We start from the raw sequence: 60948 nt of genomic DNA on the forward strand, positions 1-60948 counted from the left end.
TCCTCACCTGGCACTGTGTGCCCCCCTACCAGGACCCTGCCCCTCTGTTCCCTCTGTCCTCTTCCTCCCTCCATGTTTTCTACAAACCTGGACCAGAGCATCAGACAACCCTACAGTATTAAGAAGGAACAAAGCATGGAAGTTAAAAGGTTGTCCATTTTGCTGACACGTTTTGATGGAGGAACAGAGAGAGGGAACTGTTTTTACTCTTGTGTCTTGACATATCACTGGTTGCTTTGCCTGGGTTGCTGGGATTTTGCATGCATACTCAACAGTGAGAAATTTCCCAGCTACTCAAGGCCTACAGTCACCTCTCACTTTAGGCTGTGCCCCCCAGAGTTAGCACTTACATAGGAAATCAACTTGCCCTATAAGGTTCTCTTGTTGTTGCATAGGACACGTTATAACTAGCTCCCCCACGCCCCACACAGCCGTCATTAAACCAAGAGGTTAATTTGTTTTGTTTTTTTCGATTTTATTTATTTGAGAGAGAGAGAGACCACGCACACGTGTGAGCATAAGCAGAGCAGTGGGAGGCAGAGGGAGAAGCAGACTCCCTGCTGAGCAGGGAGCCAGACTCCTAGCTGCATCCCAGGACCCTGAGACCATGACCTGAGCCCACGGCTGACGCCTAACCTAACAGACTGAGCCACCTGAGTGCCCTTCAAGGGGTTAGCTTTATACATCATTTGTGTTTCTCAACACCCTCAGTTGCTGATGGTTCTTGTCTGCTAAGTGATTGGCTGACCCTGTCCTAGGAAGGTACCACTCGATTTACACCTGAAAGGTAGCACCACACCTACTCCTAGACCTCACTGGACCGGGACTAGAGAAAGAAGCAGTTCTTCACCACGTTTGCTTTCAAGCCACAGTTCAATCCCTGGAGGAAGCCACTCCTGTAAGTACCTTCCTCTCCCACCTGAAGGAATCCTGGGGCTCCTGGCAGACTCCTCCCCCTCCACCTCTCCCAGGAACTCTGGAGCTAAAGTCGTTATCTCAGGCACTCTCACAGGTTCTTTATGGGTCTTATCTTACTTAACTCTCCCAGCATACCTAGGTGGTGTTATTCCCGTTTCAGAGCTAAGGGCACTCAGGACCGGAAAGGGTAAGTAACTTGTTCCAAGGTATAGACAGTGAAGAGCAGAAATGAGTTTAGAACCCAGGTGTGCTGGGTCGCGAAGCATCCGAGCATCTGAGACTCATTTCTGTGCTTCAGCTCAACCAAGATTCAAGGTTCCTCAAGGTGGAGACCAGGTTTGGGTTCCCCACAGGCCTTAGCATAGGGCAGAGGCAGAGTGAGTGTTTGCTCAGTAAATTGTCAGAGGAAGTTCACCCTGATTACCTAGCGTGTGAGAACCAGTACTGGGGGAAGAGGAAGTGTTTGTGTAGTGATAAGGCCTGTGTGCTTGATAGTGGCCGCAGTGGGCCCAGGGCAAGAAGTGGGAGGATGGGCAGCAGAGTGGGGGCCCTAACAGGGGCTGATGGGAGAGTTAGGGGCAGCCAAGAGACCTAGAATTTGGGGAAGGATGGGAGGGACACTGTGAGGGTTGACTGGTTGTTGGTTTCCCTGACATCCAGGCCTACTGGATTCCCCCACTTGAAGGAGTGACAGAAGCAAGAAAGGAAGAGGGAGGCAGTCTCTCTGTGGATACAAGGGCCACCTGGAGGTTGTGGGAGAAACCAGTCAGAGCGGCTGTGTGAGAGGCAGCAGTTGGCATCTGGGTTTGGGAGACCCTGGGAGCGGATGTGGGATTTGAAGGGACTTCCGGGAAGATGGAGGAGAAACATGACTTGATTCAGTACCTCAGAGAAGAGGACATTTTCTTGAAGGACCCCCATACAAAGAAGGCAAAGCACGTTAGCATTGGCTCGGAGGGATCAGAGAAGATGCGATTTGGTGTGAGGAAGCTGTGGGAGAGGTTTAGGAAGCTGGTTCAGAGAGATCTCGGGGCCTGACAAGGATAATGCCTTGCTGGAGGGCGGGGTGGTAGGAGGATCGCAGGGACGCACTGGGAGAGGGGACTCAAGCTGATACTTCACATCTGCACCTCACCATTCACTGACTGTGGGACTTTGGGGAAATTTCTTAACCCTTCTGACCCTCAGTTTCCTTAGCCATAAAATGAGAGATAGTAGTAATACCAGCTACAGTCGGTACACCATGGCTACGCAGGTAAAATGAGATAAAGCACGAACTGAGCTCAGCACAATGCCTGGAAAAGAGAAAGGCTCCATAAATATTAGCAGTAACTGATGATGGTGCGACGATCAGGGTTTGTTCCCGGGAAGGAGGGATCTAGGAATATAGTGGAAAAAAGAAGCCACTAGCAACCTCTTCTGTTTCATGACAACTTAGGTTCACTGAGGGCATTGTAGGTGCCAGACCCCGTTCTGTGTTGCAGATGTTTTGTTTCAGTTAATCCTCCCCATAACCTTCTGAGTAGGCACCATACTGAACCTCATTTACATGAGGAAGCAAAAGCACAGAGGGTTTAGGTAAACAGTCTGAAGTCACACAGGTAGTAGACAGCATAACTCCGGCATTCCAATGCCAGGTCCGCACACCAACGTCCTGCCTCTCATCAGCTTAAATAAATGTAAGACATCAGACATATAGCCAAGAATGGGTCATAGAGTTCACAGCGTAGCATGGGGCTTTTCAGACCTCTGGGATGTCAGACTCTCCCAGGAGATGATCTAAAATGCACATTCCAGGACCCTCTGCCCAGAAAGGCTGCTTCTGGCCGCAGGGACAGTAATAGGGGCTGGAGCAGGAAGGTCAGAAATGTGTACTTTTTAACCAGCCCCAGAGGGGCTGGTGGTCTGGAGGTAGGAGGAGAACACATGGACAGTGCAGAAATAACTAGACGGTCCAATGGAAATAATATCTGAGTGGCATGAAGTGACAAGGTCTCCCAGATAAGGTGGTATTTGACCAAGGCTTTTTAAAAAATTGAGATATAATTGATATATAGCATTATATTAATTTCAGATGTACAACATAATGATTCAATATTTGTATACATTGCAAAATGATGACCTGGGATTTAAGGATGGATAGTCTCCCTTTGGAGGATGTATTGGCTTAAACTGTGTCCCTCAAAAGATATGTTGAAGTCCTGATCCCAGGAACCTGTGAACGTGACCTTATCTGGAAAAAGGGTCTTTGCAGATGTAATTAGGTTAAGGATCTTGACAGGAGACTGTCCTGGATGATCTGGGTGGATCCTAAATCCAAAGACAAGTGTCCTTGTAAGAGACAGAGGAGAGATGCTGAGAGAAGTCTATGTGAAGACAGAGGCAGAGATGGGAGTTATGCAGCCACAAGCAAAGGAATGCTTGGAGCCACCAGAAACCAGAAAAGGAGAGGAAGAATTCTCTAGAGTCTTCAGATGGAGTACCTCCCTGCTGACACCTTGATTTCAGACCTCTGGCCTCCAGACTGTGACACAATACATTTGTGTTGTTTTCACGATCCAGTTTATGGTGATTTGTTATGGCAGCTCTTGGAAACTAATACACACTTGTATCCTACCCACAGCATTCACCCCAGGGAGGTCTTTGTGATTAGACACTGAGCTGTGGAGGCCACATCCTGCGGACAGCTCAGCTGTGCTTGCTGGAACCCCAGCCAGGGCATAAGACCCTAAAGGAAATTGATGGAGCACACCCATTAGGGACTTGGTGGCATCACCTTTGCCAGCTTGTGACTTCTCCATTTCTCCTTGGATGAAGACTCGTGAAAGTCAAAGAAAGGTTTAGTCTTCTGGCTTCTCATTTTACAAAGGGGGAAGTCACATTTAGAAAGCATAGTTTCCAGCCCAAGGTCCCCCAGTAAGTGGTGACAGGGCAGGGCCAGGACCCCTGTCTAGAATGTACATCTCTTATGGGATGTTCGGTCCATGGCTGTCCATGTGGGCTTGCCACGAAGCCATGGTTATTATAATGCTGTAATGTTGTTACTTGAATTTCACTCCAAAAGACTTGATTATCTGCAACGAATTTGCTCGGTGGTCGGTCTTCTTGCCCTTCACCAACATGTGGGTGGTGGTGCCTGACCTCTGGCTTAGATATTCTGATGGTTCCCTTCCCCATAACTGGGTCTTCTGCTTTAGGGATGCGAGTTGAGCTATCTTTGGAAGCTGCTATCTGAAATGCAGAAGTTGGCCATCTGTAGGACTGAGAGCACTGGCTGTGGTCTGTGAAACACCAAATCTTGGAGAAGTACGTCTTTAGAAAGGTTATAAATACTTCCTTGTCCACGTGCCACAATGACTTTCTGCAAGGGAGAAGAAAAAGACTCCCTCGTGTGCCTGCGGAGAGCTTCTTCCTCATCTGAAGCCCTTGCTTCTCATTCTTCTCTCTCGGTAACAGTTGAGCTGGTAGAACGTGGCCACCCAAGGAATGAACCTTGTCCCCAAGCTGGTGTTCCAGGTACTCTACTTACCAGAGGGCTAATTTCGGCTGTGTTCTAGGAGAAAGGACAGCAGGGCCTCAGCAGGAGAAATCAAGCCAAGAAATATTTATTGAGAGCACACTACTTAAAAGGCATTGAAAGGTTAGGTGTTGAAAATAGGAATAGGGTAGTAAGGGTTAAGGTGGAGCATTAGGGTGGAACTAATGCTCCACCTTAACCCAAGGAAGTTTTTAAAAAATCCTGATGCCCAGGGGACACCCCATACCATTGACATCGGAATGTCTGAGGGTGGGGGTCTGGCATCAACACTTTTCAAATATCCCCAGATGATTCCAGTGGGCAGGAACGTCAGGGAACCACTGAAATATGCTATTCCTAGGAATTATACCCAGATACTCTTGTTTTCAGTGGTGTGGATGGGTTCTAGGTGGGTCCTAGGCATTGGCAGTTCTTAAAGAGCTGCTCAGGTGACTTCGGGGTGCAAAGGCAATTCAAGTGAAGTAGTAATGAGAAGTCATATAGGCATTATCAAGGTTCCTGCAGCCAGTGCTCTTGTCCCATCCATATGGTCTGTGTCCCTCACAATATGGAGGTTTGGTTGAAGAAGAATGAGTTTTGGTAGATTTCAGAGACAACTAGTGGTGGTGGACATCAGATGTTGCCTGCTTAGTAGCCTCTCAAAGAAAATACATTAACCCGAAATGTTCTCAGAATCAAGAGAGAAGGCTGGAAACAGTGTAGTCCTATGTTCCAGGTTACCCAGATTTAAGGTCTTAGAGTACTTCTGAAGTAATCCCAAGCCCTCTGAGGATCTGCATATGTACAAGCTTCAGGCATGGCTGTGTCCAGATGCAGAGTGTAGCTAATGTTTTGGGGTAGATGCATTTGGTTCTCTGTTAATCCTCCTTTGGAGGGTCTCAATTCTGGGGCTACTTGACAAAGCACTGAGTAATTTTCCCATTTCTTCTTTCTTTCCCAATACTTTTTTTCTTCTTTGTAGCATATGTGGCCATAGACATAAGGTAAGTAAGGGCCCCTGCTGTTCTCATCTCACCTCCCTGACTCTACTTCCTTCTCTCTTAGAGTCCCACCTTCACAGCTCTTCTTTTTTGTCCCTTGGTTCTTCCACTACAACTAGTCCAGTGGATTTCTCTTCATCTCATACCTGCCTTGGGATTTCCAGGACGTCCCCTCTCTGCACTGGGCTCTAGGGCTGGTGTTCTCCATAAACAAACAGTGCTTATGGGGCAGAGGAGATGCCTCCCATCTTCAACTCCCAAAGTTGGTCTTTTCAACTTCTGTTTGCTCTCAAGGCATATGGGTAGTGTTGATGGTTCATGTGATGGCTCTTAAGCTTTCTGAAACTTGTTCTTTTGGGATACATTTTATAACCTTTACTTGCATCATCCCTAAAATTCTTCCTAATAATTTTTTTTGTTGTTAAATCCAGACTTTTGGGTGCTCTCAGCTCATATATATTACTAGAATGTTGATCCTGGTAATCAGGATTTACAGGCTGTAACATATAGAGCAAGGTCCCGATAGTTTATCTTGACATGTTGTATGGACAACAGTGATGAAAGACATTAATTTTCATGGAGAGCTGGTGAGCAGTTCTTGTTTCCCACCTAGGAAGATGAAACTTTAGCACCTGGGAATCTGGAAAAGAAGATAAATCTTTTTTTTTTTTTTTCCCAAGTAAGTGAATCGAGGGGAGATGCTAATGGATGCTACCGGGTTCACACCAACTATTGACAACATCACGGATATTCTGGAAGACTTAAATTCACTTAAGCATAAAAGTTATATTATGACTATAAATGAGGATAGAAAAAAGGAATCTTCTCAATAGTGTGGGAATGCAATAAAAAGTGCCATGTTTTATCAAATGTAGTCACAACGATGTCTGAAAATTGGGGTGCAGTTAGGAGCTTTCATTTCTATTCTCGACTCGAACACTGACTCACTGTATGGCTTGAAGCCAGTCACTTAACAGTTTTAAACCTCAGCTTCTCCATATGAAAAATGGCAATTAAAATACTAGATAGAGGAACTAGCATTTATTGAGCAACTGTTCTATGTTGATGTGCTAAATGCTTTATTTTATGTTGTATTCTGATTCATTCCCCAAATATTTATGGAGCACCCAATAGTTACAGGGTATTGTACCTGGCCTAGGGATATATCAGGCACAAAACAAAGACCTTGCTTTCTCAGCGCTAAAATGCTAGTAGGGCTGGGTGAGAATAAATAAGAAAAGAAATATCAAGGGTGCCTGGGTAGCTCAGTCATTGAATGGCTGCCTTCAGCTCAGGTCATGGTCTCAGGGTCCTGGGATCGAGTCCCGTGTTGTGTTCCCTGCTCAGTGGGGGGCCTGTTTCTCCCTCTCACTTTGCCTTCTGCTCTGTGTGTCAAATAAATAAATAAAATATTTTTTAAAAAAGAAAAAAATATCAAGTTACTTTTAAATATCAGCGAGTCCTATAAAGATAATAAAACTAGATCATGGGACAGAAAATAACGTAGGGAAAGTGTTACTCATGCAGGGTGGGCTCTCTAGGAAGAGGCATTGGAGTTGGAACCTGAATGATGAAGAGCAGCCTGCAGAGTCTGGAGTCCATGGGACAATATCTGGGAGAGAGCACTCCAGTTAGACAGTAAGTGCAAAGGCCCTGGTGCCCTGTGACTATAGATAGGAGAGTGAATGGTTGGGTGGTGAGAGGGAGTGATCACTGGTTAAAACGAGATGAGAAAGGTAGGAAGGAGCCAGACCACAGTGGCCTTTGGGGCTGTGATAAGGTATATAGATAGGCTGTATTCTGATTAATCTGATGTACATTTTTTAAAAATCATTAAAAGTGTATTAAGGAGCATAGTGCAAGCAAGAACAGAGGCAGAGACAACAGTAGGGAGGCTGTTTTCTTGCCTAGGTGAGAGAAGCAAACTTTCAGTAAAGGATCACATAGTAAACATTCTATGTTTTGTGAGCCACATAATTTCTTGGGTGATAGAAGAACAGGAGTTTGCATGCTGGATTTGGCCTGTCTAGCTGGGCAGTAGCTTGCCAAATCTTGGCTTAGAGAGAAGTAGAAACTGATTGGCATATATTTAGGACACAGGACGGGTAGGACATGCTGATGAATTGCCTGTATGTATGGAGACGGTAAGAGAAAGAGGAAACAAGGACGGCCTCAGTGAAGAAGTAGAAGGTGGTGCCATTTACTGCGATGGGGAAGAAACAGATTTGGGGGGGGAGGAGGAAATTAAGAGTTAAGTATGAGTTGCCTATTAGTCATCCAGTTTGGAGATGTCAAGTAGGGAGCCTGATACAGACTCTGGAGTTTAGAGGAGAGATCAGGGCTGGAGATCCACATTTGGGAGTTATCAGCTGGCTTATGGATGCCTTTAAACTCATGAGGCTGGATGAGCTCACTCCCAAGTGTAGCACAAAGGTTCCAGGAACAGGTCCAGGGGGACTGCAGAAATTAGAGGACCCATAGTACTCCTTGAAATCACTCTCTGGGTCAAAGAGTGTGACACATGACAAATATTGCCAAATTGCTCTCCAAAAGGGTCTTTTGTATCTGCACAGAACTCATCTTGTTTTAGCTGTTTAAATACACACTGTGAGCAGGGCTGTACACACGAGTGGGCAGGGACACAGAGTTAGGAATTCTTGACTGCTTCTGCTTTGGAGTGGGGTGGGGGGGGCTCAAGCCACACTAGAGGATGAGGCCAGTTAAAGGAGGCGGTTAAAGGAAAAGGCAGAAGGCAGAAGTGCTTCCAAGGGCTTCTGACCACAGAATGGCCCAGCAACTTTATTACAAAGGCAATTTTTAAAAAGGAGCTGCTCCCTCTCATATCAATGAAAGGTTGAGAAACCTGTAGGGAAGGGATAGTCTAGGTAAAGAGTGTGTCCTGGTGACATCTGTTCACCTCCAGGATCTTGGGAATCTTGAGAACCTGGGTCTGGCTAGCTACACATCAGGATGATGGGATGGCAGAGACTGTGAGGCTAAGAAGCAGCATTTTTTCTGGTTGTGAGACACTTTCCATTTGCTCTTTTTCCCCCCACAAAAGGTATAAAATAGTGCCTTCCTCAATGCAGAAGATTCAAAGTTTAAAGTTTGGGCTCCCCAGGAGTATCTACTCAGCCTTCTAGGTGCACAGTATAGAGGGGAGAATGGTTTTGGGTTTTTTCCCTGTGTTCTTATACGAAAACAGTAACACATTTTTCAATTAAAAAAATACCCATTTTGTTGGCAAAACTGAAATCATACCTACACTTTAGATACGTTGTGGATTAAACAAATTTGTATGAAAACAACTAAGGAATAATGGAAGGAGTTTGCTGTTACGCCTTTTGCTAGGAGCTAAGGAATTAATCTTGCATTTACTGAGCCAATATTTACTGTAGAATAGGCACTATTTTAGATTCAGAAGATAAAGCAGTGGACAAAATAGACAAAAAGCTCTGCCTCTCACAAAACATAACCTAGCTAAGGACACAGATTAATAAACACAACAAATAAATAAAATGGATACTGTATAAAACAGTGATGAGTGTTATGGACAAAAATATAAAGGAGGGAAGGGGAACAGGAAATAGGTGGAGGCAGGATACGTGAGAATAAGGACAAGAGAGTACACGTGGGCTGCTACTTAGAATCAATTTCTCTAAGTCTCAATTTCTTCATCTGAATAATAATAATAGTGCCTTCCGAAAAGAAGGCTCGGGACCTCAGACTGACTTTGCCACTTTTAAACAATGGGATTTTGGTGTCTGAGGACCTCAGTTTAGTTTCCCTTCTGTAAAATGAATAGACTTGTCTAGCCTATGGTGTTTGAAAATGTCAAGTGAGATAATTAGGTGAAGATATTTAAAAACATATAAGCTATTATATAAATGTAAGATAGAAATTAAAACACACACAGACACACACACACACACACATGCACCCCCAGGATTTTATGGGATGCAAATCTTTGGCTGATGGTCATCAGAGCTTAAGGACTGAGAGTAAACAATGAAGTAGATAACTCCTTGGTACTGATCCCCTGGCCAGGCAGGGAAAAGGCCAATGCAAATTATCAGAATGTACTGCGTAGAGTAGCAATCTTATCTTAGATCAGGGATAAAATAATCAAACTAAAAGTTCGTAACTGGACACCTCATAAAATAATTATTATATGGCATTTGTCAAATTTTAAAATGCTTTACAGCTCCTTTTGTTCTTGTTTTGCTTGTGGGACTTCAGTTCCAGAAGAACTGGAAGGACTGAAAGGAGTTCTTAAATACTGAAAGCAGACAGTCCATCTTTTGGGTATTTCTGTAGATGCTCAATGAACACTAATCAAAGCCGATGATTCTAAACATAGGCTGTTGTGTAGTCCTTTTTCATCTTCCTATTTTCTTCAGCCCTGAATATTTGATAGCAATAGTGATTTGTTAATACATGTTAGTATTTATGCATAATATTGTGTCCAGCACATAGTAGGTACTCAATAAATATTTATTAAAGAAGCACATGAGTGACTATCATGTAAATTTACTTACTACAGACCGGCCTATTTGATCCCTTAGGTGTTTATGCATTTAAAACACACAAACACTTGACAGGGCTTCTCTGGTAAACCGCACCAGCTCCATCTCTTAGGCTGAACTAAAACACTGTTTTATTCAATTTAAATACAAAATACAGGGGAGCCTGGCTAGCTCAATGGGTGGAGCATGCAACCTTTGATCTGAGAGTTGTGGATTCGAGCCCCACCTTGGACCTAGAGATTATTTAAAAGTAAAATCTTAAAAAAAAAAAAATACAAAATCCAACTTTAGTTTGAATGTTACCTAACATAGTAGGCACCTAAGGTTTACTAAATCAGAAAGCCGTTAATCCAATCCAAATACTCTGTTCAAGTGCATTCAGGATGCCACCCAGCTCACATCCAACACGTAACCCGTACACCTAATCTGAGATACTGGCCGCTGGCCTAATAGCCAAATTGGTGTCTTTCCGCTCAGCCTCTTAAACTTTTCTTCTTAAGTGCTCCACGTCCTAAGCGTCACCGAGGCTGCAAGGTGCTTGGACTGCACATCCGCCTCCGCCCGGAGCCTCTAGGCGGCCGGTGGGTGGGCCCTACGAAGGCCTTGTGGCTGTTTCCTATTGGGGCATGGTTGCTATGGTATCGCCGACTTTAAAACTCGCGGCTACTACTTCCGGAAGCTGAAGGAGAATTACTTCCAGGGCTGCCCATACTCGTTACGGCTGACTGAGGAGTCGCTAAGCTTAACAAAAATAAAACTTGTGCAATCGACAGCAGGAAAATCTTACTTAACCACTTTAACTTGTGGATGCTACGTGGTGTCGTATCCTTTCTTCCCTTTCAAAAGACTTATCCTGTGGTCCTCGTCTATTTGCCAGTCTCCAAAATGGCGCCCACGGCATTAGGTCAGAGGTGAATCACGTGGGCCCTCCCGGTTCCGGCGTGGTAGAGGCCCGAGGGGGTGAGCAGTCTCCGGCACCATGTCGGGTTTGTCCGGCCCGCCAGCTCAGCGTGGGCCTTGCCCGTTAGCACTGCTGCTTTTACTCCTGCTCGGCCCCAGCTCGGTATTCGCCATTTCCTTCCATCTGCCCGTTAACTCCCGCAAGTGCCTCCGCGAGGAGATCCACAAGGACCTGCTGGTGACGGGCGCGTACGAGATCACCGACCAGTCTGGGGGCGCTGGCGGCCTGCGTACCCACCTCAAGGTGCGGCAATGGGCTGCGCGGGGAGGGAAGACCGTAGGCGTCGACGAGGGGAGGCTGAGGATGGGGACGGGAGCCGGCGGGCGGAGGCCTCAAGCGCGGCCTGGCCTCTCCGAAGCACGAAGGGTGCTCTGTCGACACCGCCCCCTCACCCCGCTGGTTGGCCTTGGCGGGGCGGGGCCGGGCGCCAATGCCAGGGAACCCTTGGAAGGACCGCGAGGCCTTGGCGGATGTGGTGACAGCTGTGCTGGGGCGGCCTCGACTTTGGGTCGTGGTCGGGGTCTTGTACGAGTTTCGGTCTTAAGTATCTTGAACTGTGACTTGTTTCTTCAAAGAAGTCTCTGGGTGTTGAGTATTTGTGGGTATCTTAAGACAGACCAATACTTGCAGGAAAATCGTGGAGACACTGAAGCTTACTGTGAATAAAAAAACCTGATTTTATTGAGTGGTGGCTGTGTGTCAGGTCCTGTGCCCCTTTATACGCGATACCATTTAGTTCGTACTCTACCCTGTGAAGTGGGTACCCTTGGCCTCATATTACACGTGAGCAAACAGGCTCAGAGAGATGATGTCAGAGCTGGAATTCTTAGTTTGGGAGTTAAGGAAGGGGAAAGAAAAGTACTGCAATCTTGCACTCTCCTTTTTATTTGTGATTCCTGTGTTTGATTAGAGTCGATCGCAAAATGGTCTCGGTCTAATACTTTTTTTCTTGGTACCCCAGAGTCTGGATTTGGCCAATTTTTATGTAAATTTCAGCAATACTCTTGGATGGTGATAACTACTATTATAATGCCAGTTTGGTCCTGTTTTGCTATTCGGATCACCAGCCCGATCTTTGAAACATTAATATGATTTTAGTCAGGATTTAATTGTGCTTTATTTATTCACAATAAGCGTTTTGTTTTGTTTAACAAAAAGGGTCTTTAAATAGGAAGAAACATTTTACTTTTTAATAGAGCTTCAGATGTAATAAGACTATTATTTTTGTTTAAGGTGTTGGAACCCAGTAGTGGTAATAAATGCAATTTATTTATACTTTATTTGGGAGATATAAACTATTTTTAGGGGTGTTACTCAGTGACCCTTTGTTTTATTATTCTCTTCAGGTACCACACTTCTGTCTGGCCAAGAAAGCTGTGATTGTATAATTTTAGAGGCTTAGATACAACGTTTTGCTGCCAGCTCCTGGAAGGATACAGTGCATAGAATAAGAGAATTTGAGCAGTGAGGCAGACATTACTCGCATGTCCAGTGTTGCCCCTCTGATTTGTATTTCTTCTTCTTCTTCTTCTTCTTTTTTTTTTTCAAGATTGATTGATTGATTGATTTGACAGAGAACACAAGTAGGCCGAGAGGCAGGCAGAGAGAAAGGGGGAAGCAGGCTTCCTGCTGACCAGAGAGCCTGATGCGGGGCTAGATCCCAGGACCCTGGGATCATGACCTGAGTCAAAGGCAGAGGCTTTAACCCACTGAGCCACCCAGGCGCCCCTGGTTTGTATTTCTAATTCGAAACCCTTAGTGGCTCACTGTTGCTCATCTGATAAAGTTTAAATTTCCCAGCATGCTCTGTAGTACTCCCTATGATCTGTATCTGAAGCTTTACTTTGTCACTTTCCATCTTCTATTGTAGCTATTTTGCTTAATCTATCTTATTTAACTGTTAGCATCCTGGGGGAAGGAATTATTTCCATGTTCATATTTTCCAGAATATCAGGCATATGGCCTTGCTACTAGTGAGCACTTATACAGGATAATGTCGCTTTGTGGCCTCATGGGAATTACATCTCTCTCCAGGGTTGTTGGGGAGACCTCAGTAGCAGGAATCTGTACATCTACACACTAGCATTTTGCTATCACTCATTTGCTGTCCCCATGTCTGCTCTCTTCTCTTGCTTCTAGCCAGCTTAATTGAACTACTCCTGGGGTCCTAAACCCAAATGCCCAGTAGTGAATCTAAATGAATGAATTTGGCCAGGCATGTTTAAAACCAGCAGCAGGAACGATAAATGGGGGATAACTGGGAGTAGTAGTAACAGTTAATTTGGAGTAGCCAGAACTAATTTCTTGATGTAGGCCTTATTGGCATGTTTAATTTTTCATATGAAGTCAGAAACCCATATTTTGATGTGAAAGCTCCTATTTTTTTTTAAAGATTTTATTTATTTATTTGATAGAGAGATCACAAGCAGGCAGAGAGGCAGGCAGAGAGAGAGGAGGAAGCAGGCTCCCTGCTGAGCAGAGAGCCCGATTCGAGGCTCAATCCCAGGACCCTGAGATCATGACCTAAGCCGAAGGCAGGCTTAACCCACTGAGCCACCCAGGCGCCCCGAAAAAGCTCAAGCTCCTGATTTTTAAAATATCACTAATTCAGATTAGCTTTCGCATTGGTTTGTTTGCAAGTTTTTTTTTTCTTTTTCTTTTTCTTTTTTTTTTTAAGTAGGGTGCATTGCCAACGTGGGGCTTGAACTCACAACCTTGAGATCAAGCGTCGAATACTCTACTGACTGAGCCAGCCCCGCGTCCCTGGTTTGTTTGCAGCTTTGTAGAAAAGAGTATGGTCAGCCCACTACTGTAAGTGCAGTACCCAGATTTAGTAATTATCAGGATGTTGCCACACTTTTGTCATCGAAACTGCCTCTCCCTTCACATTTTATGCTGAATTGTTCTTAACTGAGTCCCAGATAGCATGGTATTTCAATCTTGCATACTTCAGCATGAATCTCTTTAAAAATATGAACATAATCTGGGGCGCCTGGGTGGCTCAGTGGATTAAGCTGCTGCCTTCAGCTCAGGTCATGATCCCAGAGTCCTGGGATCGAGCCCCGCATCGGGCTCTCTGCCCAGTGAGGAGCCTGCTTCCTCCTCTCTGCCTGCCTCTCGCCGACTTGTGATCTCTGTCTGTCAAATAAATAAATAAAATAAATCTTTAAAAAAATATATATGAACATAATCACAGTGTTAATGTGGCTATAACCACACTTTGCAAAACTAACAGTAATGCTGATAGTACACTCAATTCATATTCAGGTTTCTCCACTTGTCTCAGAAATACCTTTTTAAATTAATTTGTTGTATCTCTCAGGTCTCTTCAATTTAGATCAATTCACTCACTCTCCTTCCTTTTTTTTATTCTTGCAGTTGTATTGTTAGAGTCAGTTGTCTTTAAAGAATGTCCTGCGTTGTGGATTTGTCTATTTACTTCCTTGAGGTATCATTTCAACACTTCCCCCATATTTCTTGTAAAAGGAATCAGCCATAAAGATGTAATTAGATTCAGGTTTATCTTTTGGGTGAGAGTATGTGGTATCATGGCAGAGGACCGTACTTTTCATGCCTCTTAGTGCTAAGATTGATCAGTGGGTTCACGTGTGTAGTAGTAGCCTACTGCTGCTGTAACAAATTATGACAAACTCAGTAACATAAAACAAGATTTATATTATAGTTCTGGAGGTCAGAAGTCCTAAAATCAAGGTGTCAACGAGGCAGTGTTGTTTCTGAAGACTCTAGGGGAGAATCTGTTTCCTTGCCTTTTCCAGTGTCTAGAGACCACGTGCATTCTTTAGTTGGTGACCTCTTCCTGCATCCTGAAAGCCAGTAATTAGTATCTCTAAATCTTTTTCTCTTTCTCACTCCTCCCTCTCTCCTCTGCCTCTCTCTTTCCGGTATAAGCACCCTGTGATAATCTCCTTATCTCAGCCTCTAATCACGCTTGCAAAACCCCTTTTGCCCTGTAATACAACATTCACAGGTTCTAAGGATTAGGATGTGGACATCTTTGGGGAGGTGGGTATTAATCCTACTACCTACCAAGGTGGTAACAGCTCAGAGCCTCCCTTGTAAAGCTTCTCAGTCTTTTACTTATCGGTCCATTGATAACTGCTGTGCGAATTTATTGTTTCATTAAGGTTGTGTAACGATGATTTTTCTAATTCTGTTATTCCTTCCATATTTATTAGCTGGAATTATTTTTTTTCCTTTCTAAGATTTTATTTATTTATTTGAGAGAGAGCACACACTTGATGGGTAGAGACAGGGAGAAGCAGACTCCCCACTGAGCAGGGAGCCTGACTTGGGGCTCAATCCCAGGACCTGGAGATCATGACCTGAGGTGAACGAAGGCAAATACTTAACCAACTGAGCCACCCAAACACCTGTTAGCTGGAATTATTCTTAAAGAATTCATCAATTTTTTAAAGGATTTATTCATTTATATATTTATTCATTTATAGAGAGTGAGAGCGAGCACGTGTACAGGACAAGGAGAGAGAGGGAGAGAGAATCCCAAGCAGACACACCGGGCTGAGCATGTAGTCTGACACAGGTCTTGATCCCAGAACCCAAGATCATGACCTGAGCCAAAATGAAGAGTCAGATGCTCAATCTACTGAGCTACCCAGGCTCCCCAAGAATTCATCAATCCTTTTTTTAAGATTTTATTTATTTATTTGAGGGAGAGAGAGACACACACAGTGAGAGAGGGAACACAAGCAGGGGGAGTGGGAGAGAGAGAAGCTGGTTTTGATCCCAGGAACTCAGGACCGTGACCCAAACCAAAAGCAGATGCCTAGTGACTGAGCCACTTAGGCACCGCAGGAATTCATCAATTTTTAAGACCATTTGGTTACCCTAAAATTTATAGGATAAACACAGAATTCATTCCTTATTGACAGTTTTTGTTGCCCTTGTCATTTCCAATGTAGTTGGAAGAAGGTGTTTTTTTTTGTTTGTTTGTTTTAAGATTTACTTATTTATGTTGGAGAGCAAACAGGGGCAAGGGCAGAGGGAGAGAAGCAGACTTCCCAGTGAGCACAGAGCCCAACACATGGCGTGATCTCCAGACCCTGAGATCATGACCTGAGCTGAAATCAAGAGTTGGACACTTGGGGCACCTTGGTGGCTCAGTGGGTTAAAGCCTCTGCCTTCAGCTCAGGTCATGATCCCCAGGGTCCTGGGATCGAGTCCCACATCGGGCTCTGTGCTCAGCAGGGAGCCTGCTTTCCCCCCTCTCTCTCTGCCTGCCTCTCTGCCTACTTGTGATCTCTCTCTCTGTACAAAATAAATTTAAAAAAAAAAAGAGTTGGACACTCAACTGTCTGAGCCACCCACGTGCCCCAGGTCTTTATTTTATTTTGTTTTATTTTATTTTAAGTATTACACTGAAACCATTTTTTGTTACTGTTTCTGTTTTTAGAGTTACTGTTTTTATCAGTTGCATTGTTTCTTTATACTCAGGTGTCCCTTTGACTCTCGTATCCTTTTGACAACAGCCCCGTTAGATTTCGATAGCTTCCCTATTTTGTGGAACAGGGTATTGTAGGCCCATCTTTTGTTTGTCCAACCTCTGACCTGGAAGCAGTTACTGCTTCAAGGAGTTCAGGTCCATTTTGTGGGGGAATAGTATTTTAGAAAACACAAGCCGGGTGTCATTTAACAAAATTTAATACTGTGTGCAGGCCGCAGAACACTTGTGTGGGCTTGATGCGGTTTCTCATCATAGTTTGCAACCTTTTTTCACAGCATCGCTTCACCTTCTCTTAACTTTTGACCACTCATGTCCCAAACTCTGCTCAAGGATTCTCTTTGTGCGTCATTTCTGCTTCTGAAGTACACCTCTTGAGTGAGAGAATCTGATTGGTTTAACTCTTTTTATATGCCAGGCCACATTCTAGGTTTCTTACAGCCTATTGATTTCTTCTCTTGGGTCATTTGTCACTGTTGGTTCAGGCAGCATTTGGGTTAAGGTTAAGGGGCGGGGCACCTGGGTGGCTCAGTGGGTTAAAGCCTCTGCCTTCGGCTCAGGTCGTGATCTCAGGGTCCTGGGATCGAGGCCCGAATCGGGCTCTCTGCACAGCGGGGAGCCTGCTTCCTCCTCTCTCTCTCTGCCTGCCTCTCTGCCTACTTGTGATCTCTCTCTCTGTGTTGAATGAATAAATAAAAATCTTTAAAAAAAAAAAAAAAGAGGGGGGCTGGAGGCTTTCTGAAGTGCAAAACCTGGGCAGCTGGGCTTGATGTTCCGTTGTTGCTCTGAATGAGGCAGGCTCTCTCAAAAGGATTTTTGTGAATGTAGTTGAGCAGAGACTGTGTCTCATCATTGAATGCCTATTACAGTGCCTGGCACATAGTACATAGTAGGACTTCACATAAAGGGTTAATGAACAAATGAACAGTGTCCTGCTCTTATCTCTTAATTTTTTTCTCCTCTTTCTTCCTCTTCACTTCTTTTCTCCCACTCCTGACTCTCACCATACTAAACCCCGTGCAGTTCCTTGAATACAGTGTTCTCTTAATATGGACTGGCGTTTGCCTGTACACCCTCCGATGTATTTCCATTATAACCTGTTTGACATGGCACTTTGGATGTAGTATGGCACTTACTTTGTGAAGTCTTTAATATCTCATTCATCTTTGTGTCTTAAATTTAATGTACTATGTATTCATTGTCGTACAACTGATTTAAATATATTAGTCGTATTAAATAGAAGTAGAGTGGAAAGAACATGGATCTGGAGTCATACAGATTTGAGTTCAAATCTCAGCAGCTTCACCACTTAAAGGGTGTACGGTCTTGCGGCGCCTGGGTGGCTCAGTGGGTTAAAGCCTACGCCTTCGGCTCAGGTCTGGATCTCAGGGTCCTGGGATCGAGCCCCACGTCGGCTCTCTGCTTGGCGGGGAGCCTGCTTCCCCCTCTCTCTCTGCCTGCCTCTCCGCCAAAATGTGATCTCTCTCTGTCAAAAAAATAAAATCTTACCAAAAAAAAAGAAAAGGGTGTATGGTCTTGAGGGAATTACTTAACTCTTCTCCTTGGGTCTCTGATCTGTAAGATGGGGATGATAGATCTCATAGAATTGTTGGAAGGATGATTGAGGTGGTTCTTTATTATTCAGGGGATGGGTCATATATACTGGTACTCTTTTGTTTCTTCTCTACTGAATGAAAATTGAATTGCTAATCTGACTCCCCTGTTTTATGTCATTGCAGTAACTTGATAAAGTATATTATAAGGAGAAGACTTCTGTGGATTTTGTTTGTGATTCTTCTATTCATGCAATAAATATTTTAACGTTTAGTATATGTCAGACCTAAGTGGGGAAATGGGGATGAACAGCAGACAAGGTCCTTGAGTTCTACTGGCGAACAACGACAGCAAGTTCAAAAAATACAGTTCAAAAAATACACACAATTGCAGGTAGCAATAAGGACTGTAAAGAAAAATCAAATAGTAGCAGGTAGGGAGTGACTGAAGGGTAAAGAGTATTTGAGTGGTCAGGGAAGGCCTTTCTGAACAGGGCTATCTGAACAGAGAAATGGATTGAAATGATGGGTGGGACTCTACTGCTAAGATTTCTGGCCTATAAAATGTGTTTTGTGTTGATATTTGCACTGAATTTATCCAATATCACCCTTCCCTGTTCTTTTCACAAAGTGAGGCTAACTCAGGCTAAGTAGTATCAGATTTAAAGACTTTGCCTCACGAAATTGAAGCAGGAAGTAGTGACTCATCATTGACTCATCATTTATAGTGAATGTATAAATTTTCTTCATTGTTTCAGGTCCATAAAAAGTCTGTTGTTGGGACTCAGAATCTCAATTCTGTTGATTTTTGAATTGAAAACCATATTTTTATTAAGACTAGATGATATTATAATAGTTTAATAAGCTCCAGTACCATTTATTAGTTAGAATGCTTGTTAATAGAGGAAATTGGATGGTGAATGAGTTTTAGGGGATGAGATGGGTTGTTGCCTAAGGGCGATTTATACTTTAGAAATAGATTACAGAGAGAGAAAAGCAGTTGTCTGCAGTTGTCCTAATCATCACCCAAAAGGAAAGAAAAGCTTGATGGTAATACGTGAAATGATTTATGCTTTTTCGGCCTCTTCCAAATAGTCTGATCAGTCTGACTTTTTTTCATTGTCGTTTTCCAAGAGTGCTACTGCTAATTAATAATTCATTTTGGTAAATGCATTCATTTTTCACTGGATGTTAATACCTAGTTGTGCCACTCTCTCTCACCTAGCTTCTAGAAAGCCAAACAGATCACTTGAAGAGCTCAGCCTTGAGTCATAGGCATGTCTCAGTTTAAGCCTAAAAATTATCAAGGTGCATCTTGGCAGCTGGGAAACCATTGTCTTTTAACTTTTTTTTGCCCACTGAAAGCTATGGAAGGATTGTGTGTGTGCACATGTGTGTATACACATACGCATATATATGCTATAGTTTTGAGATTCTTTTATTTACAACAGTTACTTCATTTTATTACTGACATCTGTAGTAAGGGCTAATCTTTTTCTGTTGGGAAGAATCTGTCTTTCAAATTGACATTTGATGTGACTATTGTCCTAGGTTAGAAACAGTTCAATAAATAGGTGGTTTAATACAGAAGGGTAATTGATACATTAGCATTTAATAGTATTAAAAGCTAGTTTCTTTTTGTATCATATACAGGATTTCTGACCTTGTGTTTCCTTCTCTGTGAAAGTTAAACAGTATGTTACTTCATTTAAATCTCTCTTATTAGGTGAACAGTTGTCTGCAGCCTACTGTTTTGAACTGATGCAGAGAAAAGGGCTGCTTACAAGTTGAAATTGCTATGCCATGTCTTTATGATGGCTTCTGAAGACTGAGCCTAGTTTCTTGGAAAATGGAACAGATTTATGAAGGTAATCTAGCAGAGTACAATTACTTCTCTGCTGTCCTCGCGTGAATTGCTGACTGGCGGTTGATCTGAGCCATTGCCCCCATATGCATGCTCAGCCTGGCAGTCTGGACAGTAGAGCCCTCTGTGAAGTCAGCTAGCTGGCCACAGACCAGAATCTGGACGCCCAAACAAGCCTCTTACTTGAGGGAGGTTGATGTCATCTGCTTTATCCTGTGCCCCCAACCTCATTGTTCAACGTAATGTGTGGGAAATCAAGGGACTAGTTGTTAAGAAAGAACAAGACTTTGTTTGTGCCTAAAAGGGTCACGCTGGAGGTTTTTACCGTAAATAACTTTGGAACAGTATGAAAAAAAACATTTGATCTGGCTTCACCCCCGCAGTAGTCTTGTTAGGGCAGCAACTGGTCTTTCGTTCTAATTCCCCTCCCTTCCTCCCTCTCTTTCTTCCTTTCTTCCTCTCAACTCCTCCTCCTCCCCTCACCCAGTCAAGCATGACGTTTTGCTTCTGTTGAGTTAATGTAGCAAATGTTGATAGAAGCAGGAGGAGAGCATCTATCCATTATCATACCCAGTGCTGGAAATGTTCCATTTCTAATTTTTTTTTTAAGATTTTATTTATTTATTTGACAGACAGAGATTACAAGTAGGCAGAGAGGCAGGCAGAGAGAGAGGAGGAAGCAGGCTCCCTGCTGAGCAGAGAGTCCGATATGGGGCTCGATCCTAGGACTCTGAGATCATGACCTGAGCCGAAGGCAGAGGCTTTAACCCACTGAGCCACCCAGGCACCCCCCATTTCTAATTTTTAACGCTACTTCTTCTTCCTTTTTTAAAGGATCCTTTTTGGGATGTCTGGGTGGCTCAGTTGGTTAAGTATCTGCTTTCGGCTCAGGTCATGGTCCCAGGGTTCTGGGGTCAAGTCCTGCATTGGGCTCCTTGCTCAGCTGGAAGCCTGCTTCTCCCTCTGCCTGCTGCTCCCCCTGCTTGGGCGCTCGCTCGCTCGCTCGCTCTCTGACAAATAAATACATTTAAAAATCTTCAAAAAAAAAAAAAAGACAGATTTTATTTATTCATTTACTTTAGAGGAGGGGGACAGATGGAGAGGGAGAATCTCAGGCAGACGCCCCACTGAGTGTGGATCCTGACATAGCTCAGTCTCAGGGCCCTGAGATCAAAACCAGAGCCAAAACCAAGAGTCAGATGCTGAACCTACTGAGCCACCCAGGTGCCCCAAGTTTCACCACTTTGACAAGCCTCCTCAAGCAGTCCTTCTGTGTTGTGCTATGTTGTGTTAGAAATTTGAAAGAATTTAGTGTTGCTAAATGCTGCTTGTACCCTTTCTAAGTTTGACTTTGTTCTGCGAATAATATAGATGTGATCCTTTGCTTTCAGGGATGCAACTGGTAGACTTGGTTGGTACTTGCTGTTGTTTGAAAGATCAGGGTAAATTAATTTTATGCCCAGATAGATAGCTTCTATCTATTTATGCCCAGATAGATAGCTTCTAGGCCGTCGGTTACTTGTGTTCTTCAAGTTAGAAAACAGTGGTGACGTGTGGTAGCTTACCTTTCTTGTGATGATGTGAGATGATAAAATGTCTGTGTGATGAGAAGAAAAGTGAGGTGAATGACGTAGACATTGTGAAGTAGCATTAGGCCACTGCTGATCTTCTGAACGCACGTCTGATGGCGGATCATCTGCTTCCATACCGCAGTGGACTGCAGGTGACTGGAACCACAGAAAGCGAAACCAAGGCTATGGGGAGACTGCTGTACCATTTTTCTAGTCTAAAACTGCAGCATCTTCAGTGATTTGGTCTTCTTTCTCATTTTTTATGTCTTAGGGTAATAGACCCCATGGCTCAAGATTCACTCATGAACTTTTACCAGTAGAAGGATATAGGCCTACCACCCCTAATCATGCACATATAACACTCTCCCCTCCCCTCCTCCCCTCCAGTGTTGGGTCCTGCATGTACTTTATTATTTATCAGGTTAAAAAACATATGCAGGAAATGCTGGGGTCCTCCTGTGTTTCTTACTACCCCTTGTTAGCAGCTAGAAGGTGTCATGGAACACCTGCTTGGTTGGACATTTTGTATCCCTTCAGTTTCTAAATCTTGCTCCTGCTTCCTTGAGAATTTACCTTTCTGTCTTTTTCTGTTTCTGTGCGGTAACCATTTGGCTCTAACTATCCCTGGGTTTAGTCATTATAGTGTATTTTATGTAGTTTGGTTGGAAGTATGGTTAGTGACCTAAATGTTTATGGAGTTCTGAGTTACTAACAAGCAGTTATCGTAATAGTGCCAATGACCGTGATGATAATAGTGACCCTTACTGAGTGCTTGCCATGTGCCAGACACCGTTCCAGGTGCTTTTACCTGTATTAAATTCAGTTCTCACAGTAACCTCAAAAAGTGTATGCTATTGTCCTGATAAGGAATATGCCCAAAACTTTACAGCTAGTAAGTGACACAAACCTGAGATCTGACTCTAGAATATTCAATCTCTTATGCTGTGCTGTCTCTTAAAGGGAGAAGAGGATAGGTGTTTCTGTTTCAGTTCATTTTTATCAGGGTACAAGGCTGCTACAAGGGACCTGATGTTTCTGAATTCCTGAGTTCGTCATTCCAGAGCTTCAGAGGTTGATAGTTACCCTGAAAATAATATGTACACTTTGTATACTCAAATGTTCTACCACAGACTGATTGTAAACTTGAGGAAGACAGAGTGCAAGGAGGAGCCTATTGGAAGGAAGTTACATCTTCAGATTTTCACCAGTTACACCAAAAACTGTGAGCTGATTGACCTCTGCTGCTGTGGTAGCCCTCCTGGAAATGTGTTTTTGTTTGTTGTTTATTTTCTAGCATTTTCTTGGACTGGTGGGGTATGGAGCTGATGGAGTGAGTGAAAGCAGTGCGTGACCTGTGCCAGTACAAAGATAGACTTGCCACCTTCCCCATGCATCATATGTTATTTTACAGGAATAAGTATAGGTTTTGTCTGAAGTAACTTTGTATATATCTCAACAAAGTTTGTGAAAATATTTGATGCGAGGTGCCTGGGTGGCTCAGTCTTTTAAGCATCCAACTCTCAATTTTTGCTCAGGTCATGGTCTGAGGGTCATAGGATTATCGGGCGCTGCTCACTGTGGAGTCTGCTTGAGATTCTCTCTCTTCCTCTCCCTTTGTCCCTCCCGCTGCTTGCATGTGCTATAAATAAATAAATAATCTTTTTTAAAAAACCCACTATAATTTTTAAAAAAGATGCTTGATGCTTTCTTGGCTCTGAGTAGACTGTAAATTTCTTTTTTTTTAATTATTATTTTATTTTATTTTATTTTTCTAGTGTTCCAGGATTCATTGTTTATGCACCACACTCAGTGCTCCATGCAATACGTGCCCTCCTTAATACCCACCACCAGGCTCACCCAACCCCTGACACCCCCCCACCAAAACCCTGTTTGTTTCTCAGAGTCCACGGTCTCTCATGGTTTGTCTCCCCCTCCAATTTCCCCCTTCTCTCTTCTCTCCAACTCCTGATGTCCTCTGTGTTATTCCTTATGCTCCACAAGTAAGTGAAACCATATGATAATTGACTCTCTCTGCTTGACTTATTTCACTCAGCATGAACTCCAGTCCCATCCATGTTGATAGAAAGGTTGGGTATTCATCCTTTCTGATGGCTACATAATATCCCATTGTATATATATACCATATCTTCTTTATCCATTCGTCTGTTGAAGGGCATCTTGGCTCTTTCCACAGTTTGGTGACTGTGGCCATTGTAGCTGTGAACATTGGGGTACAGATGGCCCTTCTTTTCACTACATCTGTATCTTTGGGGTAAATACCCAGTAGTGCAATTGTAGGGTCATGCAATTGCAGGCTCCTAGGGTAACTCTATTTTTAATTTCTTAAGGAGTCTACACAGCGTTTTCTAAAGTGGCTGCACTTTTGGTGTAAATTTCTTGAGACTCTGGAGAGATGTGTGTATATATGAATTTGATTTCATCTTTCTGAATAGTATCTTTTTAAACAAATTTTTAATTTCAGGAGTTTTAGATTTGCAGAAAAACTGAAGATGGTATAGCTGGCATATTCCCCATAGCCGGTTTTCCCTACTGTTAACATTTTACTTTAGTTGGGTATATTTGTCACAGTGAATGAGCTAGTATTGGTACATTATTATTGACTAAGGCCCATATTTATTTAGATTTCCTTAGTTTCACTTAATGTCCTTTTTTTCTGTTCCAGGATCCCATCCAGGATATATTGTATTTAGTCATGTCTCTTTGGACTCCTCTAGATTATGACAGTTTCTCAGATTTTCTTGTTTTTGACAGCCTTTTGAGTTTAGAGGAATATTGGTCAAGTAATTTTGTAGGATGTCTATCTGTTGGGATTTGTCTGATGTTTTCTTTTTTTTCTTTTTTTAAAGATTTTATTTATTTATTTGACAGAAAGAGAGAGAGAGAGATCACAAGGAGGCAGAGAGGCAGGCAGAGAGAGAGGAGGAACAGGCTCCCTGCTGAGCAGAGAGCCCGATGTGGGGCTTGATTCCAGGACCCTGAGACCACAACCTGAGCGGAAGGCAGAGGCTTAACCCACTGAGCCACCCAGGCTCCCCTTTGTATTGTTTTTGAATGCATCCTTAATCTCTGGCACTACAAAATGCAGCAGGCTCATCTTGTGTAACTTTCTGCCCCAGTTCTAGGATCAACCATTTCTCCAAGAATCCCTGGTTCCTTTTATTGGGGAATGGTATTAGAAATTGAGATCTGGGTAGAAATAGTATTTTTAAGACCTTTCTTCCTAATCCTCCCACCCTTTTTTTTAAGCACACTTGCAGGTTCAGCAAGTGGCCAAAAGTAGTCCCAGCCTTCTTGGAACTTCAGTAAGTCTGGAAATTCTGTGAGCAGTAAGGAGGGAGGTGGGATGGGGAGAGAGATGGTGCTAAAGGGCAGAGAATCGGGGCCCTGGAGCTCTTGTCTAGATCCTTCAGGTCCCACCTCTGCATTAGGTCAGGCACATCATTATAGAGGAGCACAAAAAACACTCATTCTACTGTCTTTGTATTGTTAGCAAGGCCACGGTTATTTGGAGAGTCTGACATTGGGTACAGTCCTTTTACAAGGACCTTCCCGATACATTGTTCCTCGTGCCTAGCCTAGTTCCAGGAAAATTATCTCTGAAGATAAATTTGTGAGCTTTCATCAGAAAACAAATGATGTGTAACCAGCTTGGTTCTCATTGTAGTCTTTTAATGTTGGCTTCCAGAAAACTTAGAGCCAAGTATATTGTGTCCATATCATTTGCTTATTTCAGGTTCTTGATAGTGTACCTATTTGTTTCTTCCTCCAGGTGAACTCTGTATTCTTTTCAGCCTAATTGCTTTATTTACCTAGTGTTTGGGCCTAAGCTGCTGCTGCTGCTGCTGCTGCTTTTTTTTTTTTTAAAGATTTTATTTATTTGAGGGGTGCCTGGGTGGCTCAGGCCCAGGTCATGATCGAGGGTCCTGTGGTCAAGCCCCGTATCGGGGCTCCCTGATCGGCAGGGAGCCTGCTTCCTCTCCCACTCCCCCGTTTGTGTTTCCTTTCTCCTTGTCTCTGTCAAATAAATGAAAAGAAAATATTTTATTTATTTATTTGAGAGAGAGCATGAACAGGGGAGAGGGAGATGGAAACTCCCCGCTGAGCAGGGAGACTGATGGTGGGACTTAGGATCATCACCTGAGGCAAAGGCAGATGCTTAACTGACTGAGCCACCCAGGAGCCCTTGGCCTAAGCTTCTTAAAGATGCTTTTTAAGTAGGCAGCGTATTATCTTGACTGTTTCATAGAAGAAATGGGAGCAGGCTTTAGGAGCAGGACCTGCTCAAGAACCTGTTTTCTGGCTGGGACCTAGAATGGTCTAAGAGAATCCAATTTTAAATGAGTTTATTTTCCCAGTGACCTGTATTTTCACTTACTTGACAGTTTCAGTGTGAGTATTCACATATTCTTGACATCAGCTACTCTGCTTATACAATTAACACTTTTTCCCTACTTACTAAGTTGTGAACTTTGGTTTGCTTTTCAGAAGGTGTTATCTAGAACAAATCTGTATTACTTCCCATTCCTTGATGACATGTGAGCAAATTTTAATCATTTCATAGTACCTTTTTTAAAATTAAGAACTTTATAATAAATATTAGAAGTGTTTATGTTTAAAGAAAAGTAAGTACTTTTTAAAGTGCTGTTACAGGATGTAAAAGTGGCAGTTATTTATCATAATACCAAAGTACGTTACTAAAATTTAAGGAAAAAAAATAGAATCTCTTAATTCTTGAGAAATCAGATGATCTTTTAAGGTGATCTATAATTAGAACACTTTAATTAGAGGAAATTTAAAACCATCATTTCAACCTTTTAGAGTTTGCCAGCTAGTCATGATCTTGGCTCAGTTTTCTATTTCTTAATTTTAGCTACCTGCTGATTTATGTAATTACGTTGAGGTTAGTGTATATGTTTTTTTTTTTTAGATCAATGGCGTGGGTGACACAGACATACACACACAGATCAGTGATTTGTCTCCTAAAAAGCTGCAAAGTTATGAACTACATGGGAAACCTACTGATTCTCAGAAAAATTCTAGGATCTCAGAATGCCCAACAGTTCTTAAAAGCCTAAACTGAAAGTTAATCTGTCATGTTGCCTGCCTGGATTTCCAGATAACTGGATAAACAACCGTCCTATAGTTGTGTCTACTGAAGGTCATAGGGAGTATGGAAATGTGAAGGCCCTTAGGGAATTGTGATCATTATCACACACTTTCAGGGAGTTAATTTCATGGTAATAAAAGGTGTAGGCAGTGATGGGTCCTTTGCCTTCAACCTCTCCTAAAGCATTTGAGGCTTTGCCCTAGGATGAATCTTTAATACATTTTCTTTCAGATGTCATAGAAAGATGTCCTCTTTCAGCTGTCAGATCACCAAAGCAGGTGATTCTACCATAATTGTAGTTACCCAGTATGATGTAGCAAGGGACAGTTAAAGCAATTTTTACCCCTTCTGAGTACCAGAGTCTTTCAGAAAAATAAGGCTCATTTCTTAGTTTATTTTGTGGAGTGCTCAGTGAAGGATTTTGCTAATGCCTTAAAAAGAGTTTTCTGTTTTTAAAGATTTTTTATTTTTGAGTGATCTCTACAACCAGTGTGGGGTTCAAACCCACAACCCTGAGATCAAGAGTCGCACGCTCTGCTGAGTCAGCCAGATGCCCCTTAATAAGACTTTCCTGACTTGGGGCGCCTGGGTGGCTCAATGGGTTAAAACCTCTGCCTTCAGCTCAGGTCATGATCCCAGGGTCCTGGGATCGAGCCCCGCATCAGGCTCTCTGCTCAGCGGGGAGCCTGCTTCCCCTTCTCCTCTCTCTGCCTGCCTCTCTGCCTACTTGTGATCTCTGTCTGTCAAATAAATAAAATCTTAAAAAAAAAAAAAAGACTTTCCTGACTTAAATAAATCTAGGCTTTTTTGTCATCTAGAGAGGCTCCTGTCCTTAAATTAGTAATTAAAACAAATTTTTTTATCTATATATCTGTCTTATCTATTTGAGAGAGTGCAGACACGGGCAGAAGCAGGAGGGGCACAGGGAGACAGGGAGAGGGAGAGAATCCCAAGTAGGTGCCCCACTAAGTGTGGAGTCCATCACAGGGCTTGATCCCACAGCCCTGAGACCATGACCTGAGCTGAAACCAAGAGTCGTATGCTCAACCGATTGAGGCACCTAGGTACCCCAGGTGGATTTTTCCTGGGCTCGGTCCTTGCCTGACTTGTAGAGATGATGACATCTTTAATGACCGTTCAGTGCTGTATTCTTGACGCCGTGCCCTGCTGTCCTCCACTGGTTTCATCTACATTCAACATTTCTAATAACCTGTAAGCCTTTCCTTCTGCCTTATGGATTAAATTAGGGGCGCCTAGCTGGCTCAGATGATAGAACATATGCGACTCTTGATCTTGGGGTTGTAAGTTCGAGTCTCACGTTTGGTGTAGAGATTACTTAAAATCTTTTTAGGGGCAGGGAAAAAAAAATAAATCTTTTTTTTTTTTTTTTTTCTTTTTTAGAGAAATAAACTAGTTTGGTCAGCAAATCTGGAAGCTTTTTTTTTTTAAATCCAAATATGCCTTGGAGAAGTTCTACATTTTCTACAACTTTATTCATAGGAGTTAAACCTAAGTTAGAGGTTTTAGATCAGCTTGAAATGTGAAAATCTGTTATTCCTGCAGTCTTTTTGAATATCCTCTTTACTCTTAAGAATTGTCGTTATGCTTTTGGGAGCTGGGGGATGGGGATGTGTGAGTATCTGGTGGGTGAACAGATCCTGAAGAAAGGAAGAGTGACACCACATTGGTAAACTACATATTACTTTGAAATTTGATCAGTTCCCAGACCTTTTGCCCTATGTGTGTGTGTTCAAGGTTCTAAAGAAGTCCTTCCTTAAGCCTTTTCTTTTAATTGATTCAGGAAAAGTATTACATGAACAAGAGGCCTTTAGGAATCTTGAGGGCTAAATATTGTCTCCCCCTCGCAGATGATGTAGGTATTGCCGGCCTCAGGGCCTCGCCCTCATGAGTGCCCGCTGACACCTCCATGGTGGACACTGGCAGGCTGAACAGCGCAGCGTCCCACCTGAGAGGACTCTTCGGCGCTCTGACTTGCACCGACCCAAAGAATCCATCCCATTCTGTTAGTCTTTCTTGGCTTCTGTGCAGTCCATTCTTTCAGATGTTCCTTTTGTGGGAAGGCAACATGGAATGTGGGAAGAACATGGATTTTTTTTTTTTTTAAGATTTTATTTATTTATTTGACAGACAGTGATCACAAGTAGCCAGAGAGTCTGGCGGGGGGGCGGGGGGGGTGTGTGGAACCAGGCTCGCTGCTGAGCCGAGAGCCCCATGCGGGGCTTGATCCCAGGATCCTGGGATCATGACCTGAGCCAAAGGCAGAGGCCTTAACCCACTGAGCCACCCAGGTACCCCAAGAACATGGATTTTAGACTGCTTCAAATCCGCATAGACAATTTATTAACTCTGCTGATGGGCAAGTTACTAAGTTTTCTCATCAATAAAATGGGATTAATAAGACAGGCCTCTCTGGGATTGTTGTGAAGATTAAATAAATATTATGTAATAAGTTAATAGCATAATTCCTTAATCCCCTTGTCCTTCCAAATCACTTAGTTGCAGAACCTCAAGCCTAAATCAATACTTTTTTCTTTGTTCCTGCATCCTGGCTGTTAAGCAGTTGCCACTGGAAATCAGTGGTTCGTAATCTCAGCTGAGACCTCAGTGCTACCTAGCAATGCTTTGTGTAATTTTTTTTTAAAGATTTATTTAATTTATTTATTTGAGAGAGAGAGAGAGAGAACAAGCAGGGGAAGAGTAGAGGGAGAGGGAGAAGCTGGCTCCCCACTGAGCAGGGAGCCTGACTCAGGGTTCCACCTCAGGACCCTGGGATCATGACCTCACCCAAAGGCAGAAGTGTAACCGACTGAGCCACCCAGGAGCCCCCTTTTATGTGATTTTAGTCAGCTTTCTTCTTGTCTTATGCAGAGGTCGGAAGTTGGTGGCCCAGAAGGACTTGATTCTACAGACCTCTTTTGTTTGGCCTTGACATAGTTTTTCATATGTTAGGATTGGCTGTGAGGATTTAAAACTTGAGAGATTTCAAATAAAAGTGAAAACGTCTACCTTCTTTTGAAAAATTGGATGCTCTGAAAACCCAGCATGACATGGCAGTCATTGGTTTTTCTCTTGAGACAGGCACATCATCTCACTTTGCCAAATTGTCCGTGACCTTGTGGACCTACACGGGCCATTAGATTCAGTTACATTGCTCACTTGATCCTTGTGGACATTGACTTTTTGGTTTTATACTGTGGGCTCTCCCTCCTTAAAAATCCCCTCAAATTTGTCCCCTTCTCCTCATACCCAAAGCTTTCACTCTTTCTAACCTGGAGTCCTAGAATAGAGTCGTAATCCATCTTTTCATTGCTAGTGTGATCCCTCTCAAGGGACTTGTCTTCACAGTATTATCAGATTCATCTTTCTTTTTTTTTTTTTTTTATGTGATGCTGTTAGACCCTGTTCTTACGTGAGACAGAGCCATTCTTTTTTTTTTTAAAGATTTTATTTATTTATTTGACAGAGAGATCACAAGTAGATGGAGAGGCAGGCAGAGAGAGAGAGAGAGAGAGGGGAGCAGGCTCCCTGCTGAGCAGAGAGCCCGATGCGGGACTCGATCCCAGAACCCTGAGATCATGACCTGAGCCGAAGGCAGCGGCTCAACCCACTGAGCCACCCAGGCGCCCCAGATTCATCTTTCTAAATTGCAGACTGAACCACATCACTCTCTTGTTTCAGATTCTTCATTCACTGCCTTTCCATTTTGTTTTTTTTTTTGTTTTGTTTTTTGTTTTTTTATGATAAAGATTTTGTTTATTTATTTGACAGAGATCACAAGTAGGAAGAGAGGCAGGCAGAGAGAGAGAGGAGGAAGCAGGCTTCCCGCTGAGCAGAGAGCCCGATGCGGGGCTCAATCCCAGGACCCTGGGATCATGACCTGAGCCGAAGGCAGAGGCTTAACCCACTGAGCCACCCAGGCGCCCCTGCCTTTCCATTTTGTACCAAATGAAGTTTAAACTCCCTAGCATGGTGTTGCATTTCTACATGATCTGGCCAGGACCGCTCTAGCCTCTTTAATCTCTCTGTTTAATCTCTCTGTTATGTTCCTGCTATGGAACATAAGAGAAATAATAGTTCTTACCTATAGCATTATAATAAAGATGAAATTTAAAATGCATATAAAGCACTTGGCATAGTACTCAAGCTTTAGTAGGTGCTCAGTAAATATTTGTTGTTAGTATTATGATACTCCTGTATTTTTGTTTTGTGTTTTTCTGGACCCCAGGTCCTCATATTTGTCTTTTCTTCTACCATGAATGTTTTTATGTCCCTGTTTTTTCCCTTAATTGCAGCTCATCCTTCAGGACTTAGCTCACGGGTCACCTCCGCAGTATACTTCCTGAACCTCCGTATCCCACAGCACCTGTGCTTACCTCTAGTAGTGCACTTTTGACATTACAGTGAAGTCTCATTTAGACTTTTAAGTTCTTTGAAAACAGAAGCTATCTTACCTATCCCTGTATTCCAGGCATCGACAAATTAATGATCCACATCATTCATTGCAGAAGATACTTGAGTAATATTACTACTGTTACTTTTAGGGAATTTAGAAAATGTTTCATAAAACCTTTTTTATTTTTTTTTCATTCCTTCATAAATTTATTAAGTCATTTGTTTTGAATCTATGCAATAAATACTGTCTTTTTAAAAAATTTATTTATTTATTTATTTTTTAAATTTTATTTTTTATAAACATATATTTTTATCCCCAGGGGTACAGGTCCGTGAATCGCCAGGTTTACATACTTCACAGCACTCACCATAGCACATACCCTTCCCAATGTCCATAACCCTATCCCCCCTCTCCCAACCCCCCTCCCCCCATCAACCCTCAGTTTGTTTTGTGAGATTAAGAGTCACTTATGGTTTGTCTCCCTCCCAATCCCATCTTGTTTCATTTACTCTTCTCCTACCCCCTTAACCCCCCATGTTCCATCTCCTCTCCCTCATATCAGGGAGATCATATGATAATTGCCTTTCTCCGATTGACTTATTTCACTAAGCATGATACCCTCTAGTTCCATCCACGTCATCGCAAATGGCAAGATTTCATTTCTTTTGATGGCTGCATAGTATTCCATTGTGTATAGATACCACATCTTCTTTATCCATTCGTCTGTTGATGGACATCTAGGTTCTTTCCATAGTTTGGCTGTTGTAGACATTGCTGCTATAAACATTCGGGTGCACGTGCCCCTTCAGATCACTATGTATCTTTAGGGTAAATACCCAGCAGTGCAATTGCTGGGTCATAGGGTAGTTCTATTTTCAACATTTTGAGGAACCTCCACGCTGTTTTCCAGAGTGGTTGCACCAGCTTGCGTTCCCACCAACAGTGTAGGAGGGTTCCCCTTTCTCCACATCCTCGCCAGCATCTGTCATTTCCTGACTTGTTAATTTTAGCCATTCTGACTGGTGTGAGGTGATATCTCATTGTGGTTTTGATTTGTATTTCCCTGATGCCGAGTGATGTGGAGCACTTTTTCATGTGTCTGTTGGCCATCTGGAGGTCTTCTTTGCAGAAATGTCTGTTCATGTCCTCTGCCCATTTCTTGATTGGATTATTTGTTCTTTGGGTGTTGAGTTTGCTAAGTTCTTTATAGATTTTGGACACTAGCCCTTTATCTGATATGTCATTTGCAAATATCTTCTCCCATTCTGTCAGTTGTCTTTTGGTTTTGTTAACTGTTACCTTTGCTGTGCAAAAGCTTTTGATCTTGATAAAATCCCAATAGTTCATCTTTGCCCTTGCTTCCCTTGCCTTTGGCGATGTTCCTAGGAAGATGTTGCTGCGGCTGAGGTAGAAGAGGTTGCTGCCTGTGTTCTCCTCAAGGATTTTGATGGATTCCTTTCTCACATTGAGGTCCTTCATCCATTTTGAGTCTGTTTTCGTGTGTGGTGTAAGGAAATGATCCAATTTCATTTTTCTGCATGTGGCTGTCCAATTTTCCCAACACCATTTATTGAAGAGGCTGTCTTTTTTCCATTGGACATTCTTTCCTGCTTTGTCGAAGATTGGTTGACCATAGAGTTGAGGGTCTATTTCTGGGCTCTCTATTCTGTTCCATTGATCTATGTGTCTGTTTTTGTGCCAGTACCATGCGGTCTTGATGATGACAGCTTTGTAATAGAGCTTGAAGTCCAGAATTGTGATGCCACCAACTTTGGCTTTCTTTTTCAATATTCCTTTGGCTATTCGAGGTCTTTTCTGGTTCCATATAATTTTAGGATTATTTGTTCCATTTCTTTGAAAAAAAAGGATGGTACTTTGATAGGAATTGCATTAAATGTGTAGATTGCTTTAGGTAGCATAGACATTTTCACAATATTTATTCTTCCAATCCAGGAGCATGGAACATTTTTCCATTTCTTTGTGTCTTCCTCAATTTCTTTCATGAATACTTTATAATTTTCTGTGTATAGATTCTTAGCCTCTTTGGTTAGGTTTATTCCTAGGTATCTTATAGTTTTGGGTGCAATTGTAAATAGGATTGACTCCTTAATTTCTCTTTCTTCTGTCTTGTTGTTGGTGTAGAGAAATGCAACTGATTTCTGTGCATTGATTTTACATCCTGACACTTTACTGAATTCCTGTACAAGTTCTAGCAGTTTTGGAGTGGAGTCTTTGGGTTTTCCACATAGAGTATCATATCATCTGCGAAGAGTGATAGTTTGACTTCTTCTTTGCCGATTTGGATGCCTTTAATTTCCTTTTGTTGTCTGATTGCTGAGGCTAGGACTTCTAGTACTATGTTGAATAGCAGTGGTGATAACGGACATCCCTGCCGTGTTCCTGACCTTAGCGGAAAAGCTTTCAGTTTTTCTCCATTGAGAATGATATTTGCGGTGGGTTTTTCATAGATGGCTTTGATAATATTGAGGTATGTGCCCTCTATCCCTACACTTACTTACTTACTTATTTATTTATTTATTTATTTATTTATAAAAAGATTTTATTTATTTATTTGAGAGAGAGACAGTGAGAGAGAGCATGAGCGAGGAGAAGGTCAGAGAGAGAAGCAGACTCCCCGTGGGGCCGGGAGTCCGATGCGGGACTCGATCCCGGGACTCCAGGATCATGACCTGAGCCGAAGGCAGTTGTCCAACCAACTGAGCCACCCAGGCGTCCCTATCCCTACACTTTGAAGAGTTTTGATCAGGAAGGGATGCTGTACTTTGTCAAATGCTTTTTCAGCATCTATGGAGAGTATCATATGGTTCTTGTTCTTTCCTTTATTAATGTGTTGTATCACATTGATTGATTTGCGGATGTTGAACCAAACTTGCAGCCCTGGAATAAATCCCACTTGGTCGTGGTCAATAATCCTTTTAATGTACTGTTGAATTCCTATTGGCTAGTATTTTGGTGAGAATTTTTGCATCTGTGTTCATCAAGGATATTGGTCTGTAGTTCTCTTTTATGATGGGATCCTTGTCTGGTTTTGGGATCAAGGTGATGCTGGCCTCATAAAATGAGTTTGGAAGTTTTCCTTCCATTTCTATTTTTTGGAACAGTTTCAGGAGAATAGGAATTAGTTCTTCTTTAAATGTTTGGTAGAATTCCCCCGGGAAGCCATCTGGCCCTGGGCTTTTGTTTGTTTGGAGATTTTTGATGACTGTTTCAATCTCCTTACTGCTTATGGGTCTGTTCAGGCTTTCTATTTCTTCCTGGTTCAGTTGTGGTAGTTTATATGTCTCTAGGAATGCATCCATTTCTTCCAGATTGTCAAATTTGTTGGTGTAGAGTTGCTCATAGTATGTTCTTATAATTGTCTGTATTTCTTTGGTGTTAGTTGTGATCTCTCCTCTTTCATTCATGGTTTTATTTATTTGGGTCCTTTCTCTTTTCTTTTTGATAAGTCTGGCCAGGGGTTTATCAATCTTATTAATTCTTTCAAAGAACCAGCTCCTAGTTTTGTTGATTTGTTCTGTTGTTTTTTTGGTTTCTATTTCATTGATTTCTGCTCTGATCTTTATGATTTCTCTTCTCCTGCTGGGTTTAGGGTTTCTTTCTTGTTCTTTCTCCAGCTCCTTTAGGTGTAGGGTTAGGTTGTATACCTGAGACCTTTCTTGTTTCTTGAGAAAGGCTTATACTGCTATATATTTTCCTCTCAGTACTGCCTTTGTTGTGTCCCACAGATTTTTGAACCATTGTGTTTTCATTATCATTTGTTTCCATGAATTTTTTCAATTCTTCTTTAATTTTCTGGTTGACCCATTCATTCTTTAGAAGGATGCTGTTTAGTCTCCATGTATTTGGGTTCTTTCCAAATTTCCTCTTGTGATTGAGTTCTAGCTTCAAAGCATTGTGGTCTGAAAATATGCAGGGAATGATCCCAATCTTTTGATACCGGTTGAGACCTGATTTAGGACCGAGGATGTGATCTATTCTGGAGAATGTTCCATGTGCACTAGAGAAGAATGTGTATTCTGTTGCTTTAGGATGAAATGTTCTGAATATATCTGTGATGTCCATCTGGTCCAGTGTGTCATTTAAGGCCTTTATTTCCTTGTTGATCTTTTGCTTGGATGATCTGTCCATTTCAGTGAGGGGAGTGTTAAAGTCCCCTACTATTATTGTATTATTGTCGATGTGTTTCTTTGATTTTGTTATTAATTGGTTTATATAGTTGGCTGCTCCCACATTAGGGGCATAGATATCTAAAATTGTTAGATCTTCTTGTTGGACAGATCCTTTGAGTATGATATAGTGTCCTTCCTCATCTCTTATTATAGTCTTTGGCTTAAAATCTAATTGATCTGATAAAAGGATTGCCACTCCTGCTTTCTTCTGATGTCCATTAGCATGGTAAATTGTTTTCCACCCCCTCACTTTAAATCTGGAGGTGTCTTCGGGTTTAAAATGAGTTTCTTATAGGCAACATATAGATGGGTTTTGTTTTTTTATCCATTCTGATACCCTGTGTCTTTTGATTGGGGCATTTATTTAGCCCATAACATTCAGGGTAACTATTGAGAGATATGAATGTAGTGCCATTGTATTGCCTGTAAGGTGACTGTTATTGTATATTGTCTCTGTTCCTTTCTGATCTACTACTTTTAGTGTCTCTCTTTGCTTAGAGGACCCCTTTCAATATTTCCTGTAGAGCTGGTTTGGTGTTTGCAAATTCTTTCAGTTTTTGTTTGTCCTGGAAGCTTTTAATCTCTCCTTCTATTTTCAATGATAGCTTAGCTGGATATAGTATTCTTGGCTGCATGTTTTTCTCGTTTAGTGCTCTGAATATATCATGCCAGCTCTTTCTGGCCTGCCAGGTCTCTGTGGATAAGTCTGCTGCCAATCTAATATTTTTACCATTATGTTACAGACTTCTTTTCCCGGGCTGCTTTCAGGATTTTCTCTTTGTCACTAAGACTTGTAAATTTTACTATTAGGTGACGGGGTGTGGACCTATTATTGATTTTGAGGGGGGTTCTCTGCACCTCCTGGATTTTGATGCTTGTTCCCTTTGCCATATTGGGGAAATTCTCTCCAATAATTCTCTCCCAGTATACCTTCTGCTCCCCTCTCTCCTTCTTCTTCTGGAATCCCAATTATTCTAATGTTGTTTCATCTTATGGTGTCACTTATCTCTCGAATTCTCTCCTTGTGGTCCAGTAGCTGTTTGTCCCTCTTTTGCTCAGCTTCTTTATTCTCTGTCATTTGGTCTTCTATATCGCTAATTCTTTCTTCTGCCTCATTTATCCTAGCAGTGAGAGCCTCCATTTTTTATTGCACCTCATTAATAGCTTTTTTGATTTCAACTTGGTTAGATTTTAGTTCTTTTATTTCTCCAGAAAGGGCTTTTATATCTCCCGAGAGGGTTTCTCTAATATCTTCCATGCCTTTTTCGAGCCCGGCTAGAACCTTGAGAATCGTCATTCTGAACTCTAGATCTGACATATTACCAATGTCTGTATTGATTAGGTCCCTAGCCTTTGGTACTGCCTCTTGTTCTTTTTTTTGTGGTGAATTTTTCCACCTTGTCATTTTGTCCAGATAAGAGTATATGAAGGAGCAATTAAAAAGAAAAGGTTGGCAACAACCCCAGGAAAATATGCTTTAGCCAAATCAGAAGAGATCCCAAACCGTGAGGGGGGAGAAAGGGATAAAAAGAGGTTCAGAAAGAAAAAAAAAAATTAAAAAAAGAAAACCAATAAAGAAAAAATGTAAAAAGGAAAAAATATATATATATTAGATAAACTAGTTAAAAAACGTTAAAAAAGAAAAGGGTAAAAGTTAAAAAAATTAGCAGAAGAGGAGAAAAAAAAATTAACTGCACGGCTAAAGAATCATGGAGAGAAAGGCATGAGTTCCGTGCTTTGCTTTCTCCTCCTTGGAATTCCGCCGCTCTCCTTGGTATTGAAACTGCACTCCTTGGTAGGTGAACTTGGTCCTGGCTGGGTTTCTTGTTGATCTTCTGGGGGAGGAGCCTGTTGTAGTGATTCTTTTTTTTTTTTTTTTTTTTTAAGATTTTATTTATGTATTTGACAGAGATCACAAGTAGGCAGAGAGGGAGAGAGGAGGAAGCAGGCTCCCCACTGAGCAGAGAGCCCGATGCGGGGCTTGACCCAGGACCCTGGGATCATGACCTGAGCCGAAGGCAGAGGCTTTAACCCACTGAGCCACCCAGGCGCCCCTGTTGTAGTGATTCTCAAGTGTCTTTGCCCCAGGTGGAGTTGCACCGCCCTTACCAGGGGCCGGGCTGAGTAATCCGCCCGGGTTTGCTTTCAGGAGCTTTTGTTCCCTGAGCGCTTTCCGTAGAGTTCCGGAGGGCGGGAATGAAAATGGCGGAGGGCGGGAATGAAAATCGCGGCCTCCCAGTCTCCAGCCCAGAGGAGCGGAGAGCCCAGGGCCCCACTCCTCAGTGCACCCTCAGAGAACAGCACCCAGTTACTCCCGTCACCCTGGTCCCAGCCGCGCTCCGAGCTGCCCGAGCCTGCGACCGGTTCAAGGTAACCCCGAGCTTAGAGCTCACTCCTCAGCTCTGTCTCTGTAGCCGGCTTCCCTATTCTAATACCTGTAAGCTCTGCGACACTCAGACACCCCTGATCCTTCTTTGACCCTGCGGGACCTGAGGCCGCGCTGACCCCGCGTGGACTTCACCCCGGTTAAGCCTCTCGAGCGATGTCCCTCAGCGGAACAGACTTTTTAAAGTCCTGATTTTGTGCTCCGTTGCTCCGCCACTTGCCAGGAGCCGGCCCCTCCCCCCGCGGTCTATCTTCCCGTCGCTTTGGATTCACTTCTCCGCCAGTCCTACCTTTCAGAAAGTGGTTGATTTTCTGTTTCTAGAATTGCTGTTCTTCTTCTCTTCGATCTCCCGTTGGATTTGTAGGTGTTTGCAATCTTTAGATAAGCTATCTAGCTGATCTCCCGCTACCTGAAGTAGTCTCAGCCTGCTACTTCTCCGCCATCTTTACTCCTCCCCAAAACCTTTTTTAATTAGCCCCTCATTTCAAATTAGTCTAGCAGTGAAAACTATTCTTTTTTTTTTTTAAGATTTTATTTATTCATTTAAGGGAGAGAGAATGCAACCAGGGAGGAGGGGCAGAGGGAGAGGGAGAAGCGGGCTCCCCCCAGAGCAGGGAACCCAATGTGGTGAATGTAGGCACCCAAAAACTATTCTTTAGTTACTATGTTTTTCCCCAAAATGAAATACCTTTATTTCTGACCATAAGTGATACACACCTTTGTAGAAAATCGAAAGATAGATAAAAGTAAAAAGAAGTCTTACTACTCAGGAAAAAACTAGTGTCATTAAAGTGCTTTAAATGCATAAGCTTTTGTGTTCTGCTCAGTTTTCACATTTAAAATCTCACCTGTAGGGACACCTGGATGGCTCAGTTGGTTAAGCTGCTGCCTTTGGCTCAGGTCATCATCCCAGGGTCCCTGGATCGAGTCCTGCATCAGGCTACTTGTCGGCCAGGAGCCTGCCTCTCTCTCTGCTTCTGCCTGCCACTCTGCCTGCTTGTGTGCTCTCACTCTCTCTCTCTCTCTCTAAAAAATAAATAAGTAAATAAATCTTTCAAAAAAGAAAAGTAAATAAATAAGTAAATAAATAAAATCTCACCTATAAATGAATCTTACTTTACAGACAGCATTAGAACATCTAGTTTAAGGAAGCTACTGCTTTTGTGTTCCATATTGCAAGTAGCTTCCTGTCTTAATGAAATGTGCCTTCAGCCAGGACAGCCATGAGCCCTAGTAAAGAAGTTGCAATCCACTGTGTCATACTACTGTTTCATTCCCTTGTTTTATATATGACCATTCACTTACCAGTGTATGCCACATCATCTGCGCTTACAGGCCATTCTCTGCCAATGGAGCAGTTTCAGTTTGGAGAACTAAAGCTAACAATCTAGAAGAAAGAAATTATCACTGGTGGAAGCTAAGGATGTCTTTTTAAGGACAGATTTCTTGTTTATCCCCCATGTCTTTCTGCCACCCCATTTGACCACTGACATAATTGATGTGAAATTTGGAGTCGATCTTCCAGACTCTTTTCCACGCATACCTTCTTTCCTTCTCTTTTTGCATCAGATATCTCATTTCCATTCTCTGCCTCTACCTCTACCCCATCAAAATTTGTTTTATAGAAGAGATGTGTTTGTTTTAAACATATAATGTATTATTTGTTTTAGAGATACTAGGGGTACAGGTCTGTGATTCATTGGTCTTACACAATTCACAGCACTCACCATAGCACATACCTTCCCCAGTGCTGATCACACCGCCACCCCATCCCTCTGAGCACCCTCCTCCTCTCCAGCAACCTTCAGTTTGTTTCCTGAGACCAAGAGTCTCTTAAGTTTTATCTCCTTGTCTGGTTTTATCTTGTTTCATTTTTCCCTCCCTTCCCCTGTGATCCTAGAAGACATGTGTTCTTCTATGTCTTTCTCCTTTTTGTAGTACGTTCTTCTGGTAATTGTCCACTTCATTTTTGTGACCTGTCTCTTTCTAGGTATTGATACTGGTATACATTTTCTATAGCAAACTTTTGCTAATAAGCCCAATTTATATCAGTTTTATTGCCTTTTTAGTATGGTAAGACATTCAGTGGCAGTGACGTTTTAGCCTTAAGTGTGGCTATATGTATGTTTGAAGGAAAGAAATTTGCTGTATTTGGGTTTCATCTTCTAATCCAGTTCCTGTCTTTAAGAATGAACTGAACATAGTCATCATAATGAGAAATATCAACTGTCTTCCTAAACATTGTTTCTTCCCATTCTCCAGTTTCTATTAAGTTCTCTCCCCAGTGTTATTTGCTTCCTGTTCTTACTTACCTTTTATTTTAGATCACAGATTCTGCTGGTCATATTCTATACTCCAAGGAAGATGCAACCAAGGGGAAATTTGCCTTTACCACTGAAGATTATGACATGTTTGAAGTGTGTTTTGAGAGCAAGGGTAAGTAATCAGAGTGTTTTCCCTGAATTAAGTGTCTCCTCTCAAGTTAGAGCATGAACTTTCTCTCTTGGGCTATTGGGAAAAGGAAAAGGAAACTACATTTGTTTATGTCTTTCACACATATGAGTGAAAGTTGGCTAATCAGCTGAGTTCTTCATGTACAGGAGTAGGCATTTCTTCAATGCTGTGACATATCTGGCTTGAATGATAGAGGCGAATTCCATATAGATGCTGGAATATAATGCATTTATATATATGCTAGTGACACATTTTCTCAGGGATTAGAAATAAGGCCTGTCTGACAAACAATATATGGCAAAGTTAGAAATACTTTCGGTCTCCAGAGCATTTTCCTAGTTCTATCTTGGTGTGGATTCTTCTGTGCATCTCAAGGTCAAGACCCCATAGTACCGTTCAGTCTGAATACTTGATGGCTTCTGTGCTTAGTAATGGGTGAAAAGGCATAGTCCTTTTTACTCCCTATTCATTAGCTTAAAGGACACTAGACTCTAAAAGTTTAATGCGTTTGTAATTGTTATATTAGTTGGGACCCTTTTGGGCTGCAGGACGTAAAAACTCAAAGTGTCTTAAAGAAAAAGAAGAGAGAGATCGTTGGACTCTCTGAACTGGGGACTTTGCAGTGGGGTGCTGACCTCAGGCCCAGCTGCATCTTGGTGTTTTAACAGTGTCATTGGAACTCTACCTCTCAGTGTTTCCTTTCCTTGCCTCCATTTAATTTTAGTCTCGGGCTTCTTCTGTGTAGTAGCAAATGGACTTCTGCCAGTTTTACATTTGTAGAATATTCAGAACATAGGATCCTGGAAGAAGAGCGAGCACCTTTGCTAACAGTGTCAGTGGATTCCCTTCCCAGGACAGCAGACAAACCAGCTGCTTTTGACAGTTCATCAAGAATTGACTCCCTTGATCTAAAGTTGGTCAATCTAGCCTAAAAGCCAACGGAGTTTGCCAGAAGTAAAGGGGCGAATAGATGAAAAATTTAAAAAAATTAAAGGATTTTAATGGTGATTTCATCACTGATACCCTTCTGTCTGCTCCCACTGGTGCCAGTTCCAGGATGTCTCAACTATATTCTAGACATTTCCACATGGTTGTGCCACTCTTGCCTCAAAACCAAGGTGTCTCAGACTGTGTTCACAAGCCTCCCTTTCAAACGAATCCCCCCCTTACTAGTGTTAGCCACGATCCTCCCAGTTACTTGGGCTCACATTTTGAAGTTATTCTTGCCTTTTTCAGCCTATCATCGAGTTATACTGATACTTCTTTCAGAATATCTTCTGTCTGTATCTGTCACCACACAAATGTGAACTCTTTTAAATCATGGATTGTGTTGGGGTGCCTGGGTGGCTCAGTTGGTTAAGGGGCTGGCTCTTGATTTTGGCTCAGGTCATGAGTGATCTCGGGCCTGGGATCGAGCCCTGCGTTGGGCTCCGTGCTGGACGTGGAGCCTGCGTAAGATTTTCTATCTCCCTCTCCCCCTGTTGTACCCCCCAAATACATATGTGTGTATATATATGTGTAAATGTATACACACAACAGTATAGTCAGCGCTCAATTTCTAGTTTCATTTATATTGGTATGGAAACAAGATACCTTATAGTCTTTAGAGCAGCTTTTAAGATATTGTCCATTTGGGGCACCTGGGTGGCTCAGTGGGTTAAAGCCTCTGCCTTCGGCTCAGGGTCCTGGGATCGAGCCCCGCATAGGGCTCTCTGCTCACCGGGGAGCCTGCTTCCTCCTCTCTCTCTCTGCCTACTTGTGATCTCTGTCTGTCAAATAAATAAATAAAATCTTAAAAAAAAAAAAAAAAAGAAATTGTCCATTTGACAGAGAAATGCAGAGAAGTTTGGTGTTTGTTTTGTTTTGTTTTTAACAAAAGGGACCCTTTAGGGCCATGATGTCAGCTAAGGGGCTAGACTAGCTGGTCTGTGCAAGAGACCCTGTGGTCTAGACTGAGAATAGCCAGAGGTCTGTGGTTTCATGGTTTCACTTGTGTTTGAATAATGTTAATGCTGTGCTGTGGCAACAGAGAGATGTTGGGAAGAGTCTGTTAAGAAGAAAATATTTTCATCTTTTGGGCCAGGTGGGGTTGTAAGCTGATTCAGTTTCATAATTTTTTAAATGAGGAAGGAGAAGGAAAAATCTGCACTGCATCTGTTATGGGCCAGTGCTGTGATCACGATTACACATTGGATTTGAGGGAAGAGATCTCCCTCTCTGGGTGCCACTTTTTGTTTTGTTTTGCAGACTGACTGGTTTAATGCTCAGAAGGCATCTGTGACTTAGTTTCTTAGTCCTACCTAAGTAGTGTTATTTCTGTTGCTTTCTCTCTCTTTTTTTAAATTTACATTTTTAAAAAGATTTATTTTTATTTATTTTTGAATATTTTGTTTATTTATTTGACAGAGAGACAGCAAGAGAGGAATATTAGCAGACGGAGCGGAAGAGGGAGAAGCAGGCCCCCTGCTGAGCAGGGAGCCTGATGCAGGGCTCAATTCCCAAATCTTGGGATCATGACCTGAGCTGAAGGCAGACACCCAAACTGAGCCACCCAGGCACCCCAAGATTTTTATTTATTTATTTGTCAGAGAGAGAGACGGAGCATAAGCAGGGAGAATGGCAGACAGATGGAGAAGCAGGCTCCCTGCTGACCAAAGAGCCTGATGTGGGAGTCAGTCCCAGGATCCTGGGATCATGACCTGAGCTGAAGGCAGATGCTTAACCATCTGAGCCACACAGGCACCCCTGATGTGCATTTTTAAAAAGATTTTTATTTTAAAGTAATCTCTTAACACCCAATGTGGGGCTCAAACTCAACCCAAGACCAAGAGCCACATGTGCTACCGAGTCAACTGGGCGTCCCTCTGTTCCTTTCAGGTTGATCCTTCTAATCTGTCTAAAAGAACTTCTTAACTGTCTTTTAAACATCCATACTCATTTCAGTGTTTGAGTCCTTGCCTGTGCTTTGCCCTTTGCCTAGAGTACTTTGTCCTTGACTTCAGGTGCTCTGTCTATTTAGTAAAGTCAGTCCACAGCTACTCCCTTCCCTTCTCTAACCTTTCCTCCATAGCTGAGATTATCTGAACTGGTTTTTTCCTCTTTAGATTTTTACTGCTTTGCAATTGGATCATAGCTCTTATGCATGCTTGTCTTAGATCCCCATCGAATTGTTTGAGGGCAGAGATTGTAATTCAGTCACCTAGTGTGTTCTCACTGAGTAGTTATTGAATTGACTTCAGTCCATTTCAGAAGCTTCAAGACGCAGAGTGTAGTACTGTTCTCTCTGGCTTGTAGTTTGGAGAACTCCCCTGCTTAAGTGGCAGCGTTGCCCTAAACTCCCAATTCCATGTAGGCAGGGTTTTAAAAAAGAATTAATTAATTAATTTATTTATTTATTTATTTATTTATTTATTTATTGTCAGAGAGAAGAGAGAGAGAGAGAGCGCACGAGCACACAAGCAGGGGGAGTGGCAGGCAGAGGGAGAAGCAGGCTCTGAGCCTGACGGGATGTCCTGGGACTCTGGGATCATGATCTGAGCCAAAGGCAGACGCTTCATCAACTGAGCCACTCAGGTGCCCCCCATGGAGGCAGTTTTCTATTTCACAAATAATTACGTGAATTCCTGGGGACTGGGGCTAAGCAGTTTTCTGGGACTCTTGACTCTTTTTTTCTCTCCTACCTGTTGATTTAAGATTAAATTCTTTTTTATCAAGCTGAATCAATTTACCTTTTCTAATATGAGCTTAGCTCTGTTGGCACTCCTGTTCCAAATAGACATTTCTCTTTCTAAGTAGCATCCCTGAAAATTGTACTCTTCTTTACAAGTGTTTTTCTTGGGCTGTTCTCTTTTAAGTGTTTTGTGGGTCCTATAACATTTTACCGACCTACTAAAATGTCCTTACATTGAACCAAAAGGCTTGAATTAAAGTGGAATATTAGCTAAATTCTGTGATGTTTTCAGTACTCATGTTTATGTTAAGTAAATCCAAGCTTAGCATATACCCAATAATCCTTTTTTTCAAAATTTGACAGGGCACCCTTTTCAGATGTGGAAACATACCTTTCAGTCTTAGTTGGTGCCCACTACCTATTGGTCTATATGCCACTCAGTTTTATACTGTTTTGACTTGACTTTGATTTCCTAATCCAGTAAGCCTATACATTGTCTCTTCTGCTCCTCTGTCTCTGTGCAGTACCAGCTGCAGTGTCTTGTGTCCTGCCGGCTCAGAGATGTTTGCCAGCAGCATGTTCTCGTTGCTTTCCGGCACCCCACACAGATAGAGGCTTTGTCTGGAATGCTTGTGATTTTAGCAAGAGCCAGGAATTTTCTGCAGCTGAGTAGGGGGAGGAGTTGTGGCTGTTTCCCTCTATTGAGAGGGTAGGGGTTAGAGAGAGGGAGGGTGGGTGGGTGATTTCCCGGAATTTTAAATATTCTACACAATGAATCTTTTGATTTCCTTCTCAGGAACAGGGCGGATACCTGACCAACTCGTGATTCTAGACATGAAGCACGGAGTGGAGGCGAAAAATTACGAAGAGGTATGTCCTGCCCTAACAGCCAGTAGTAGCGTGCTGTGCTCCGAGGCTTCTGTGACCCAGTCAGGCCGACTGGCTGTGCTTTGCCCAGAAGGCTTTTGTTTTCTCAGCAGTCATGTGACAACCAGCTACAATCTTATTGATACAAAAAGTTGTGTTAACAGCCTTGAACAATAATCTGGCTGGGGCTTCGGCCAAATGACTGAACCAACTACCCCATAGACAGTGTTGGTGTGTAGGGACCACCTGGGTGGCTCAGCTCGTTAAGCATCTGCCTTCAACTCAGGTCATGATCTCAGGGCCCTGGGATTGAGCCCCATGTTGGGCTCCCTGTTCAGTGGAGAGTCGGCTTCTCCCTCTCCTTCTCCTCCTTCCCCTGCTTGTAGGCGTACTTTCTCTCTTTTTCTTTCTCTCAAATAAATAAAATCATTTTAAAAACCCCAAAGCCACAAGAACTATTTAAGACTGGAGGATTGGTCTTTACAGAGAGTTGAGTGTTTTTACCCAGATCAGAAATCGTCTTACAACAGGACCTGAAAGTATGAAGAAGAGGTGGGGGGACAGGAAATGTAAATGGTTTTTTAAAGAATGTAAACTAAATAAAAGAAAGTTGATTTAAGTGATTTGAGAGAATTTTCTGGGACTGGTGGACCCACAGAAAGTTGCTCCATCTTTGGTCAGGACCTGGGAGGGAAATGTCCTAAAATGGAAGAAGATTGGAAGTGACCAGCTAATTCTCCAACAGGAAGTAGCAGTACAACAATTGTAGCTCAAGTCTTTCCTCTTTTTCATAGTTCAGATATCCAGTAGAAGAACACAAGGCTGAGTTATTTGTAGGTGATCAACAGGAGGGAGGGAGGCGCTAGAGGTAGTGAATGGAAGGTAGTTCCTCGTAGAGACTTTGAATTGCTTTGTTTCTGTGTCTAAGCTGGTTTAGTTAAAAAACAGAAAGAAAGCAAAAGAGCCTCTTTATTTGATGAAATGAAGAGTAAATTGAAATAATCCTTTTTAAACTTTGATGGTTGAGGGCAATCTTAATTATATTTAAATAAGATATTGTAAAAATGCTTTTGTAAGGTAAAAAAGAGAAAATCTTGTTGCAGTTTTTCTGAGGTAGAAGAGTAGGTAAGATGATTTTCAGTTTTCGATGACTGCTGCTGTCTTCTTAACTTGACACTACTCTCTAAGCCAGCGTGCATTGTTACACCAGAAATTTTACCTGTTGTAACTTTTTCCTCCTGATACGATGGCTGCCATTATATTAAGTAATAGGGCACGTGATTAGACATTAGATACCATTTTTCCCTCTAAAACAGAGGGCATTATTGTGAGTTTACATGGAAAATGATGTGATCATCTCTGTCACAAAGCATATTAGAACTCCTGTTCCTCCTGGAATGTCTACCATCATTGGACTTTGTTGACACTGGGGAAGGACTTTTATCTTTCCTGACCTTCTGCTTAACCCAAGAGGGGAATCCCTAGCAGAAAGGAAACCACAGCACTTCCTTTGCCTGCTTCCTGCTTTGGAAGTCTGGCACGTCTTAAGCGTCGTTACGCACATAGTTACAACACAGCTCTAAATTTTGTTTCTTAACCGAGAAACTAACTCCTGCTACTACTCTTTTTGGCGATCTTACCACCAGCCCCCCCCCCGCCCAAAGCAAACTGAGGCAGAGGAGAAGTGGTTTCAACACAGGCGAAAAACAGCCCTTTCCTCAGTCAGTGGCTAGGCTCCCTTGAATCTTGCTTAGAAATAGCTGTTACTTGTCTCTCAGCAAATGCCTGTGACAAGAACATGAATAATAGAAACACTTGTTCTCTGGTTAATTACCAGAGAGCACTGAGTGTATGTAGAGGTTCTGAGGCATTTAATTTCAGGCCCTTGAAGTAATAGCTTTTATCTCCAGAGGATTTGGGCCTGTTGGTATAAGCATTTGGCTTTGGGGAGGTGGCACATTTCTTTAAGTTTCTCCCTCACAGCTGTGGGCTTCATGATTCTAAAGTCCCTTGTGGTTTTGTAAAATTGAATAGTAGTGTTTCAGTAGCTGGGCCAGAGGGCTCCAATGCCTGCTAAATTGTTACAGAGGATTTACTTAATCAGTGCATGTGAAGTTAGTATGTAAACAGTACAAATGTAAGATGATATTTAGAAGCTGGAATGGTTGTCCTGTTGTAAAGAAGCATATTGTAGTTTGAATTCTTTAAAGAGTTCAGAATGCTTATGCCCTCAGAAATAAAGCACTTTTGATTTCCTGTGTTGAATTTTAAGGACCTTTCACCACTGTCTTTTGCCCATGGTTGGGGAGGGGGGGCACATCTGTATAGAGTCGGTATGTGAATTGAGCCAGTATTTTTTTTTTTTTTTTTTTGAGTTTGTGGTCTGTGGAACTAGAGCAGCTGCTTAGGAGAACTAATTGTCTAATCCTGCAGTTGCGGAAATGAAGGCAGTAACTATCCCACGAAGAAGGAACTATCTGACCCATCCTCTAACTCTGGGGCAGTGTATGTCCCTTCTTGATGTGGATGTCTGCATTTTCAGCGCAACTAAAATCCTCTTGTGCCTGTGAGTTCTGTTAGTGTGTCATTTGCTGTCAACGTGTATACCAAAAACAGTTGCCCTTGTTGGAGCAACAGCTGAAGACTTTCCAAAAGTTCTACTTTTTTTGAGTGCACTTAGGGAGGAAGAACTCTGGGTCTGTGTACTAGCTCCAAAATACTTCTCTCGACATGAGCTAAATGGAATAACGTATGGGCAAGGAACCCGACCCATAGTTTGGTTAGTTCAGTAGATTTTGCTCCCTTTGCCTACCCTTTCTGGAAACTCTGACAAAGTAAATAGGATCATGCTAAATTCCATATAACCCTAAGATTGGCCGTATAGTCTGGCCTTATGTTGGCACATTCTTGACCTTTTGAGCTTCTGTGAAGAGGCTTGTGATTCACATATCTCCCCACACAAATAGACTTGTCTTTGGCTGAGGTCTGCCTTCTTTATCTTCATTATGGAGACTAGATGATCTCCGCTGTTACTCTTCTAAAATTTGGGGGGTTCTGGTGGGGAGTGTGGAGGTAACAGCAATTTGACTGTAATTGGCTTACCACAAGAAGCTTCTCTTGAGTTTCAGTGCTCCACCAAGGAAAACAATCCAATAATTCTCTATAGAGAGGTTGGTTTCATGTGTGTTTTAAGAAGTTTTTCAGAGAATGTTTCCTTGGTGTAATTACATATGACTCTGAATTCTAGGTTCAGGTCATCACTAGGGCAGTGGAAGATTTGGATATGGCTTAAGAAGGGTAATTTGGGGGACGCCTGGGTGGCTCAGTTGGTTGGACAACTGCCTTCAGCTCAGGTCATGATCCTGGAGTCCGAGGATCGAGTCCCGCATCGGGCTCCCAGCTCCACGGCGAGCCTGCTTCTCTCTCTGACCTTCTCCTCGCTCATGCTCTCTCTCACTGTCTCTCTCTCAAAAAAAAAAAAAAAAAAAAAAAAAAAAAAAAAAAAAGAAGGGTAATTTGGGGGCGCCTGGGTGGCTCAGTGGGTTGGGGCCTCTGCCTTCAGCTTGGGTCATGGTCCCAGGGTCCTGGGATCAAGCCCTGTGTCGGGCTCTCTACTCAGCGGGGAACCTGCTTCCTTCTCTCTCTGCCTGCCTCTCTGCCTACTTGTGATCTCTGTCTGTCAAATAAATAAATAAAATCTAAAAAAAAAGGGGGGGGTAATTTCACATATTTTTGGAAATATGCAGGGAAAGGCTTTCTGAATTGCATCTTTTCCAAGCAGTCCTGACCACCGCAGATGAGAGATAGCATGGTAGAGAAGACTTTCTCCTGAGCACTAGGTCAGAGTAGATGCAGAGTGCTCTGAGGAAGCCTTTCTTCAGGACACCAAAAACACTTATTAATCTCCTATGAGAAACTTGGTTCTTATGAAGAAGGCATCAAATGGGGATGCTACACAAAGTATACATTGTGTGAGTTCAGGGACCAAACTAGCGTGGGGAAAAAAACAATGTGACTATGACAATGTATGATTATTAATTATGTGGCACAGTCTGAGTGCTGTAGGACTTTAGGAAAGAGGGAGTGGGTGTTGACGGAAGTGGTTAAAGGAAGCTTCATGGTTAAGGCTTGAAAGATAGGAAGGATTTGGGTACACTGAGCAGATAGGCTTTTGGAAGTCAAAGGTATGGTTTTGCTTGCATTTTACAGCAGCAGAGCTTTGCAGTTCTGATGCTGAATAAATGCTCTGGTGACCTTGTCTAGGCATTCAAGAGACCGTGGATCTGCTAGGCCTGGTGTTCTACCCATTGGACTTGATTAACTGTGGAAACTTCAGTTTCATTTGTCAAATGAACTCCTTTGTAGCTCTAGTACTCTTCATTGAATGGCCATTGTACAGTTTACAGGGGAAATGCTACCCTCTAGTGGACAACCTCTGGTACATAACGTCAAGTAGGCTTTGCTTTCATCAAGCTGTTGGCAAAGTATAGAGATCACCCTTCCAGTCTGAGTAGAGAGAAGTAAGTAGACTGGAATAATGGCGTGCAGTCATGAAACAAGCATAATTTCACATTCTTACAGACAGTTTGAACATTAAATCACACATTTTAGGAAGAGCAGAACAACAGTCAGTGGGGATTTTTGATACAGGTGTTCTTGTTATCTTTTTGTACTGACTATGATAAAAGTCTTGATGATACTCATTGAATACTTAGTCCTGGGCAAGCGAAGAGGGTCTTCCTGAGAATAGTGATGACAATTTGCATAACATTTTACTCTCTTAGTCTGTAAAAATTAAAATAATAGCAGCATGAAACCAGGGAAGTTTGACTAATAAACTGGACAACTTACCCAGATCCTTGTGGCCTAATATAGCTTGATCACTTCACCTTTGATCCAGAAAAAACTTAGTGGAGTCTACTAGTCTCCTTCATCAAACTTTTAGTACCTTCAGAATAAAATATAAACTCAGACTTGGATTCCAGTCTCCACTCCTATCACGCTCTGAGAACTTGGGCAAGTTATTTAACACTTTGAATCTTAATTTACTCATCTGAAAATTTTAGGGATAATAATATTCACCTTATATAGGGTTAGGAGGATTAAGCAAGATTATAAGGGATAAAATATATACACATTGTAGATATATAGTGATCTAATTCTCTATACTACTTTCTTCATCCTCTGCTCAGTTGATCTCCACCCGAATTTTTGAGCATTATATTTGCGATTACCAACCACCCTCCCCCAAGAATGGGTGTGTGTTGACACATGAGTACACGCACACGCGCACACAGATCAGACAATGTACAATCTAAACAAGGTCTGCCTGCAGTGTCCTCCCTCTGTGTTTTGGTTTGCAAGTTTCCCCTCAGCCTTGAATGTCTTTCTCATCTCTTTCAAAATCCTACGACATTTGTGAGACCCACCTCACCCGCTTCCTGTTAAGCTTTCCTTTATCCTCGCAACTAAGATTAATCTTGGGCTATTTTCTTTCCTTTTCACTTTTAATGTGTGCCTATGTTGTAGACGTTAATATATAATGCCTTATATTATGGTTATAGCTTTTTTTTTTTTTTAAGATTTTATTTATTTATTTGTCAGAGAAAGAGAGGGAGAGAGAGCAAGCACGGGTAGACAGAATAGCAGGCAGAGGCAGAGGGAGAAGCAGGCTCCCCGATGAGCAAGGAGCCCGATGTGGGACTCGATCCCAGGACGCTGGGATCATGACCTGAGCCGAAGGCAGCTGCTTAACCAACTGAGCCACCCAGGCGTCCCTGGTTATAGCTTTTTATATGAGCCTCCCCACCAGACTATGAGCTTCTTTTTTTTTTTTTTTTTTTTTAAGATTTTATTTATTTATTTGACAGAGAGAGATCACAAGCAGGCAGAGAGGCAGGCAGAGAGGAGGAAGCAGGCTCCCCACTGAGCAGAGAGCCCGACGCGGGGCTCGATCCCAGGACCCCGAGATCATGACCCGAGCTGAAGGCAGCGGCTTAACCCACTGAGCCACCCAGGCACCCCAGACTATGAGCTTCTTAGGAGCAGAGATCATCACTTATCTTTGTTCCTTGCACGTAGTAAGCACTCAAGAAAGCACTGTGGTTAGGGTCTTAAAATGTTTTTGTTTTTTTTTTTTTAAGACCGCTTTGTACATTTTTTTTTTTTTATCTCTAGGTGTAGATTAAATGTAAATATATATCCATTATTACTGTTATTTTCCATTCAGTATCCACGATGTGTTAGATGGTTGGAATAGAAAGTTGGTTTTCAACATTGTTTGAGTCTCTTGGCAGTTCTTTAACTTTCCTAGATTTAAAATTAATATCAAGTAAATAAAGCTGTTTGTTAGGCAGAGATGTGTTTTAGGGAAAGAGACCTTCATCCCACTCATAGGAGGCTGAAAATATTTTACCAAATTAAGGAAAGGGTTGAGTAAGGTTATTTCATTGAGGAAATAATATCAACAGCATTTCCAACATCAAGGAAAATGGGAATTGGGCTGTTTGGTTATGATAGAACTAGAGTTTGGAGTAGGACCTCTACTGGAAAATAGTTGGGGAATTGAATGATTAAGTAAACAATGGCCTGTAGGCAGTATGGAATCCCGGGTAGCAGTTAAGAAGAACAGGTAAATCTATCAGCACATAAGTTTTTGGAAAGATCTTATTAAATGAAAAAAAAGCAAGCTGTGGACAATGTGTGCAATAGGCCCCCCATTAATAAATATGTTTTTAATTGTGTGTTTCTGTGTACATTTATATGCACACCAAAGCATAAATAGCGTGTATCTTTCTAGCAAGGTCTAGAAAGATACACACCAAATGCATGACCATGGTTACCTTTGAGAAGGAATGTGTGAGTAATGGGAATTGAGGAGCCATGTGAAGGTAAGCTTTTTGTTTTTGTTCCCTTTGCTTCTGAATAGTTGACATGTGTAGCAAGAGAGCATGTTTATTTGTTGCCTGTACAACAAAAAAATAAATGAAACATCAGAAAAGGAAAGGATTGGGAGCAGGATTTTGGGTCTGTAATCTACAAAGGCCATCCTCAATATCAAGTTTACTTGGTTTTTCAGGTTTTAGGGCATTTAGGTTTTAGGCATTTGGCCTATTGTCATTTAACAAAAAAGGTGAGGAGGGTTAGAAGTAGTCTTCAAAGTTTTTTTTTTTTTTTTTAAGAATATTTTCAGGGGCGCCTGGGTCGCTTAGTTGGTTAAGTTTCTGCTATCAGCTCAGGACAGGACTGCAGGGTCCTGTTGGGCTCCTTGCTCAGCGGGGAGCCTGCTTGATCCCTTTCCCTCTGTGGCTCCCCCTGCTTGTGCTTGCTCCCCCCCTCCCCGCCAAATAAATAAAATCTTTAAAATAAAGAATATTTTCAGCTGGCAGAGGCATGGCCATAGTTTCATTTCCAGTTCTTTTTGCAAGTTTCTATTTAGAGAGCCCTAAATCATTTATTGCTAAAGAAATTTCATGCCATTGCTTTTATACTATCTCATTCAGGAAGCTTTGGAGATAAAAGTATAAACCAGGAGGGAAAATGTTAAACAGGCGAAAGCTGAGCTTATTTTATATATATATATATATAGATAGATAGATAGATCTATATATATATAAAGTATAATATATATATATATATATATCTATATATATATATATATATATATCTTGTATTGATAGCTTTTCCCTGGGGAATTTTTTTGCTCTGTGGCTCTATACGAGATGAACAGATGCGTATTCTAAATTAATGACAAAATTTGGCATTTGGGCATTAAGCTAGGAGAATTAGCTAAATGCATTAACTAACCATTAGTTAAATGTTAAAGTCCGTTAGCTTCGTTCTGTTTCTAGCTGTCAGTCATGTCATTAATTCTAAGCCAACACTTTACGAATGTAAGAAAATGTACATCTAGTCTAAGAAAACTTAGGTGGATCATTGCAGAGTCATCACACTTTATGTACCTTATTTAAATATAAGCTTAAGGGACGCCTGGGTGGCTCAATTGGTTAAATGGCTGCCTTTGGCTCAGGTCATGATCCTAGGGTCCTGGTCAGGGTCGTCTTCTCTCTCTCGCTCTGCCTGCCACTCTGCCTGCTTGTGCTCTCTCTTTCTCAAATAAATAAATAAATTCTTTAAAAATATATAAATAAATAAATACTTAATTTTTATATCCGCATCCTAACAGCAATTTCTAGTTTTATTTTAAGTGACTTTTTAAATTTTTTTCTAAGATTTTACTTATTCATTAGAGAGAGAGAGAGAGGCAAAGAGAGCACAAGCAGGGGAAGAGGCAGAGGGAGAAGGAGAAGCAAACTCCCCACTGAACTTGGGGCCAGACATGGGGCTTGATCCCAGGACTTGGAGATCTGAGACTGAGCCGAAGACAAATGCTTAATCATCTGAGCCACCCAGGTTTCCCCAAATAACTTTAATTTTCAGTAACTTCACATGTTCAGTGCAGAATGTAGATGAGCAAAGAGAGCATAAGAACACCCTTAAACTCTTCCTATTCATCCCATGTTAACTGCTGTTAACATTAACTGAAAAAGAACAAAGAAGGTGAATTGGACAAAAGAGAAGAAAAGGTAGGGAGTTCTATAGAGAACATAAAATAAATAGAGAGTAAAAAAGCAGATATAGAAAAATTTTTTTAAAGATTTTATTTATTTATTTGAGATAGAGTGAGAGAGCATGAGCAGGGGACCAGCAGGAAAGGGAGAAGCAGAATCCCCACTGAGCAGAGAGCACGACGCGGGGCTCGATCCTAGGACCTTGGGATCATGATCTGAGCTGAAGGCAGACGCTTAACTGAGCCATCAGGCACCCATAGAAAAAGAATTTTTGATGAATTCTCTATGTAGAAAAGATCTAAGAGCAGCTGGTATATGAGTTTTAAGATCTAGAAAACTCTGGTGGTATATCCTCATTTTAAAAGTAAATCACAGTCTTAGATTGATAGGAAAAAAACCAAAAATAGAATAATAAAATCTTTGCTTTTGTCATATCTGCCTTTAGTTACTAGGTACTCTTGGAGGTTTCACAGTGGTCTAGGCTGAGAAAGGAAAACAGTTCATTTCTTTCTCACATCCTTCCTTCTTTAGCATACAGGGAAGTCCTCGGAGATTTCTTTTGATAACTGGCTATGTAATTCTTTAAAAAAAAAAAAAAGTAGTGTTTTTTTGTTTTTGCGTTTTTTGTTTTTTGGTTTTTTAGCGAAGCTAGGATTCATCTGGGCTCTGGAGCTCTGATATAAACCCTAAAGCTATTGTGGGATTTAAAGGAGCAAACAAGAATTCTCTATTTTTATAGTGTGAGTTGTTATCTTGATGTTATAGTTACATATACTCTCATTCCTGTGCATTGTGTATTGGGAATTTGGAGGGTTTTCTTTTAAAATCACGTCTGACTAACAATGACTCCAACTGTGCTGATAAATGTTGTTTCTTTCTTGGACATGAGTAGGAGGTCAGTGTGAAGCCTGCTTCTCCTCTCCCCCTTCCCCAGCTGTGTTCCCTCTCTTGCTGTGTCTCTCTCAAATAAATAATAAAATCCTTTAAACAATAAAATAAGAAATCTTAGGAAAATATTTTACTTTATAACCTACCATATTATAGTACTTCCAAGGAGGTTTTAATCAAAATTAAAGTATCAAAAAAGTCTGAGATGGAAACATAGGAACAGTTTGTGCGGAAGGACAGAAGCCCAGATTTTAAAATGGTAGAGTGATAACAGAAAAGATGTTAAGTTTGGTAAAACTTTTTTTTTTTTAAGATTTTATTTTTCAGTAATCTCTACATCTAACGTGGGGCCCAAACCCACAACCCTGAGATAAAGAGTCACATGCTTTACCAGCCGAGCCAGCCAAGTGCCCCAGGTTTGGTGAAACTTTTCAAAGACTCATCTGTCGCCTTGTGTTCTAGACTAAAGCAGTTTTGTCAAGAAGTGGGTTCATAATTCCTTTCTTTTCCAGATTGCCAAGGTTGAGAAGCTCAAGCCTTTAGAGGTGGAGCTCCGACGCTTAGAAGACCTTTCAGAATCCATCGTTAATGATTTTGCCTACATGAAGAAGCGAGAGGAGGAGATGCGAGATACCAATGGTGAGGGGAGAGCAGCTCTGGTTTCTTCGTAAAGGAGACCAAACTCTTTTCTCAGTTTTGCCAGATGGGGATGGGGGAATGGGATGATCCCTTACTTCAGTGTTGCTGCTTCTCCAGGTACACGAGCTTTGTTAGATTTTCAAGGGGATAGAAATTTCTGTGGTATGCAGTTGACCATATTCTCAGCTTATTGAGTATCAAACTGATAGTAGTAATCTTTGTAATTTCTACAGTGATTTTTTTTTCTTCTAAAACAGTGAACTTTTAAGAAAAAACAATCCAAAATCTACTGTCAGTTCTAGGGCCTGAGTGAAGTTAATGATTTACTCCCCCGCCCCCCCTACTGCCACCGCTGTGTAGCCTGCTGAGCCACGTCATTGCCTTATAACACTTTTGTTTTTTTTAGAGTCAACAAACACTCGGGTCCTGTACTTCAGCATCTTTTCAATGTTCTGCCTCATTGGACTAGCCACCTGGCAGGTCTTCTACCTGCGTCGCTTCTTCAAGGCCAAGAAGTTGATTGAGTAATAAGGCCCAGTCTCCTCCCACCTTGTATCTCTGCCAGCTGAACATCGCTGGGACATGCCCGACCTAGGGCATCCTTCTAACAGCACCATCAAGGCACATTGGAGCTTTCTTGCCAGAACTGATCTCTTTTGGTGTGGGAGGACAGGGGTTACTGCCTACACCCAACAAGTCAGTGAGAGACTTCTTTTTAACTTGGTAGCATTGGGACTAGTTTTGCAACAATAGGACTATTATTAGAGTCCTCTGTAACAAAAAATAGGGGTTACCTAGGTAATGCCAAAGTCAGCATTTGTACTGGGTTTCCTCTTGTGATGGGTTTGAACCATGTTTTCTTTCCTTTTCCTACTTGCTCACCAGCTTGAGCTTCCACTTTAGTTCCTTTACCAAGGTTTGTATGACCATGTTGAACTTGTTTCATTCTGATTGTCCTCTTTGGATTTCTTCGTGAAAACACACTTCGCTTTCTCTTGACCCTTAGCTGAAATGTTTAGGTAGCTTCTGGTGATTTCCTTTCATAAATTCATGTCTCTTGAAAGGGTGATAGATGGACACCTCATAGAAATGAGCTTTGTACTGTACATAACTCTTAAAGAGGACTTCATTTTAGAGAATTAAAATATTTGTGCTCAACTGCTTGAACCTCTTTTGTGTATTTATGTGTATTTAGCTCTATGCAGTTTTATCAGGTGTGGATTTGTGTGATCACCACCACAGGATAGAGAATAGTCCCAACTCTCGTATCCCTGTACTACTACTTTTTATAACCATAGCCAGCTCCCTTCTTTTCCCCAGAGCCCCAACTTCTGGCAACCACTGATCTGTTCTCCATCTCTAATTTTGTCATTTCAAGAATGTTTTATAAATGGAATCATACAGTATGTAACCTTTTGAGATTGGCTTTTAAAACTCAGCATAATTCCCTTGAAATCCATCCACGTTGCTGCATGTTATCAATGGCTTGCTTCTTTTTATTGCTAAGGAGTATTTCATGGTACGCAGGTACCAGTTTGTTTAACCATTCCCCCATTGAAGGACATTGGGTCGTTGTCAGTTTTGGCCATTTCTACTAAAGCTGCTATGAACATTCATGTACAGGTTTTCATGTGAACATAAATTCTCATTTCTCTGGGATAAATAAATGCCCAAGAGGGCAGTTGCTGGGTTGTATGATAAGCATGTGTTTATTTTTGTGAGAAACCATCCTACTCTCTTCTTGGAGTGACTGCCATTTTACCTTCCCACCAGCAACATGTGACCAGTCCAATTTCTCCAAATCCTCTCCAGTATTTGCTATTGTTGTTATTTTTTATTTTAGTAATTCTCATAGGTGTGTCTAGTAATGCCTCATTATGGTTTTAATTTGCATTTTCCTAATGGCAGATGATGTTGAGCCTCTTTTCATGTGCTTATTTATCATCCATATATCCTCCTCAATGAAATATCCTTTCCTATCCTTTTTACGCACTTTCTAATTAGCTTGTTTTTTCTAAGTTACAGAGTTCCTTATATATCCTAGATACAAGTTCTTTGTCAGATACGTGGTTGCTTGATTTTTAACATAACTTCTAGCAAGGAAAATACAAGTAAAATTTACCAACTACTCTTACGTGGCCAGTCACTGACTTAATTCCTGTCCTTATGTGTTCCATCTAGCAAATTAAGACATTTGGGGTCTAAGAAAAACACACCTGGGAGGATTATGAATAGAACAAATACTTGAAACTGAATGTTGCAAACGCGAAGCCAAGAATTACTGTGGGAATGTAAGGTGCCTAAAGGCCATTAAGTAAGCAAAGGTATGGTTACAAATGAGCATGTTTGTGGACAGTTACGAAAAATAATGTCACTTGAAAATATCTTCATTTCACCCAGGAAAATGGATAGGAGTCTGTCCTTTCTGTAATCCCTTAACCCCTGCAGACTGTTACTGGGCTTTGTCTAACTGCAGAGGCAAGAATTACAGGACTTAGGGCATATAGCTTGCGGTTAAGCAGTGCATTAGAATTAACAGAACACTGTTGTGATGACCAGGGTAAAATACAAAAGTAAAAGAGGGAGTGGGTTATGTTGTTAAAATCTCAGGCTGTTAATGTTCCAGCTACTGTGAACCCGAAAGCCCTTTATCTCCGACTCTTGACTTCTGTGAATGCCTCTGGTGCGGCATTAATTTGTGCAACATTGCCATCTGCTGGTCGGAATTGATAGGTACGGCTCCTGAGAACCTGGAGGCCAAATCCTGAACATAGGACAGTGGATGTTGAGAAAGTCCATCTGTGGTATTACATACACTAGATGACAGAGGATACATCCAGGTAGGGAAGAGAATAACCATACTTGTGGGTCAGATCCATTCTTAGAGGTCTAAAGGTCAAATTTTGTTCTGTACATTTAGCCTAATAAGAAACTCTCATTTCTGAATGGTGCCTTTCCCCTTTTTCAGAAGCAATGAAAGTTCTTCTGTTTTGACAAAATGGCAAAGAAAAAGGTAGGAGAGGAGAATATTTTATTTTAATGATGTTTCTGTTTCCGAGTGTGACTTTGTGAAACTGGGATTTTTTTTTTCCATTCTTTCCTTTTTACTCACATGCCAAAAATACCAGCTCAGACACTTGTGCTTTCAGTTTAAAGTTCATTGATAATTACACCTTCATTTTATCAAAAAAGTAAAAATTATTTGCCTTTGATAGAAGGCTAGTGCAAGAGTAAATCAGCTTTAAAAATGAAGAGTTTATCTGCTTTCCTCCATTTTGAGCCTTTTCAACACAGTCTGTATAATACAGATGGGGAATGATACAGTTTAAGCGCTGTTATACCATTGTCATAAATTCCTGTCATTAGCCATTTTTCTGTTTGCTTAATGGAAAGAGGCATGTGGGATTTCTACAGATTCACTTGTAAATGTTGGATTGGGGATTTTTGTGTAAATTTTCTCAAATAAATGCTAGCAGAAACCATTTTAGGTGTATGAGTATCTTTGTCTGAATTGGCAATAATTCTTCCATTTTCTTCAGTTTTAAAGTATGGCAAGTTATCTGTGATAAATTAGAGAAAAGGTTCTATGATTTACTACAGATCGATAAAGTTTCTTGAGCTAAAACAATATTATCTTTTATGTATAAATATGTAAGCTATATATAATGTGTATATAAACTTAATCGTAATAATCGACATCTTCGGAAAGGCTAAAATAGGTTTCTATAAGCCAAGCATTTTCTGTAGCTTCTCTTTGGGAAACTGCTATTGGAATTATTTCCAGAGTGTCTTCTCCCTTATGTTCATTCTTAAAATTCCCCTCCCAGTTTAGAACCTCTTAGGACTTGCTTTTTTGCCCATTACATCTATATAAAACCCAGTCCAGTGGGTTAAGGCAATTTTCTCCTTCCTTTTACTTACAGTTGAACATTTTTTTATAAAGCTCCTTTCCAAAAGTCAACCTGAAGGCTGGCATCTTATTTACCCTCAACCTCCAGTCCTCCAAAAAGTAGATAATTTGTCAGTGAATCTATGGTCTATAAAGTAGGGATTCCCAAATTTGAATATAACCTTTAATATCAAAAATGTCTTATTTCTCACTGATGATTTACTTTTACAGAACATAAACGGTGAACGAATTCAGCCAAACTTTTAAATGAACTTAATCATCTCAGCAGTATTATATGCTTGTTAAATGGTAGTATGTGTTTGGCATATTAATTATTCAGTCTGCTGTAGTGGTATCGCACATAACATACACCCATGTATAGTTTTAAATTTTCTAGTATCACAGTGAAGTGAAAAGAAACAGGCAAAATTAGTTTTAATAATATAGTCTAACATATCCAAAAGAGCATTTCAACATACAGTCAATATAAAAATGATTAACGAATATTTTATTTTATTTTTTTTAAGATTTTATTTATTTGACATAGAGCACAAACAGCGGGAATGGCAGAGGGAGAGGGAGAAGCAGACTCCCCAAGGAGCAGGGAGCCCAATATGGGGCTGGATCCCAGGACTCCAAGACCATAACCCAAGCTGAAGTAAGGCACCCAACCGACTGAGCCACCCAGACACCCTGCGAGTATTTTTCTTTCTTTCTCTCATATAAAGTCTTTGAAGTCCATTATGCATTTTACAGCTACAGCACATCTGCATTCAGACTAGCTGCAATTCAGGTGTTTAATAGCTGTATGTAGCTAGAGGCTAATATTGGAAAGTGAAGGTACAGACTTCGCTTGGTACTTTGGTAGACTTTTTCATCTTTACGGTGACTCTGTGGCCCCAGGGATCTGCCATTCACAACCTGGAACTTCTGTTACATAGCATCCTGTTTACTTGTTAAAATACAACATATATCCGTTTTTGTCCAAAGGCAGTCTGAAATCAGTTATACCTTTAGAATGTTCAGTACTTCTGGATTTATGAATATTCAAAGGCCAGATGTTTAGTTTCATTTATATCGAGTATAATGAAGAACTGAGCACGAGTGTTTCTGTTCCATACTCTCTAAGAGAACAGGACATTTGTCTCTTAAGCTTGTATCTATGCATTATAACTAAAACAATTTGTAATACCAGGCTAACAAAGCTACAGAAAACTATCATTCCTCATGGCAAAGATGCCAGAATAAAATGAAAAAGCTGTGGCTGAAACCTCTTTACTCTCGATTTTAAGTGATTACTTTTTCCATTCTTTTAACTGAAAAAAACAACAAACAAACCCACATTTATTGAACATATATTCTGTTTAATATGCTGAGTTAAATCTGGAGAAGACTCAGATAAATAAGAAGCAATACCTATCCTCAAAGTGCCTTGTAATGAATAGGAGGAGGTAACTGAAATGGCCTCTATCCAGAATGATCTCCCTACTTTGTTTAGCCATCACTGACTTAACATTTTGTATATTTCTCCAGGAAGCCTTCATCAACCCAGCAAGTCTGGCTTGGAAAGATGCCCCTCCTAAATTCCTTTCTGGGAGCTTATACTTACTATAGCACAGAAAAGTTGTAATTGCCTACTTACTCGTTATATGGACTGTAAGCTCCATGAGAGTAGGAACCACGCTATTTTTGTTTTCTGTTGTAACTCAGCACCTGGCACAAGTTGGTATTCAGTGTTTGTTGAATGAATTAATTGAGAAATTTACAAATATCTATATAATCCGGCATACTGGAATGAAACCAACATAATGAAATATGACAGGGATTATCAGTTGGGCTTGCATTTAGGTTTAAAAAATGTTCTATACAGAGGTGATAATGACCCAATATTTATCCATCAAATAATTTTTATTTATTTTTTTAGATTTTATTTATTTATTTGACAGAGATTGCAAGTAGGCAGAGAGGCAGGCAGAGAGAGAGAAGGAAGCAGGCTGCCCACCAAGCAGAGAGTCCAATGTGGGGCTCGATCCCAAGACCCTGAGATCATGACCTGAGCTGAAGGCAGAGGCTTAACCCACTGAGCCACCCAGGTGCCCCACCATCAAATAATTTTTAAGCTTTTAACAGCAAGCACTTTTCTAGGAATTGATACATAGTTGTAAATGAGTACAAAATCCAGGCTCTTGTGAAGCTTACATTCTAATGAATGGAGATAGTCAATAAAGAACATAACAAGACATCAGTATTTTCAAGCTTTGCAGATAAGTGATGTGATCTAGTGGAAGAGCTGTGTTACCTTGGATTGCTTTGGATGTGGAAAAGAAGCTTCGTAAAGTACAAGTATGGTATAAGCAGACTATTGTTACAAAGGCTAGTATACTAATAGAAGTATTCCACCCAGATCAAGGGAGACAGAAGTCCCTTGTGCTCTCCTATTCAGAGCTAGTGTGGAATGTTATG

At 41.7% G+C, this 60948-nt stretch overlaps 1 protein-coding gene across 1 annotated transcript; it reads left to right on the forward strand.

Annotated features, from left to right (window-relative positions):
• The first annotated feature begins 10884 nt into the window (after nucleotides 1-10884).
• Nucleotides 10885-58078, forward strand: TMED10 (transmembrane p24 trafficking protein 10). The gene is made up of 5 exons (XM_047737260.1): nucleotides 10885-11166; nucleotides 39833-39944; nucleotides 44429-44502; nucleotides 54470-54596; nucleotides 55003-58078. The coding sequence occupies exons 1-5, from the start codon at nucleotides 10942-10944 to the stop codon at nucleotides 55122-55124; spliced, it is 660 nt and encodes a 219-aa protein (XP_047593216.1). The 5' UTR covers nucleotides 10885-10941; the 3' UTR covers nucleotides 55125-58078.
• Nucleotides 58079-60948: the final 2870 nt, after the last annotated feature.

Source organism: Lutra lutra, chromosome 7, assembly GCF_902655055.1.
Source record: "Lutra lutra chromosome 7, mLutLut1.2, whole genome shotgun sequence".
Classification (NCBI taxonomy): Eukaryota; Metazoa; Chordata; class Mammalia; order Carnivora; family Mustelidae; genus Lutra; species Lutra lutra.

What these genes read in the sequence shown, in the direction of transcription:
- TMED10 (XM_047737260.1), top strand. Translation starts at nt 10,942, where the DNA reads ATGTCGGGTTTGTCCGGCCCGCCAGCTCAGCGTGGGCCTTGCCCGTTA. An exon ending in GCCTGCGTACCCACCTCAAG is followed by an intron (nt 11,167 to 39,832) that starts GTGCGGCAATGG and finishes CTTTTATTTTAG; the next exon opens with ATCACAGATTCTGCTGGTCA. An exon ending in GGAGATGCGAGATACCAATG is followed by an intron (nt 54,597 to 55,002) that starts GTGAGGGGAGAG and finishes TGTTTTTTTTAG; the next exon opens with AGTCAACAAACACTCGGGTC.